Source organism: Salmo salar, chromosome ssa16 (assembly GCF_905237065.1).
Source record: "Salmo salar chromosome ssa16, Ssal_v3.1, whole genome shotgun sequence".
NCBI classification, from domain to species: domain Eukaryota; kingdom Metazoa; phylum Chordata; class Actinopteri; order Salmoniformes; family Salmonidae; genus Salmo; species Salmo salar.
The window spans coordinates 35,628,052-35,700,140 of NC_059457.1; the positions used below are offsets into that span (position 1 = coordinate 35,628,052).

Below are 72,089 nucleotides of genomic sequence, written 5' to 3' on the forward strand. Positions count from 1 at the left end.
AAGTGTGTAAGGCGGTATTGAATGTGTCAATTCCTCTCAAACTGCACATACTTTGTAAACTTTCATTCATAGGCAGGTTGTAGCAACTGCATGATGGGTATAGGGAAAATGTGAGAATCATGCAGTAGCCTAAACTTATCGATGTTATATTGAGCTGATTGAATGGAATATGAATGACAGTCATCCAATATGCTGTAATTGAAATTTAAAAAATGTATCGTCCTCCATCTTAAACGGCACCGACTGCCTCTGAATCGTAGGGCCGGATTCTAAATAAATTATCAGGAGTTACACAAGTAGAGGGCATAGTCAGACACCAAGGTACACTACATGACCAAAAGTATGTGGACACCTGCTCGTCAAACATCTCATTCCAAAATCATGGCCATCAATATAGAGTTGGTCCCCCCTTTGCTACGGTAACAGCCTCCACTCTTCTGGGAAGGCTTTCGACTGGATGTTTTAGCATTCCTGCTGGGACTTGCTTCCATTCAGCCACAAGACCATTAGTGAGGTCGGGCACTGATGTTGGGCGATTAGGCCTGGCTAGGAGTCGGTGTTCCAATTCATCCGAAAGGTGTTTGATGGGGTTGAGGTTGGGGCTCTGTGCAGGCCAGTCAAGTTCTTCCACACCAATCTCAACAAACCATTTCTGTATGGACCTCGCTTGTGTACAGGGGCATTGTCATGCTGAAACAGGAAAGGGCTTTCCCTTTTTGTCTAGAATGTCATTGCAGGCTGTAGCGTTAAAATTGCCTTCACTGGAACTAAGGGGCCTAGCCCGAACCATGAAAACCAGCCACAGACCATTATTCCTCCTCCACCAAACTTTACAGTGGGCACTAAGCATTCGGGCAGGTAGAATGTTTCTGGCATCCGCCAAACCCAGATTTGTCCGTCGGACTGCCAGATGGGGAAGCGTGATTCATCACTCCAGAGAACGTGTTTCTACTGCTCCAGAGTCCAATGGCGGCGAGCTTCACACTACTCCAGTCAACGCTTGGCATTGAGCATAGTGATCTTAGGCTTGTGTGCGGCTGCTCGGCCATGGAATGCCATTTCATGAAGCTCCCGACGAACAGTCCTGATGCTGACGTTGCTTCCAGAGAGCAGTTTAGAACTTGGTAGTGAGTGAGCTTGTGCGGCCTACCACTGAGGCTGAGACGTTGTTGCTCCTAGACGTTTCCACTTCACAATAACAGCACCTACAGTTGACTGGGGCAGCTCTAGCAGGGCAGAAATTTGACAAACTGACTTGTTGGAAAGGTGACATCGTATGACGGTGTCAAGTTGAATGTCACTGAGCTCTTCAGTATGGCCATTCTACTGCCAGTGTTTGTCTGTGGAGATTGCATGGCGGTGTGCTCAATTTTATACACCTGTCAGCAACGGGTGTGGCTGAAATAGCCGAATCCACTAATTTAAAAGGGTGTCCACATACTTTTGTATTTCTAGTTTATTTCTTCACAATGCTCTCTGCAGTTACCTGGGTTTGGTATTTAGGAAAAAAACAACTATTCAGACTATAGATGAAAAACTAAGCCTGTGTATGTCTGAAATAGCTTTTTTTTGCTGTGTTGAATGAGGAGCCAAAAACTTGAAGACCTTAGGAGGTAAATCCACTATTCTTTTCCCATGTCCTCCTCTTCGGAGGAAAACGGCAGGAATTGTGTGAGTGGGGCAATATTTGTCCCTCTGAGCTCCAGACAAAATGACATTCCTTGCAGGGCACATTCCAGTAAAGCCCTCAAGGTGGGGCTTGTTTCATCTTATTTTCTTAACCCTTCTGTGCATTAACCCTATGGGGTAGTGTGGTGAGGGACAGAGAGATAGGGACCAGAAGCCAGCCATTGCTGCAGGAAAGCCCTCGACCTTACTGTACAAACATTATGTGGGTATTATGAATTGCACTAATAACTGTTATTGTGTTCAAGTCTGTCTGTCTATTTTGCTATTGCACATTGAATAGTGCAAGATGAGAACAAAACATACCTGTAAAACAGGGTTCTTTGTAGCAGTCGTAAGGGCCAGGATTTGGGGGAGGCAGCCAGGTAGAAATGCAAATAGGTCTACTGTATGTGAACGGGTTGATTTTATTTACACAGCGCTGGTGAGTTTCAAAGAATGTGGATATATTTTCATTGACATACAAACTTCCGTTCAATATTTCAGTCTTCAAAAGAAAAAGCCTATAACAGGCAAAACCTGTTCTTAACCATACAATACACAGGTGGGGTGTAGCAGGGTCAAATGCACCCTCCCTTTACTAAAACAGAACTGATGAGAACATCCCCAAATGGGCATTTAGGCAGCACATGTGGTGCGCAGACCAGAGGGGTATACTGAAAAGCAAGATAGATCTACTCAGGGTTTTCTAAAGCTAGAGAACTTCAGTTAGCTTCACATTCCAGCTCAGGCTTAATCCGTTTTACAACAGTGGATATTGGTCATCCGCCTGCAGGCTTAACTACATGTGCATGTCACACAAGTGGCGGTTCTAGACCATTTCAACTGGGGGGGCCAAGCTGGGGCCAGTTGTACTGTTAGAGGGGCCAGTTACATTAGACGTTATTGTTGTCATATCGTTTTCTTCACTGCATTGCAGGCATTAGCAAGCAAAAGACCATGTTCATAATCATAATCATCATCATTGCCGCTGTCTAATACCAGATGTAAAAAAAGAACTATAGCAAAAATTATTTATGTAAAAATTATTTCATACTCCACATTTAGGGGGGGCCACAAGGGGGTCCAAAATTGTTGTCACAGGAGCACTGCCCCCCCCCCCCAGAACCGCTAGTGTGCCCCACATGGCTAGTCTAACACCAAACTCTTCATTGAGACAATGCTGAAACATCAACCCATGGGCAAGACAGTGCCACATTTTCATTTGTGCCAAAAATGAAAGAAAAGTTATCTTGCAAATAGAGGTTGACCGATTAATCAGAATGGCCGATTAATTAGGGCCGATTTCAAGTTTTCATAGCAATCGGTGATCAGCATTTTTGGACACCGATCATGGCCGATTACATTGCACTCCACAAGGAGACTGCGTGGCAGGCTGACTACCTGTTATGCAAGTGCAGCAAGGAGCCAAGGTAAGGTGCTAGCTAGCATTAAACTTATCTTATAAAAACAATGAATCTTAACATAATCACAAGTTAACTACACATGGTTGATGATATTACTAGTTTATCTAGCTTGTCCTGCTTTGCATATAATCGATGCGGTGCCTGTTAATTTATCATTGAATCATAGCCTACTTCGCCAAACAGGTGATTTAACAAGCGCATTCGCGAAAAAAAACACCTTTTTTTAAATCAATACACAAGTATATATTTTTAAACCGGCATATTTAGTTAATATTGCCTGCTAACATGAATTTATTTTAACTAGGGAAATTGTGTCACTTCTCTTGCGTTCTGTGCAACAGAGTCAGGGTATATACAGCAGTTTGGGCCGCCTGGCTCGTTGCGAACTGTGAAGACTATTTCTTCCTAACAAAGACAGCCTACTTCGCCAAAAGGGGGATGATTTAACAAAAGCGCATTTACGAAAAAAGCACAATCGTTGCAGGAATGTACCTAACCATAAACATCAATGCCTTTCTTAAAATCAATACACAGAAGTATATTTTTTAAATCTGCATATTTAGTTAAAAGAAATTCATGTTACCAGGCAATATTAAACTAGGGAAATTGTGTCACTTCTCTTGCGTTCATTGTACGCAGAGTCAGGGTATATGCAACAGTTTGGGCCCCCTGGCTCGTTGAGAACTAATTTGCCAGAATTTTACGTAATTATGACATAACATTGAAGGTTGTGCAATGTAACAGGAATATTTAGACTTATGGATGCCACCCGTTAGATAAAATACAGAACGGTTCCATAATTTATTTTCGAAATGATAGTTTCCGGATTTGACCATATTAATGACCTAAAGGCTCGTATTTCTGTGTGTTATTATGTTATAATTAAGTCTATGATTGATCTTTGATAGAGCAGTCTGACTGAGCGGTGGTAGGCAGCAGCAGGCTCGTAAGCATTCATTCAAACAGCACTTTCGTGCGTTTGCCAGCAGCTCTTTGCAATGCTTCAAGCATTGCGCTGTTTATGACTTCAAGCCTATCAACTCCCGAGATTAGGCTGGTGTAACCAATGTGAAATGGCTAGCTAGTTAGCGGGGTGCGTGCTAATAGCATTTCAAACGTCACTCGCTCTGAGACTTGGAGTAGTTGTTCCCCTTGCTCTGCAAGGGCCGCGGCTTTTGTGGAGCGATGGGTAACGATGCTTCGAGGGTGGCTGCTTCGATGTGTTCCTGGTTCAAGCCCAGGTAGGGGCGAGGAGAGGGACGGAAGCTATACTGTTACACTGGCAATACTATAGTGCCTATAAGAACATCCAATAGTCAAAGGTAGATGAAATACAAATGGTATAGAGAGAACTAGTCCTATAATAACCTCAACCTAAAACTTCTTACCTGGGAATATTGAAGATTCATGTTAAAAGGAACCACCAGCTTTCATATGTTCTGAGCAAGGAACTTAAACGTTAGCTTTTTTACATGGCACATATTGCACTTTTACATTCTTCTCCAACACTTTTTTTGGCCTTATTTAAACCAAATTGAACATGTTTCATTATTTATTTGAGGCTAAATTGATGTATTATATTAAGTTAAAATAAAAGTGTTCATTTAGTATTGTTGTAATTGTCATTATTACAAATAAATAAAGAAATATTAATATTTTTAAATCGGCCGATTAATCGGTAGTGCCTCTTTTTTGGTCCTCCAATAATCGGTATCGGCATTGAAAAATCATAATCGGCCGACCTCTACTTGCAAATTCAACCTGGCTATCGTGTGAAATAGACTTTTACAGTAGCCGACTTCCACTCAAGGCCACAGACAGAGAGTAGCCTAGTCACTTCTCCACTCCCTCTCATTCCATGGCAGTGATTTCAGCAGGTAGGGTTCTATTATCTTGCCCTCATAGTGCTGAGACTGCCCTGAAACATTATGGCAACATGCCAGAGTAGTCAATACCTTTCCACTCCCTCTCAAGGCCACAGACTATTACTTTATTACTTTGGCATGGTTGACAATGCAATCATCACAAAAGTTTTACTGTGTGGGAACTTTCAAATTCATCCTGCCATTACTAAATGTGGAATGTGAGTTAGCCTGCCCTGGAGCAGGTTAGTTCAGAAGGATTTGATGCCATAGAAACTTGTATGACCAGTTACCCCGAGTTGGACTCAGTTAACCAAAGTTACCTCACTGCAATAGTGTGCTTCGTAATAGGCTATATGCCAGCGGTTCCCAAAATAGGGGAATCGTGACCCCATGTGGGGTCGCCTGATATGAAAATGGGGTGGAGGGAGATTTTCCAAAATCCTGAATATATATACACACACAAAAAAAGGGTCATAATATCATATTTGTATCTCAAAATCGTTGTAATGTGGTTAACCTTAAATCTAAATTACAATTATTAAAATCTAAAAGATAAAATTCAACCAGAGATCTTAGATCATGGGAAAAGGCCGAACTTGACCATTACACTTGATTCATTCGCACGGTGAATGACTAGGTCCGCCACGCAATGAAACCACACACTATTGCAGACTTTGATATTACCAGCTACAATTGATATGATGAAAACAATGTGTGGGGAGGCATAGGCACAGAAACTCACATCAATACCTTTGTCAGATAACACTGTTAAAAAAATAATTCATGCTATTGCTAGCAATCATGAGGAAACTGACTGAATGACTCAAATATTATCCAGCTTATGCTCTCCAAATGGATGTTAGTGGTACGCCTATGCATTGGCTGTTGTTTGCTGTACATGACGGGGGTGCTATTCACGAGAACATATTGTTCCGTCTCATTATTCCCGAGCATGAAACGGCACAGGGGATGTTCAGTGTGCTGCGTGGCTATTTAGACGAAAATACGATTCCGTGGGATCGAATGGTGGCCTTTTGCACAGATTGGGCTCCATCCATGGCGGGACGACATGCAGGCGTTTGCACTCTAGTTATGAATGTGTCTCCCTCTGCCATATGGACGCGTTGTATGACATGCCGAGAGCAACTGGCGGCAAAAGAGCTGAGCACATAATTATATACGGGAGCGGCCTACCACTGAGGCTGAGATACGGGAGCAGGTAAATTTGATTGTAAACTACATTAATCCACATCCACTGCGTACACACCTGTTCACACATCTATGTAGAGATATGACCGATTCAGCGGAAATAAATCTTATTGGATAGTTTTTTTCAAAAGCTAACCATGCCCCCTTCCTCCTGCAGTACATGTTTCGAAAAGAAAACAGCATCAGTAAATGTCCCACACGAGTGATGACTGCTTACCTCCAAAGCTTGGAAGAGCACTTTGGGACCTACTTCCCTGTGATCCTGGCTCAGTTAACATGCCGGTAAGAGAAATCGAACAGCTGATCGAGCTGTCATGTGACCAAATGCTGCGGACAACGCATTCACGGGTCACTACACCTTAACAGGTGTTGTACCGAAAATCTCCCCCCTGCCAGAATCCCCCCTTCTAATTTCCTTCATTTTGTGGCTAGAGTCAAATACTTTCAGTGACACACATCAGAGTCAAATACTTTCTATAGAACAAACTTCACGTCAGGATAGGCAACCGAAATTAATAATGAATGTATGTGTGTTATATTAAACATAGAGGAAATAAAATGATGGCATGCAATAAACATTTCAGAACAACTATGGCTGAATTATTATCCTTACACTTTCAAAAACAGTAGTCGAATAAGACATGGGAGAGATGACGAATTTTGGCAAGAGATGTATTTATAGACTAATACAAAATCAGTAGCGGATTTAGGTACGGGCGACAAGGGCAGCCGCCCAGGGCGGCATCTTGCCGCGTGCGGGCGCTGAAGGTGGGGTTCGCCCAGGGCGCCATACAAGCTAGAACCGCCACATACACTTGAAACAAATAGCCAGACCAATAACTGCAGACAAAATGCTGCAACTAAGATCAGTGAAATGTAGGCAAAACTAACAACGGAGTGAAGAGCAGAAATCTCAACGAGCAAGCAAGTCGCAGCAATGAAGAACGCAAAGGGGGGGATTTTCGGCACAACACCGGAAATTCGTCACCGATTGTGTTTTCAGCCACCGGTAGCTTGTGGGTGCTTTATATGCGCTACGTCAATTACGAGAGCATATCTACTTATATTAAATATATAATTATTAATATACGTCTACTGTATTATAGCTAGCACATTTATTAGCTAACTAACGTTAGCCTGCCTAGCTGGAACTTCTGAAGAATGACTTTTTTTTATTTCTACAATTTCCCCAAAAATAACCAAACAAAAACATATTTACTTTTTACGATACGTGTTTGTGCCGTCATGTGCATTAGTAGCACAATTTCCAAATTATTTGCATTCATTTTTACTTTCCAATTGTATATTGACTTCTCCATTGATGTTGTTTAGAGAGTTTTCGGACTTTTCTTAGCGGATGTACAACCGTCGCGAATTGAATTATGGAGATTTTCAGGCCCCGGAGTGGCCATCATTGTACATTCACAAATCCGACTAAAAACGAGGGCTGAGGGGCTTACGTTGCAAACATCCCTTGCATGGCTGATCATTTGGACCGCCAGCCAAGACGGCAACGGGGATTCCCCCAAGGGCATAAGACGAGGGTGTGTCTTTTAAGTGTTTGGACCGTAACTCGGTTCATGACTCGGAAGGGAATAAATACCCTGCCGTCTCCCTCTGAGCATTAATGCCGCGTTCAGAACAATTAGGAACTGGGAAATCTCCGACTTCAGTGCGTTCAAGACAACTGGGAATTCGGAAAAAACGAGCTCCAACTGGGAAAAATATATTTGAACGGTCATCCAACTCGGTATTCCAACTCGGGAATTCGGGCCTCTTTCTAGAGCTTTTTTAAAATTGTATTTATTTTTATTGAATCAAATATAACAGATAATCTGGCATCATTGAGTCAATAATTAACAAGAACATAAAGGACAAACAAAAACAGAAAAATGTGTTATGACACCATAAGAGAATGAGACAATGTGACTTATTCAGAAAATAATTAATTATAGAATTGGACCGTAGACAAGCTTTTCTTATTATATAGTAATTTCAGAGACTCAATTAGAAACAAACTCTCAAAAACACTTTAAAGCAGGGGTTTTATTTTTTGTGGATATAAAAATGTACATTTTAAAGAGTTCAGAGTACAGTAAAAAAATATGTTTATAACATCATTGCATTTAATATCAATAGTGTGACCAGTTTTACTCAATCTGTACTCTTCCATTTCTCTCCAAAATCTAATAGTGTACAAACAACTGTATAACAAATGTATCAGCGTTTCAGGTCCATCATTGTAGAAAGTACATGTCATGTCTGTAAACCTTAACACCATTGTGTTGGAGGGGTATATATTGTGCAAAATCTTTCGGTGCACCTTTCTTAATAGAAATAAAAAGAAATTAAGATACAAAGCTTTTTGCCATGAAATGTCTGATAGTTGTAAATTCCAAAAGGGTTTCCCTCTTATGTGTGATCTTTCTTTTGCTAGAAAAAATATTATCTTATGTGTTTATTTGTACACTTAGGACTTTTGAGTTCAATACCATTAATCAATAGACTAGGTTCTAGTCTATGTGTATCTTGAAAACATGTATGACTTTTCATTAGCTGGGAAATACCTGAGGGCATAGCATTAACCACAGAGCGATATTCTTTGTATGTAACAGGAAAGGCTTTGACTCTTAAAAAGACCTTGTAACTTAACATTTGGCCACCACTATCAAACATGTCACCTACAAAGATGATATTTAAAAAAGAAATATGAAAAAGTAATTGAAAAATAATTTCCATTCCATAAAGGCTTGCTGATTACATTTTGATAACATTAGTGGCAGTTTGGGTATGTTGTAATTATAGGACAACCAAGGGTAATTATAGGACAACCTAACCCTAACCCTAACCCTAACCCAAATTGTGAACCCCCAATTTTCTTACAAATATAATGAGGAATAAAGATTCTGGAGATTCTATGCATTTTTTCAAACACTTAATCCTAAAGATATTATTCATATCGACAAAATGACATAACTCCCTAGTTGCCCTAATAATTTCCCTAATAGAATCATATCTGCATTGCTACGTTTACTGTAAGTTAAAATAGATTTCCTTTTTCATGCTGTCACGTATTCCTCTAACATTGAGTGAAGTTACTTTCAAAGAACTGAACTTGGAAGTCTGTCATAGATGAACAAAATATGATTGAACTAGATGTCTGTACAACAAATGAAGGATTGTAACTCTGAGATAATCTGAGAGTAAAGGCACTTGCGAGAATAGAAAAAAACCTCTGAACAAAACGAGGTACCACATATAGACCAAAAATTGACCATGTAACAAAATGGTCATTATCAATGTGAATCTTGCCTGTCTGCTCCTGCTAGGTCATCCTAGGTTGGTTGGATCTATTGCTGAGGTCGTCAAATTATCACGTTCTTCCCAACGATTATAGGCGTATCCAGCCCTTTTCCCTTCCTTACGTGCCTTATCGACCAGTGGCCATAGTTTGTGCCTTAGCTGCCTCTCAAGATGGCAGATCCTCTTTCACACAAAGCTTTCTCTCTTTCAGGACTTCCGCGTCATGGAATGCTCTCCATATCTTGTTTCTAAATGAGCGCATGGTGTATTGCATGATAACAGGCCGGGTTGTCTTGTCGTTTCGGGGGTATCCGTCTCTGTGCACCGTGTCCACCAGGTGTCCAAGTTTTTCCCTGTCTTTGGAGTTATCTTGGCCAAAACATTGAAAATCTCTTTCCTCACATCTTCATTGCGGGTCTCAGGAAGGTAGAGCCGTAAATTCCACCTCCTACTGTACCTTTCCGCCTCCTCACTTCTTTCTTGCAACTCAGTAACACGGCTTGTCATTTTCTTCACATTATCCTCATTTATATTAACTTTAATTTCCACCCCTTTCAGGTCATCACATATGTTGGTAATAGCCTCTGTTCTTTGATATCTTTCATTTGAGGGCTGTACAATGGGTCGACAGCGCCGTGACCGCTTTCAGGATGTCAGCATTTGAAACAGTAGCCTTCATAATCTCGCCCTTCTCCTCCCTTGTGCAGCGCACTTTCTTTGGGTTAGGACTCTTGATAGGTGTGTCAGTTAATAACCTCTATGGGCTTGCGTCCCACCTACTCAACAGCCAGTGGAATCCCGTGGCACGATATTCAAATACCTTAGAAATGCTATTATTTCAATTTCTCAAACATATGACTATTTTACACCATTTTAAAGACAAGACTCGCGTTAATCTAACCACACTGTCCGATTTCAAAAAGGCTTTACAACGAAAGCAAAACATTAGATTATGTCAGCAGAGTACCCAGCCAGAAATAATCACACCCATTTTTCAAGCTAGCATATAATGTCACAAAAACCAAAACCACAGCTAAATGCAGCACTGACCTTTGATGATCTTCATCAGATGACACTCCTAGGACATTATGTTATACAATACATGCATGTTTTGTTCAATCAAGTTCATATTTATATCAAAAAACAGATATTTACATTAGCATGTGACTAGCATGTGACTAGCATTCCCACCGAACACTTCCGGTGAATTTACTAAATTACTCATGATAAACGTTCACAAAAAACATAACAGTTATTTTAAGAATTATAGATACAGAACTCCTTTATGCAATCGCTATGTCCGATTTTAAAATAGCTTTTCGGTGAAAGCACATTTTGCAATATTCTGAGTAGATAGCCCGGCCATCACAGGCTAGCTATTTTGACACCCACCAAGTTTGGCCCTCACTAAACTCAGATTTACTATAAGAAAAATTGGATTACCTTTGCTGTTCTTCGTCAGAATGCACTCCCAGGACTTCTACTTCAATAACAAATGTTGGTTTGGTTCCAAATAATCCATAGTTATATCCAAATAGCGGCGTTTTGTTCGTGCGTTCAAGACACTATCCTAAGGGTAAAGAAGGGTGACGCGCCCGGCGCGTTTCGTGAGAAAACATTTCAAAATATTCCATTACCATACTTCGAAGCATGTCAAACGCTGTTTAAAATCAATTTTTATGCGATTTTTCTCGTAAAAAAGCGATAATATTCCGACCGGGAAACCCTGTTTTCGTTCAAAGACTGAAAATGTAAACATGGTGGAGTCTCGTGCACGAGCACCCCAGTCTCATTGTTCTCAGATTGACCACTATCCAAATGCGCTACTGTTTTTCAGCCATGGCCTGCAAAGTCATCATTCAACGTTCTGGCGCCTTCTGAGAGCCTATGGGAGCATTAGAAAATGTCACGTTATGCCAGAGATCCCCTGTTTTGGATAGAGATAATCAAGAAGGCCATAAAATGGTCAGAGAGGGCGCTTCCTGTTTGGAATCTTCTCAGGTTTTGGCCTGCCAAATGAGTTCTGTTATACTCACAGACACCATTCAAACAGTTTTAGAAACTTTAGGGTGTTTTCTATCCAAATCAAACAATTATATGCATATTCTAGTTACTGGGTAGGAGTAGTAACCAGATTAAATCGGGTACGTTTTTTTATCCGGCCGTGCAAATACTGCCCCCTATCCCCAACAGGAGTACAAAGTCCTTCAAAAACAGCTTTTCTGATCTTACTAGAATCCCTCTGACCTTAATAGAATCCCTCTTTGGCATCATCCCTCGCAAAGCTAACGTTAACTAAACAAATAGCAAGCTAAACAAATAGTTTTTTGAATAGTACAGGCAGTAACGTAGCTATCTAGCTACTTGGCTAACCAGACTGGCTAGCCAACAAGATGCACAGAGAAAGTTTGCTTTTGGGTCTCAACCAGCACTTACATCTTATTGATTTTGGTTCAAAAGTCACGTTGTTAAATTCCTTTCATAATGTAAATATGTTTGTGGTTCAATAAATCAATGAAACGTGGTACTCCATAACTGTCTCAGAGTTCACAGGGATGCTGCTGCTCTCGTCGCCATTTTGTGTGACCTCATCCTAGAGCTTCAACTTTCCGACCTGAAGAACACTGAAATCATGATGTGACTTCGTATTTTTCTGAGTTCCCATTTGTCTTGAAAGCACCATAAAACTCATGGTACCCTTCACCAGCTCATACAGTGGGGGAAAAAAGTATTTAGTCAGCCACCAATTGTGCAAGTTCTCCCACTTAAAAAGATGAGAGGCCTGTAATTTTCATCATATGTACACTTCAACGATGACAGACAAAATGAGAAAAAAAATCCTGAAAATCACATTGTAGGATTTTTAATGAATTTATTTGCAAATTATGGTGGAAAATAAGTATTTGGTCAATAACAAAAGTCTATCTCAATACTTTGTTATATACCCTTTGTTGGCAATGACACAGGTCAAACGTTTTCTGTAAGTCTTCACAAGGTTTTCACACACTGTTGCTGGTATTTTGGCCCATTCCGCCATGCAGATCTCCTCTAGAGCAGTGATGTTTTGGGGCTGTCGCTGGGCAACACTGACTTTCAACTCCCTCCAAAGATTTTCTATGGGGTTGAGATCTGGAGACTGGCTAGGCCACTCCAGGACCTTGAAATGCTTCATACGAAGCCACTCCTTTGTTGCCCGGGTGGTGTGTTTGGGATCATTGTCATGCTGAAAGACCCAGCCATGTTTCATCTTCAATGCCCTTGCTGATGGAAGGAGGTTTTCACTCAAAATCTCACGATACATGGCCCCATTCATTCTTTCCTTTACACGGATCAGTCGTCCTGGTCCCTTTGCAGAAAAACAGCCACAAAGCATGATGTTTCCACCCCCATGCTTCACAGTAGGTATGGTGTTCTTTGGATGCAACTCAGCATTCTTTGTCCTCCAAACACGACGAGTTGAGTTTTTACCAAAAGGTTCTATTTTGGTTTCATCTGACCATATGACATTCTCCCAATCCTCTTCTGGATCATCTAAATGCTCTCTAGCAAACTTCAGACGGGCCTGGACATGTACTGACTTAAGCAGGGGGACACGTCTGGCACTGCAGGATTTGAGTCCCTGGCGGCGTAGTGTGTTACTGATGGTAGGCTTTGTTACTTTGGTCCCAGCTCTCTGCAGGTCATTCACTAGGTCCCCCTGTGTGGTTCTGGGATTTTTGCTCACCGTTCTTGTGATAATTTTGACCCCACAGGGTGAGATCTTGCGTGGAGCCCCAGATCGAGGGAGATTATCAGTGGTTTTGTATGTCTTCCATTTCCTAATAATTGCTCCCACAGTTGATTTCTTCAAACCAAGCTGCTTACCTATTGCAGATTCAGTCTTCCCAGCCTGGTGCAGGTCTACAATTTTGTTTCTGGTGTCCTTTGACAGCTCTTTGGTCTTGGCCATAGTGGAGTTTGGAGTGTGACTGTTTGAGGTTGTGGACAGGTGTCTTTTATACTGATAACAAGTTCAAACAGGTGCCATTAATACAGGTAACGAGTGGAGGACAGAGGAGCCTCTTAAAGAAGAAGTTACAGGTCTGTGAGAGCCAGAAATCTTGCTTGTTTGTAGGTGACCAAAATCTCTATTTTCCACCATAATTTGCAAATAAATTCATAAAAAATCCTACAATGTGATTTTCTGGATTTTTTTTCTGATTTTGTCTGTCATAGCTGACGTGTACCTATGATGAAAATTACAGGCCTCTCTCATCTTTTTAACTGGGAGAACTTGCACAATTGGTGGCTGACTAAATACTTTTTTCCCCCACTGTATCTGTGTAAAGCTGCTCTCATCTGCATTAACACCAGATATCAATCCAGGTTGGATGTGACAGCAGAGATGAGGTGCACACTGTTGACCACGCCCCCTGACTTTGAGAATCTCCGAGGTGACATGCATCAAGCACACCCATCTCATTAGTGGTGGTGAGAAAATATACATTATGTCAGACTAATTTGCAATTGACTGTCATAGCACCACATTAAAATCATCTTGAATACTGTTTGAATGTTTTTCAATTGACTGTCATAGCCCCAAATAAAAAAGTTAATATTGGCTGTTAATTATCTTTTTAAATTCCACATGATTGGGGTTGAGAAAATTTTCAGATATCAAAATGTGGTCTTGGGACAAAACAGTTTGGGAACCCCTGCTATAAGCTCAGCAGGTACTTCTATGCACACAACGGCGCGAGTTCACACAACATTAGGCCTACAGGACTGAGAAGCCAGAAAAATAAAAACATTTACAGATGTTATCGCAGGTGCAGAATTGCTTGTGTTTCTGGCTCAAACAGTGCAGTAATAATAGTCTACCTAGCAATACAAAAAATATATATAATCCAAAAAGTTAAAATAAATAAATAAATAGGCTATCATGCACACATGAAGCACTCCAAACCAAAGACAATTAAGAAATGGACTGAAAACTGGTAAATATAATTAAATAAACCGTAGCACAGTTTGTGAGCTATCCAAATAACGTGTCCACTTAAAGAAATAAAGCCGTAGGCTAAATGAATGTAATAATATGAACTATGAGAAATTACTGGAAATGGCAAGGAATAACGGGATATTGGATAAACATTAATAAACAAAGGGAAAACAAACACCATGGAACAATTAATTCGCACGGATTGGCGGGAGATAGTGAGCGCATTTGTGGAGAAAGAGGCACATACTGTTTCTTCGCCACAATGCCCTTTCTAGTATTACAATTCACTAATGCCTTGAGAGTACCAATAAAACCAGTTCAGCTAGTCTGGCAGGTTGGCCCTGTCTGAGACATCCTTTGAGGCCAAAGCATCACTAGAGGGCGCAAAAGCTTGGGTCTCGCATTGAGCAGTATGTGGGGTGGATTTGTGACGCTGTCATGAAAGGAGAAAAGGAAGAGGCTGTCCTAGACAGACCATGAAGCTTCACTAAAATCCTTTATACACAGAGTTCCGTTGACACAGCACAGAGCATGTGTTTCTGTGTCAGCATCGTGTCTTTGCGCTTCAGGAGCGACAGACAGGATCATCAACATTAAATTGGAGAAGAAAAAAAAACAAGGAGAGACACAGACACAAAGAAAAAAGCCGTGTCCCCACAGGAGCTAGCAATGTCAAGTTTAAAGAAAAGATATTCCAATTCGTCAGCCGAACGGGATGTGGAAGACAAGGAGGTTACGGAGAAGATGCTCTCTCCAGTCGGAGGAGAGAATGGAAACTCAAGCCGAATGGGAAGCCCGGATAAGGTACCCGGGGAAGAGAAGGTTGTCCTAGAAAGAACCATTACCCTGGTGAATGGCGTAGCTATCATAGTGGGTACCATCATCGGCTCGGGTATCTTTGTGACCCCGACTGGAGTGGTGAAGGAAGCCGGGTCCGTCGGACTGTCCCTTGTCGTTTGGGCAGTGTGTGGTGTGTTCTCAACCATAGGTGCACTGTGTTATGCTGAGCTGGGCACCACTATTTCAAAATCAGGTGGAGACTATGCTTACATCCTTGAAGTGTATGGTTCCCTGCCGGCTTTCCTGAAACTGTGGATCGAGTTGCTCATCATCCGCCCGTCATCGCAGTACATTGTCGCGTACGTCTTCGCTACCTACCTTCTCAAGCCAATCTTCCCTGACTGCCCTGTACCCGAGAATGGAGCGAAGTTGATCGCCTGTCTTTGCATCTGTAAGTAGCCAATCTGATTCAATTTACTATTCTCTAACTCAGTGCTACTATATCAGGTGGTTGTTACACACGTTGCATCCATGGCGCCACGTCAGGATTTCGTAGTATGCAAATGTAACTTCCAACAGACACTGTTTTATAAAAGTAATTTTAATGAAACTTCATTTTGTAATTTCCTGGACAATGTTGATATATGGTGCCAAAATCTTGAAAACAGGTAGCCTAGGCCTACTCACTGCGACACTGTTCTCTTGGCAGAGCGCACGCCACTCACCCAAACGGAATGGAACTGTTGAAAAAATAGCGCGTTATTTCATCATCTTTGGTCGGCAGAGGCCGGGGTTTTGGCAGCATTACCCAGGCGCCATATGATCTGATCACACGCACATGGACATTTTATTTATCTTCAGATAATTAACAATTAAAATTAAAATAAGGAAACAAATGTAAATACAATACAAATATAAAACATCATCAACAATAAATTATTGTTTTCCCATAATATGCAAATAACATTAATTAAGTTACACATCTTGCGCACATTATTCTCATGGACCCTTATTGCGCGGGGTATAAACCACAGTAATAATAAAATAAAAGAAAGGCGTGTGATGTGACTCACTATGTTTAATATCAGTATGATGAAGGGATATATTACGTTTCGACACTATCCTTTATCACTTTGTTGATATCATATGCTCTGGTATACAACTGAACAATCTTGTCTTCTCCAACGAACCAATTTGGACAGCTTATATGCCTATACATTCAGTAAGAGTTGGTCTATAAATGTTTTTGTGAATCAGGTGGCACTGTGAAGTTCTACACGTAGATGTTGTCTAGTCTAGTCTGTAACAGGCATGGCTGTTGTGTTGTGCTGAACGATGATTCTTTGTCGTTTTTTAAACAACAAATTGACCAAAGTCGGTACAATTATTTGAAATTTGTTCCGTTTTTTTTCGGTGAGCTCAATGCACACATGGCACAGTTTCTCTAGAGATAAATCAGATCCAGCCTGAACTGTATGATGTTGTAGTTTCCAACAGGCCAATATTCTACATAGTTTAGCGCATAAAACGCATTTGTAGTCTGTTTATTTTATGCCTGCTACGGAAGAGGCAGAAGAATGCACGATCGTGAGGGGATATAGAGAGCAGCTGTTGCTTCGCGAGGTAAAGTATATCTACCTGAAAATACATGATCTAAGTGATTAATAGTTGGTATTCAGCAGTCATAAAAGCATGCCTTATTTACTTTGGAGTACTACGAAATAGTGATTTTTGTCAATCCGCATATGCAGCAGCTCTATAGGGATGAGATGATGACTTGGAATGAAATAAGAAAGTCATCAAATAAAACAAATGTAATAATATACACAACTGAAATATTTGATTAAAGTATGTGAATAAATGATGGTTAATAAGTGATAAGCAGTGGTGAGCAGTCACTACCATCATGGGACTTTGTTTTATTGTTGCATTCTGTGTTACAGCATTCAACCCATATAATAGAAACCGAAATAGAAAACCTTTTTTTATAATCGAACCAAAACCGAACAGACCTCAAAAAGCACTAATCGCTCAGCACTACTGTTGTGCAGTGTTGGATAGTAGTTAGCCAGTTGGGATTATGGGTGGATTAGTTTGAGCTCTGCATTAATTAGCCAACAAATCAAAAACATTCTCACATTGTGGAGATTGCTAGTTATCTCAAGCAGACTTTTCTTTCTGCACTCCAATTCCAGCTCTCTGTTACAGACTTTTGCCCCTTTTGGACCCATCTCTCTTGCAGCATACATTTCTCTGTTGGGGGTATGAATCAGTGGAGGCTGCTGAGGGGAGGACGGCTCATAATGAAGGCTGGAATGGAGTAGAGTGGATGGAATGGAGTGAATGGTATCGAACATGAAAACCATGTGGTTGATACCACTCCATTGACTCCATTCCAGCCATTATTATGAGCCGTTCTCCCCTTCGTAGCCTCCACTGGTATGAATGCCTGATTAAGGTGCAGGAATGTGTGTGTGAACGTCATATGGTATAGTGCCTGCGCTAGTCTCTAATCCCTTTTCTGAGCGTGTAATCCCCAACAGTGACCACATGATAGAGACTGAGATAGAGGGGCAGCCAAACCAGGGCACATATATAGATTAGAGATAGGGTTGAAGCCAGGATGTTGTTGGTCTAGACTCTAGAGTTGACATGGTCAGTCAGGATAGCTAAGCTTCTATTATCCACAATACTGTTCCGTGCAGTTTTGCTAAACCATTGAGTTGTGCTAGGCTAGGATGTTTGTCTGACCGACTGTGTTATTGTTCCAGTGGTTGATTTGGTGTTTAGTAGTTATTAGGTCGCTGTGCTTTAGTTTAATGTATAGGTCCACAGTAGTGAGGTTTAACACAGTAGCCCCCTGGCTGGCTCTGCCCGGCTTCTTTAGCGGGTTGTGGGTTGAAACCTCAGGTTCAGTCCATGTCATTTGTTTAGGAGGCTGAGACTGAAGCCTTTTTGCCTTGGTAGTCCCTTTACTCTGATCCCAGTGGCAGCAGGTCTGCTCTCTCATTGTCACTCTCAGTGTGAGTGTGTGTTTTCGTGTCTGTGTGTGTGCCATTCCTCCCAATCTATACTGTACTCCCACACAGGCCCTCTTTGTTCTTTTTGGTTGCCCAGGCTGATTTTATTTATGGTTCTTTGAAGTGTTCGTTAGTTAATCTTTTTTAATGGGGAGTCAGAGGGACAGGGGGAGGGCCTTGATTTTATTCCAACTAGAATCTGTTTACTGGGTCTCTGAACTATTCCACCCCCTGTGCCGCATGACACACCTCACAGCGGTCCAGCTCACTGATCATTTACATTTTAGTTATTTAGCAGACGCTCTTATACAGAGCGACTTACAGGAGCAATTAGAGTGAAGTGCCTTGCTCAAGGACACATCGACATATTTTTAATCTGGTTGGCTCTGGGGGTTCGAACCAGCGACCTTTCAGTTTACTGGCACAACACTCTTAAACGCTAGGCTACCTGCCGCCCGATCACATATATAATGTGGGCTGGGTGCTGGGCGCTGTGCGTGCTGAGTGGATGCTACGCGAACATTTAGTACCTTCAGCAGGATTTATTGATCTTACTGAGCTTATAAAAGGTGGGAGAATTGTTTTAGTTTTTTTTAGCTCATTCATGTAGACAGTAATAAAAAGGCCTAACTCTCACACACTGTCTCTTTCTCTGTCTTTCCCCAGTGCTGTTGACTGCTATAAACTGCTACAGTGTGAAGGCAGCCACGCGGGTCCAGGATGCCTTTGCAGCTGCCAAGCTCTTTGCCTTGGGCCTCATCATCATTATTGGTTTTGTGAAGATTGGCAAAGGTAAGATACAGCCACACAAAACCACTAACACACTCATCATAATGCACTTTACAGGAGGTGGTACACAGTGAAAACTAAACAGACAAGCCATAAAGTGCCATGCAACAGGAAAAGTGGTCATTTGTAGCTCAGTTGGTAGAGATTGGCGCTTGTAAAGCAAGGGTAGTGGGTCCGATTCCTGCTTCGGATAAAAGTGTCTGCTAAATGGCATATATTGTTATATATTATAAGTCAGGCCCAATAACGATGTGTCAGGTGATCCAGTGCAGGAAGTTGGCGTGGCCTTCATTGCCAATAAGGTGTTTCCCCATAGATGGAGGGTGTCCCCAAGAGAGTGAAGTAACTGTCTTAGCCCAGGGCCCAGATTTTCTAAAGTTATCTATCCGGATTTTGGCTATCGGATAGGATTAAATGTATAGAAATAGAATGTAAAGAACATGAGTCCCCATTCAAGTCAATGATTCATCCGTTCTATTCATTTTATTGTTATGCATTTAATCCTATCCGATAGGTAACTTAAAAAAAACTGGGCGCTGGCAAATAGAAGTCTTCTTCCTGTTGACTAGCAGGATCAAGCATTATCATGATTTATTTTATTTCAGTTTCATATGAGCTTATAAGACACTATATCTTGAAGAATCATGTGCACAAAAAAAAAGAAAATTACGTACAATTGACACGCATGCAAAATAATCATAGCAAGTAAAAAAAAATGTATGAGCAATATCAAATACGCCCTATAATTTCTAGACGCACAAAGGCAGCTTCATATCTCAGCAGCTTAAACATGAGTCAGTCTTTGAGAGCACAGGAAGCTGCTGCAATCACAGAACCAGGAAAAACACCTCATGTTGCACAAAGTAAGAACAGAATGGATAAAAGAAATGGCAAACAAATAATCAATATTATACCCATCCTGTTCCCAACTCAAGGGTCCCAACTGGGATCCTAAGGAAAGTTATTTTCATACGATTATGATCATTAACTTTAAGTGATATAAGTCAAACAGACATCACCATTCAATCCACTAGTGTTTTGGTCCAATTAAGATGTTCAGCCCAAATGAGAGGCATAAAAAACAACGTTATCATGTTCCAACAGTAAAACACTACTCCATTGTCCTGCGGCAGGAAGGAGAGCTGAGGGCCAGTCAGTACTGATTGAGAGATCAGTGTGGACTGATTCAGTGCCCAGACTGGGCTTATGGGCCACCTTGAAGGAAAACAAACAAGTCTTCCAGTCAGACTAATTTAATGTTATGTAAAAGTAATTATGTTAGAATAAAAGGTACTGTTGAAGTGCAAGGAATTGCACTTTTTAAAACCTTTGTCCTGGAGATGCCTGAGATTTTGTAACCTGATGTTTTACAGTAGCAAGTTAGCAAATGAGAATTCCTTTACAGAAGTGTGTGGTTAGTGCATGGGAGCAAATGAGTGATTCAAGCTTAACTAAACAGCTTACAGAGAGGTGCCACCCTACTTACCAAAGGCAAGCCCCCCCTCCTTCAGTGTACCAAGACTGCAATGTCTAAGGTGCATACATTTGCAATGCTGCTCAGGGAACCGTTTCTGAGACTGCTAACCTTTCCCAGGTAACCTTGTGCCCTTAGGGTCCAGATACTCTGTTGGGTGAATATGTGTAGTCATGGCCTGCTGTGTAACCATGGATGGTCCTGTTCTTTCCTGTTGGCCTCCTTGTTATCACATCTCTTTACCCTCTTCTGGTTATATGTTTGGATGCATTTGAAGTTGAGCTGGCACATGAAGTTAAGGGTGAAGTGTATGAGAGAGAATTTCTTTGCAGGCCAGAGCACTGGGCAAAAACTGGTTTAATCAGCGTTGTTTCCATGTCATTTCAACCCAAGAAATCAATGTGATGACGTTAAATCAACGATGAAAACTCATTGGATTTGTAAAAAGTCATCAACGTAAGGGCATTTTGTGTTTTATTTCACCCAACTTTGAACCTAAATCCAATGGCATGGCGAAATGTTTTGTTGATTTCACAATGAATTCACATTAGTTGACATCTCAACCAAATGTAAATCAAAACTAGATGTTGAACTGACATCCTTGTCCAGTGGGGGAGCTCTTGCTTAAAGCACCAGACTAGATTGAATCAATCGTAACATTGGTGGTGGACTTTTAGCCATTTTTGTCAGACACTATAATGCGGCTAGGTAGATTTAATACTAGCAATAATTCAGAGTTAAATATGGTTTCCCGGCTTTCTATCTTCTGTCTTCAACAGCAGCCCCACTCTCCTCTCCTCCATCTGCATGGTCCTGTCTGACTCTTTCAGTGGTCACAGACAGATGAATGGCAGGCTCTAAGGGGGAAAAATATATTTAAATAAAGAAGAGCTATGGGTGTCTGTGTCTGCAGGGTCAATATGTTAGTGCTGGGTGGGAGTGGAAGTTGGTGAGGGGCTTATGTCAGATGGGCGTTTTCTCACAATGGATTTGTAAATTAATCTCTTGTAAGCCCCAACGATCATTGGTTACTGTCTGCTTTTCACAAAAAGTTTTCACAAAAAACAGCAACTTTAAACACTTAATTGTTTGTTGTTCATTCTTACACAGACTGATCTTTCTAATAGAGGCAATTTTTGATGAAGGTTTTACTTGCAATGATCATGGTAGTGGTTGTCTTTACTTGAATTAACTTGTTGTAAGTCCCACTGTGTCAGAGCATCTGCTAAATTACTTAAGTGTGTCTATATCTGTATTTCTTTGTCTGTCAGAATGTGTGCGTGTGATAGTTATATTGCTCTCTGACAAACTCAGTGTTGTGAAATAGCATGTATCGAATTATCATGGTCCTCCTGCTGCCAGCTCATGGCTGTGGTATGGAGGAGGCTCTTTCAGAGCTGGACTGCTCTGGTCTGGTCTTGTCTTATCTGGGTGGGACGCCACTGGGTTGGAGAGATACATCTAACGACAGAGGTCAAATGAATGCTCCTCTTGTTCTTTTTCTCTTTTCCTGACTGAGAGACATGCTCACTTCAGTGCATTTTAAACCACCTGTTGTCTATACTGGGCAGTCACCTAGGGTAAAACGGATTATGTATAAGATTCTGGGTCATTCCTTCATTTGGCAATAGGCTCAAGCAGGTTAATGGCAACAGGATTGTTAAAAACGAATCTGATTAGGCTACTGCAATAGTCCAGTTCCTTTTCAATCAAAAGTGTTTTTGTTTGTCTTTTGGAGCCAGTCAGAAGGCTCTGTAGGGACATTCCTTGTCTGTGTGTCTTTAATGTGTGTTTTTCATGTGTACATCTCTGTCTCAGTACATCTCCCCTTGGCTGCTTATGAAATAGGCAGCCCTGCAATAGTTTTGCCGTCACATTTCTTTCTGCTGGCTCAGTTGAAGGAACGGTAGTCAGTATTGTAACGGGATCTCTTAATGGTTTATTTACAACCTGACCCAGCTGCTCATTGTGCTGCTGTGACCAACTTTAACCCCTCCCCAAATACAACACACATACGCCCACTTCCTGGCGGGTAGGACCGTTGGGCCAGTAACCGAAAGATTGCTGGATCGAATCTCAGAGTTGACAAGGTAAAAATCTGTAGTTCTGCCCCTGAGCAAGGCAGTTAACCCACTGTTCACCAGGCGCCGATGACGAGGATGTTGATTAAGGCAGCCCCCCACACCTCTCTGTACAACTGACTAGGTATCAAATCAAAATCAAATTCCCACATAGTCTCCCTGTGGCAAATCATGTAACTGCCAACAGTATCTACCTGTCAAGCCACTCCGACATTGCTCGTCCTAATATTTACATATTTCTTAATTCCATTATTTTACTTTTAGATTTGTGTGTACTGTTGTGAATTGTTAGATACTACTGCACTGTTGTAGCTAGGAACACAAGTATTTCGCTACACCCGCAATAACATCTGCTAAATAAACTCAGTAAAAAAATAAACTTCCGTTTTTCAGGACCCTGTCTTTCAAAGATAATTCGTAAAAATCCAAATAACTTCACAGATCTTCATTGTAAAGGGTTTAAACAATGTTTCCCGTGCTTGTTCAATGAACCATAAACAATTAATGAACATGCACCTGTGGAACGGTCGTTAAGACACTAACAGCTTACAGACGGTATGCATTTAAGGTCAGTTATGAAAACTTAGGGAACGAAAGAGGCCTTTCTTCTGACTCTGAAAAACACTAAAAGAAAGATGCCCAGGGTCCCTGCTCATCTGTGTGAACGTGCCTTAGGTATGCTGCAAGGAGGCATGAGGACTGCAGATATGGCCAGGGCAATAAATTGCAATGTCCGTACTGTGAGACGCCTAAGACAGCGCTACAGGGAGACAAGACGGACAGCTGATTGTCCTCGCAGTGGCAGACCACGTGTAGCAACACCTGCACATGATCGGTACATCCGAACAGCACACCTGCGGGAAAGGTACAGGATGGCAACAACAACTGCCCGAGTTACACCAGGAACGCACAATTCCTCCATCGGTGCTCAGACTGTCCGCAATAGGCTGAGAGAGGCTGGACTGAGGGCTTGTAGGCCTGTTGTAAGGCAGGTCCTCACCATCACTGGCAACAACATCACCTATGGGCACAAACACACTGTCGCTGGACCAGACAGGACTAGCAAAAAGTACTCTTCACTGACGAGTCGCGGTTTTGTCTCACCAGGGGTGATGGTCGGATTCGCGTTTATCGTCGAAGGAATGAGGGTTACACCGAGGCGGTGTGCCACAGCATCATCGGACTGAGCTTGTTGTCATTGCAGGCAATCTCAATGCTGTGCGTAACAGGGAAGACATCCTCCTCCCTCATGTGGTACCCTTCCTGCAGGCTTATCCTGACATGACCCTCCAGCATGACAATGCCACAAGGTATCCAACTCCGTGTTCGGCGACCCCTGTGTCGGAACTTATAAGTACTTGGATGTGGCTTACACCTGTGACTGAATAATATCTTCCTGTGGAACCTGAAGATGTACAAGGCTTCTGGGATATCTTCATCAGGTTGTGCTCTTCTGTGCATGATTTCCTGCAATACAGGAATGTCAGTGTTCTGCCATGGCCAGCGAAGAGCCCAGATCTCAATCCCATTGAGCACGTCTGGGACCTGTTGAATCGGAGTGTGAGGGCTAGGGTCATTCCCCCCAGAAATGTCTGGGAACTTGCAGGTGCCTTGGTGGAAGGGTGGGGTAACATCTCACACCAAGAACTGGCAAATCTGGTGCAGTCCATGAGGAGGAGATGCAATGCAGTACTTAATGCAGCTGGTGGCCACACTGTTACTTTTGATTTTGACCCTCCCTTTGTCCATTATTCCAATTCTGTTATTCACGTCTGTGGAACTTGTTCAGTTTATGTCTCAGTTGTTGAATCTTGTTATGTTCATACAAATATTTACACATGTTAAGTTTGCTGAAAATAAACGCAGTTGACAGTGAAGTGACATTTCTTTTTTTGCTGAGTTTATGTGTACGTGACCAATAAAAAGTTGCTATTATCTATCCACTGATATTGTATTAAGAAGTTTAAACTACTAGGCCACTGTTTTATCTTTCCCAAATAATACAGCTGGCTCCAAACTAGGAGAACCTAGTGCTGTGGGCCAAGCCAGTATCTCTCTTGACAAAGAAAACAAAGAAAAGGATTCAAATGTTAGCCTTATCTGAGTGGGGTTTGTAGATGTACCTTTTCTAGTGATAAAGATGGGGGTTCATAGAGAAAAAACATTTGGCAGTACGTCCAACCGGATTCACAACCGCAGACCACGCGTAACCACACCAGCCCAGGACCACATCCAGCTTCTTCACCTTTGGGATCGTCCGAGACTGTGGGTTTGCACAACCGAAGAATTTCTGCACAAACTGTCAGAAACCTGATCTGACTGCAGTTCTGCATCGTGAACGACTTCTGTGGGAAAATACTCATCTTCGATGGCCGCTGGCACCCTTGAGAACCGTGCTCTTCACGTATGAATCCCGGTTTCAACTGTACCAGGCAGACGGCGTGTATAGCGTCGTGTGGCGAGCGGTTTGCTGATGTGAACAGAGTGCCCCGTGGTGGGGTTATGGTATGGGCAGGCAGGCATAAGCTACGGACAACGAACTCAGTCGTGAAGTTTGGTGCCATCCTTGACGATGCCTACTTCCTGCAGTGGAGAGAGGAAAGCCATGGGCATAAGGATTGTACCAAACTTCGCTAACCTGCATTTCACTATGGAACATGACGAGAGAGGTCTGAACTTCTTGAATGTACACGTCCACAAAACAGATGGGAGACATTGACCACAGTACCCATCACCCTGAGGACCAACCTGTATAGTCTACCACACTCTCATTTGCACCACCAGCTGAATAGTGTTTTCTTCCTAATTGTCTTCCCCATGCCCTTTATGAACTTGTCCATTCCCTTGTTCTGATTATTCTACTGACGGCCATTGAAGGCCGAAAAGTTTATTTTAACTTTGCTTAAATAAAACAATGAATTCTTAAAGGTGAGTGAGCGTTGAGTATTTTCCTTTTCAATTATGATTACATTCTTTGGTTGCACCTTGACTCATGCTGGTAAGAAGTGGAGGGCGCACAACCAATATATGTGTCATAGAGTTTCAGTGTACTAGCTGACGTTGCAGAACTTTGGGAAGATCCTTACCATGTTGGGATGTCATGCAGGCTTTAGGCTTAGAGTCGGTCAACCTCTACTTTAATCCCCTACCATCAACAGTAATGGAGAATTCACTGATTCCACCACTCAGGGGGCTACCTGTTTTTTTTTTTTTATAAATAAAAAAAACAAGGCAAATGTGAAGTGAATGCCTGAGGGAACACACCAAGGATGGACATTCCAACAGTACCAGCTGGCCCGTCTGAAACACTCTGGGAATTGTTTGTTCAGAGAATGTCTGGCTCTTTGGGCCAGCTGGTACTGTTGGAATGTCCATCCTTGGTGTGTTCCCTCAGGCATACACTTCACATTTGCCTTGTTTTTCTTATTTATAATTTTTTTTTTAATTAATAAAAAGGTAGCCCCCTGAGTTGTGGAATCAGTGAATTCCCCATTACTGTTGATGGTAGGGGATTGAAGTAGTGGTCGACCGATACTGATTATTGGAGGACAAAAAAAGCCCATACCAATTAATCGGACGATTTATATATATTTGTAATAATGAGAATTACAACAATACTGAATGAACACTTATTTTAACTTAATATAATACGTAAAATCTATTTAGTCTCAAATAAATAATGAAACATGTTCAATTTGGTTTAAATAATGGAAAAACACAGCGTTGGAGAAGAAAGTAAAAGTGTGTCAGATTATGTCGTGGTGTTGTAGAGAGGACCAAAATGCAGCAGAGTTGTGGATACTCATTTTCTTAAAAAAAAAAAAGAGGAGTAAGGCATCCACTGGAAAAACAATACACTAAATGATACTCACGACAGGAACAGTCTCACAGGCATACAAAAACGCAGTGCAAGAACAACTACCCACAAAACCAAGTGACAAACATACTCCTACATATATGACTCCCAATCAGGAACAACGATCCTCAGCTGTTCCTGATCAGGAGTCACAAGACCAACACAGAACATTCACACACACACACACACAAGACTGCCACGTCCTGACCCCAAAACTACTATAACAGCTCCATCTGCTGGTCAGGACGTGACAGTACACCCCCCCCCCGCCCCCCAAGGTGCAGACCCCGGAATGCACCTAACAGAAAACACCAAACAAAATCCCCAACAAAACCCATAAACAATAACCCCTAAACAATAAGGGAGGGAAGGGAGGGTGGCTGCCGTCAACGACGGCACTGTGCTACACCCTCCCTCCCCAACCCACCTATCCTGGAGGTGGCTCAGGTGCAGGACGTGGACCTTGCTCCACCCTCGGCATCGCCCACTTCGGTGGCGCCGATAGCTGCGCCAGGCAGACGGGCCACTCGGGCTGGACCGGAGGACAGGAGGGCCAGTCTGGCAGCTCCGGCCAGTCTGGCGGCTCTGGGCAGGCGGGCGGCTCCGGCGACTGTTGACTGGCGGGCGGCTCCGGCGACTGTTGACTGGCGGGCGGCTCCGGCGACTGTTGACTGGCGGGCGGCTCCGGCGACTGTTGACTGGCGGGCGGCTCCGGCGACTGTTGACTGGCGAGGCTGGGCTGACGCACTTGAAGCCTGGTGCGTGGTGCTGGTACTGGACGTACCAGACTGGGAACACGTACCTCCATGCTAGTGCGGGGAGCTGGCCTGGGGCTCCATTCTTGCCCCGCAAAACTGCCCTTGTGCCCCCCCAAAAAAAAAATTGGGGCAGCCTCTCGAGTTTCCTAAACTCTTCCATCGCCCTGGAAACACTCCTCCTTAACTCTGCCCACGTCCATCCTTCCTCCTCGTTCCTCTGCTGCTTGGTCCTGGTTTGGTGGGTAGTTCTGTCACAGATTATGTCGTGGTGTTGTAGAGAGGACCAAAATGCAGCAGAGTTGTGGATACTCATTTTCTTTTAATTCAAAAAAAGAGGAGTAAGGCATCCACTGGAAAAACAATACACTAAATGATACTCACGACAGGCACAGTCTCACAGGCATACAAAAACGCAGTGCAAGAACAACTACCCACAAAACCAAGTGACAAACATACTCCTACATATATGACTCCCAATCAGGAACAACGATCCCCAGCTGTTCCTGATCAGGAGTCACGAGACCAACACAGAACATTCACACACACACAAGACTGCCACGTCCTGACCCCAAAACTACTACAACAGCTCCATCTGCTGGTCAGGACGTGACAAAGTGCCATATGTGCCATGTAAAAAAAGCTAATGTTTAAGTTCCTGGCTCAGAACATGAGAACATATGAAAGCTGGTGGTTCCTTTTAACATGAGTCTTCAATATTCCCAGTTAAGAAGTTTTAGGTTGTAGTTATTATAGGAATTTTAGGACTATTTCTCTCAATACCATTTGTATTTCATATACCTTTGAATATTGGATGTTCTTATAGGCGCTATAGTATTGCCAGCCTAATCTCGGGAGTTGATAGGCTTGAAGTCATAAACAGTGCTGTGCTTCAAGCATTGCGAAGAGCTGCTGGCAAACGCAGGAAAGTGCTGTTTGAATGAATGCTTACGAGCCTGCTGCTGCCTACCGCCGCTCAGTCAGACTACTCTATCAAATATCAAATCATAGACTTAATTATAATAACACACAGAAATACGAGCCTTTGGTCATTTAATATGGTCAAATCCAGAAACTATCATTTTGAAAACAAAACGTTTATTCTTTCAGTGAAATACGGAACAGTTCTGTATTTTATTGAATGGGTGGTAACCCTAAGTCTAAATATTGCTGTTACATTGCACAACCTTCAATGTTATGTCATAATTATTTAAAATTCTGGCAAATTAATTACGGTCTTTGTTAGGAAGAAATGGTCTTCGCACAGTTAGCAATGAGCCAGGCGGCCCAAACTGCTGCATATACCCTGACTCTGTTGCACTGAACGCAAGAGAAGTGACACAACTTCCCTAGTTAATATTGCCTGCTAACATGAATTTCTTTTAACTAAATATGCAGGTTTAAAAAAAATATACTTGTGTATTGATTTTAAGAAAGGCATTGATGTTTATGTTTAGGTATATCGGTGCAATGATTGTGCTTCTTTCGCAAATGCGCTTGTTAAATCATCACCCGTTTGGCGAAGTAGGCTGTGATTCGATGATAAATTAACAGGCACCGCATTGATTATGCAACGCAGGACAAGCTAGTTAAACTAGTAATATCATCAACCATGTGTAGTTTAACTAGTCATTATGTTAAGATTTATTGTTTTTTATAAGATAAGATTAATGCTAGCTAGCAATTTACCTTGGCTCCTTGCTGCACTTGTGTAACAGTTGGTCAGTCTGCCACGCAGTCTCCTCGTGGATTACAATGTAATCGGCCATAATCGCCATCCAAAAAAACGCAGATTACCGATTGTTATGAAAACTTGAAATCAGCCCTAATTAATCAGCCATGCCGATTAATCGGTCAACCTCTAGATTAACGTTTAAACCACGCATGCTCACAGCCTTTTGAACAAGCTCTAAATTATATTAGTGATATTTTGTCTGGGTACATTTGTCTAGCCCTGCACTATTTCAACGGTTTCAAGTTGATCATGGTGCATTTGTTATCTAGTGTTTTATCATTCCAGGACCCTGCTCTGACACAATTCATAGGGATACTGATTCTGTCCACTTTGTGTTCAATGAATCAGTCAACTTTGGACTTACCTTTCCAACTCCCTTTCTCTCCTTCCAGGTGACACAGTCAACCTCCTACCAGAAAATTCTTTCAAGAATTCAAATTACGACTTTGGGAACATTGGTCTGGCCCTGTACAGTGGTCTGTTTGCGTATGGGGGCTGGTAAGTAAAGAGAACTGGAACTTGACTGACATCCAGGACTATTGAACACTAGGCCAGCATTTTGTCCTCCCTTCTAATCCCATTGTAAACCCCCTCTTAGGAGGACTGACTAATTAAGAACTCTACAAAGTGAATTGAAAAGTCTGTTCAGACTAATCCTCCCCATGCATGGTGTTCACTCCCTCTTTCCCCATCCCTCTCCCGCTTTCTCCTCACTAGCTAGGCTTCCATCCAATTGGCAACATTTGCATGCAAATATTCTAAAATCTGCATAAATGAAATATGCAAATTATCTCACAAGTGGTGTGTTTCCACCAAACTTGAATCAATGTGTTTCCATTTGTATTTCCAACTCTACCGATAGTTTTGTCACAAACTGTTGGGTTAAATAGCAAATGTGCCTACTCTGGTCTTGGCACACAGCTCCAGTCTACATGATGAATTTATTTTTATTTAACTAGGCAAGTCAGTTAATAACAAATTATTATTTACAATGACAGCCTAGGAACAGCAGGTTAACTGCCTTGTTCAGGGGCAGAACGACAGATTTTTACCTGGTCAGTTTGGGGATTCGATCTAGCAACTTTTCGGTTACTGGCCCAATGCTCTAACCACTAGGCTACCTGCCACCCGATGATGGATAAGAGCGAGAATGTTTTTATTTACCAAATGGCAGTCAAGCATTGATCATCATGTCACCAGAATAAGACCCTTGATATTTTATTGGAAAGGACCATCAAGCTCATATCTTGCACTTTCACCACCCTGTAAAGGTCATAACTTGTTTCATCTGCATCCCATTTTAAACTGCATGGTTTCCCAAGTCGTAGTGGGAGGAACACACACCATGTCATCACGTGGTTTCAAGTTGACTTCCATATGGTGGTGTTTACATCAATATTTGCGCATAAAGGCATTTCCACCGCCATTTCTCGCATAATTAATTTTACAGACACAAAAGATCCCACTATGTCAAATGAACAAATTATCTGCCGGCATTTACCAAATTGTACCAAAACTTCCTGTTTCCATCACAGCTGTCATATTTTCTTTAAATATGATGACTTTACTTGCATAAAAACTGTGGATGGAATTTTAGTTACAGTCTCGCTCTATCCTCTCCCGCCTGGTCTTTTTACCACTGTGTGTTATGTTTTGTTCGATGAAAGCTATGGTTTAATATCCTCTCACCCTCAATGAAATCACAGCCTGTCTACGTTACAATAGATTTACACACAGTGTTCTGTTCTGACTGTCTCTCTGTGTATCTAAACCATGTCTTCTTTACCTTGCAGGAATTACTTGAACTTCGTTACAGAAGAAATGATTGAACCTTACAAGTGAGTGTCCAAACTATTCTATGGCTGGGGTCCAAACACTTAAAAGACACACCCTCGTCCACTTATCCTTGCCTTATGCCCTTGGGGGAATCCCCATTGCCATTTTGGAGGGCGGTCCAAATGATCAGCCAAGCAAGGGAAGTTTGCAACGTAAGAACCTCAGCCCTCGTTTTTAGTCGGCTTTGCGAGTGTACAATTATGTTCACTCCGGGGCCTGAAACTCCACATAATTCAAACCACGACGATTGTACATCCGCTAAGAAAAGTCTGCGAAAACTTAAAAACAACAATGGAGAAGTCAACATACAAGTGTAAGTAAAAATGAATGCAAATAAGTTAGACATTTTGCTACTACGTAAAAAGTAAATATGTTTTTGGAAATTGTAGAAATAAAAATGTCCTTCTTCAGAAGTTCCAGCTAGACAGGCTAATGTTAGTTGCTAATTAATTTGCTAGCTATCATACAGTAGGCGTATATTAATAATTATATATTTAATATAAGTAGACATGCACTCATAATTGACTGTTGCGTATATAAAGCACCCACAAGCTACCGGTGGCTGAAAACAGTCATTGCGGGATGATTGTGTGGTCCATTTAAAAATAATTCCTTCCTCCCTCGCCCCTTGCCCTGCAAGTGTATACTCGTCAGACGTCATGTTACGTCATCAGAAGTGTCAACTTAATTTGAGGGCTGAGGGGATAGGGTGTGTCTTATAAGTGTTTGGACCGCACCCTATGTTCCTTGTAACATACTATTGGTCAAGAATGACTACCTAGCATTTTGAAAAGAATTGCTGGTACATGCATGTTTTATGTTAACACGATTCCTGTGTCAGTCCGTTTCAAAGTTAGAATTACTTCAGATTTTCTTCCGATGTAGGTAAACAAAGGAAGTAATATGTCAGAGGTGGCGTGTTAAACTCTATAACCACTCACTGCCCCCTCCCACAGGAACCTGCCTCGTGCCATCATCATCTCCCTGCCCATCGTCACTGTGGTGTACGTACTGACTAACCTGGCCTACTTCACCACTCTGAGTCCAGAAGAGATGCTCAGCTCTGAGGCTGTGGCTGTGGTGAGTTCTCCCCCATACTGAACCAGCCTGTACTAGTCTCTCGTGACGGCCTTATGGTGTCGAGATTAGCCTGTACATACTGTACAGAACCGTCTGTCTCCACTTGTACACACTCGATATCAGGTTACGTACATCACTGTGTCTCAGTACACACAGCCCAGTGACTGGTAGACAGACTTTGTTTGCTGATATTGTTTGTGTTTCTGTCCTTCAGGACTTTGGAAACTACCACCTGGGCCCCATGGCTTGGATCATCCCTGTGTTTGTGGGACTGTCCTGTTTCGGCTCTGTTAATGGCTCTCTCTTCACATCATCCAGGTATCTCACAAACACACACACCCTTATACCAGTGGAGGCTGGTGGGAGGAGCTATAGGAGGATGGGCTCAGTGTAATGTCTGGAATGGAATTAATGGAACGGTATAAAACGTATAAAGCCATGTTTGACTCCATTCCAGACATTACGATGAGCCCGTCCTCCTATAGCTCCTCCCACCAAACTCCTCTGACTTACACTTATTAATTCACACACAAACTCCCATGCTATGTACAAGTATGCTCTTTTGGTTTGTGTGTATGTATAAATACTATAACCCCAGTTCTCTTTGTCAGGTTGTTCTTTGTGGGCTCAAGAGAAGGCCACCTCCCCAGTCTGCTGTCCATGATCCACCCTGACCTGCTGACCCCTCTGCCGTCACTCATCTTCACAGTACGTAACCTCTCTCTGACCAGGTGCTTCTCAAAACTGCCCCACCATCGAGGGCTCTCTTCATTCAATATGCTAAGTAAAACATAATATTGGAACTTGTAGTCAAACATTGAGCCTGAGGATTGAGGCTCAGTATTATGGTCATTATTAGCAATTTTTCATGGCTGTCGACAATAGTCACTGCTGTGTGCTACGTTCACAAACCTCACTCTCATACTTTCCTCACAGTGCCTCATGACGCTGCTGTACGCCTTCTCCAACGACATCTTCTCTGTCATCAACTTCTTCAGTTTCTTCAACTGGCTCTGTATTGCCATGGCGATAATCGGCATGATGTGGCTGCGCTACAAGAAGCCTGAGCTGGAACGACCAATTAAGGTGAGAATATGTGTAATGTCTCTAACCTGTTTTCAACTGATCAGGCACCAGAGAGAGAGCTCTTTGTTTGCGGCTGACGCATGTTCATTTTCAATTTAGTCATGTAAAAACTGTCACACTGGCATTTTCCAGCCCTAATGCCAGGTTCAGCAGTTTACCTGTCTAACATCGGTTCACTTGCGCTGAGGTGGGAGGGGTGGCAATATTTGAAGTATGTCCTTAAAAACACGTGCAAAAGTGACAATTTCATGCAGCGCTAATGGGAAGTTTTAAGACCCACAAAATGCAGGTCTTAACGGTAACTCAGTTGATAATGGCATGGATGGTGAGAGCGGAACACAGGCCTATCCAGACATGATGCACAGTGCCCATGGAAGAGCGATGTGCATTTTGTACCAGTGAATCTTGTATTTAGAAACATAAAAAACAGTTTGTTTCCTCTCATTTTGTTTAATATGATTAAAAAACAAGAATGCCTACCCTCCCCTTAATCAAGGCTGGTTTAGCAGCATCGCATAGGTGTCTTTTAATCCTGGCCATTAACCAGGTAGCCTATGAATAAAGGGCTTTTAAATGGTCTACTGAGAGTGCTTTGAAATATATATATAAATATATACATTTTTTCCTCGTGTTTTCATTATTCACAATTCACATACCTGCGTACTTCATTTTTCTTGTTCGAGTAGGCTATCCAACCTCATTTTCAAGCGCGCCACTTGTCCGATTAGCAAAGACACGCCCGCTCCTCCAAACTATTCAATCTTCCTATAATGCCATATCAATTGCAATTAGATTTTTTTTTAAATCTGCCTCGAACATAGGCAACGATACAATTGACAGGAGCCTAGTATTTTGTATACAATGAGGGGGAAAAAGTATTTGATCCCCTGCTGATTTTGTACGTTTGCCCACTGACAAAGAAATTATCAGTCTATCATTTTAATGGTAGGTTTATTTAAACATTTACGCCTTTGTGTGCACAGTGTCATGGAACGAGATAAGCGATTTGTGATATCATGCATCTGACCCGATCCTATTTGAAAATATTGTTGTTGGTTTAAAAAAATATAACTTATTAGGAAGATTCACCATCCATGGGTTTTTGGTGAGTATGTACATGGCTCGAATGCAATGCAATTTTGTCTGCTATATCTGGACAAATGCAAATATGGTAACTTCGTACTGAATCTTTATCCAGCTTCTTTGAAAAGTTTGGATCTGGGAAAAATCCTCTAAATTGCCTTATCTTATTTCTAAGTTGCCCCTGTATCCCACGGGGAGCAATTATGGTGCCTGTAACTGTATTTAGACATAGCTTATTTAAAACCGGTTTTACATTTTTAATAGAATTTCAATAGAATTATTCATATCTTATCAATAGCCTAGTGAATTTAATCTGATTATTGACTACATTTTGCATGTCCATGTCTGCAATTTACAGTAGTTCTAGTCCCTATATACACACACAATGCCGTCGGGGGTAAGCCAAATAAAAATTCTTCACATTTTCAAACACTCAATTTATATTTTCCAACGGGGCTATACATTTGTGTCAGGTTTTTTTCTCACCTGAGTAGCCTCATTTCACTGCCAAAAATAAAATGAAACCATCTAGTGTTCAGCGAAATAACGGTGTCAAATACAGGTAGCCTAGTCAAATAATTAACATCCAATCACATTAACCTTACTCTCTCGCGGGAATTCTACTAATGGTGTGAATGTAGCAAAATGTTTCTGCTGCTCATTCCATTTGCTCGAAAATTGATTAATGGTTAAAAAAAAGTAAGGCCCGCATCCATAGAGACACATACCAGCTCTACTGGTAGTACTGCTACTACCCCCTTACCCGGGAAAGCACCGAACAACAGACAGGAACGTTGGACCATCGAAGCGGCTTAAATATGATGAGAAATACATTGATTTGGGGTTCACCTTTCCTCAGCCACAGTGTGTTATATGTGCAAAAGTACTATATCACAACTCGATGAAACCTTCACTCTTGCGCAGACATTTTGAAACAAAACATGGCAATTTGAAAAATAAGCCAGAATTAAGACGACTTTCTAGTAGTAAGACATGTATAAAAGCAACAGATACCATTAATAAAAAGGGTCTAGAAGCGTCTTAAATGGTGAGCTACCGAGTGGCTAGGACAGGCAAGCCCCATGCTATTGTGGAGGACTTAGTTCTTCCTGCTGCCGCGGATATGGCTGGGACAATGCTGGGGGGAAAGGCACAAAAAAACTGTACAGAAAATTGTTACATTTGTTAAAGCGTGCAATGATATGGGCAGCGACCATGTAACACTTTTACAACATACCGAAGTGTGGTGGTTATCAAGGGGCAAAGTATTGACACGTTTTTTTGAATTGAGAGACGAGCTTAAAAGTTTTCTTTAATGACCATCATTTTCACTTGTCTGACCGCTTGCATGATGACGAGTTTCTCACACGACTGGCCTATCTGGGTGATGTTTTTTCTCACCTGAATGATCTGAATCTAGGATGACAGGGACTCTCCGCAACTATATTCAATGTGCGGGACAAAATTGAGGCTGTGATTAAGAAGTTGGAGCTCTTCTCTGTCTGCATTAACAAGGACAACACACAGGTCTTTCCATCATTGTATGCTTTTTTGTGTGGAAATTAACTCAAGTTTACAGACAATGTGAAATAGCAAAGCGCCTGTGTGAGTTGGGTGCGCAATTACGCAGGTACTTTCCAGAAATGGATGACACAAAACAAATGGATTCATTATCCCTTTCATGCCCTGCCTCCAGTCCACTTACCGATATCTGAACAAGAGAGCCTCATCGAACTTGCAACAAGCGGTTCTGTGAAAATTGAATTTAATGCCAGATTTCTGGATTGGGCTGCGCTCCGAGTATCCTGCCTTGGCAAATCGTGCTGTTAAGACACTGATGTCCTTTGCAACCACGTAGCTATGTGAGAGTGGATTATCGGCCTTCAATAGCATGAAAACTAAATACAGGCACATACTGTGTGTGGAAAAAGACAGACTCTCTCCAATACAACCCAACATTGCAGAGTTAACAACCTTAACAACCTTCTCATTAACTTGTGGTGAGTTATTCACAATTTTTGATGAACGAATAAGGTTTTATATGTAAGATGATTAAATAAAGAGCAAAACTATTGATTATTATGTTATTATTTGTGCCCTGGTCCTATAAGAGCTCTTTGTCACTTCCCACGAGCCGGGTTGTGACACAAACTCACACTCATTCTTATGTTTAATAAATGTATCGTATAGTGTGTGTGTGGCAGGCTTACAATGATGGCAAAAAACAACATTTGAGAGTGCGCTGACCCTGGTGCTAGAGGGGGTACGCAGCTGCAGGTTGAATGTTTGAAGGGGAACGGGAATATAAAAAGTTTGGGAACCACTGCTCTAGCTATGTTTAACTATGTATTTCCATATTGAAGCAATTCAATTAAAATGTAGACTGCAAAAATGTTCAACATATTTAGCAAATATGGGGCAGGCTATTTAACGGACTAGGCTATAGCAGAATAATATTCGTAAATACACTACTTGAAGCAACCACCTATTTAGCCATGGAGCACGGTCCAATTGGCCAGTGAGGGGCCAAGCGTCGACACACCCACAACTTGTTTATTCATCAAAACCTACAGCCAACAGTAAGATTTACCATTGCAAAGGAAGGGAGATGCCTAGTCAGTTGCACATCTGAGTTCATTCAACCAAAATGTGTCTTCAGCAATGTGTCTTCCGCAAAATGTGTCTTAACCCAACCCCTCCGAATCAGAGCAGTGCGAGGAGCTGCCTTAATCGATGTCCATGTCATCGTCGCCCAATAGAGCGCAGAGAGAGAGAGAGAGGGAGGACGATAGAAGAAGAAAGAAAAGAAGGAGCTTGAACTGGTTACTTGGCGGCGTAGACCGCAGTGTGTGACCTGCCATTGGCATGAGCTGCTGGCTAGAGAAGGTAGAGCAGCATGTGCACTGACACAGTCGCCCTAGGACTGTTGGACACACAGAGACCCTTTGTGTGACTGTGGGTCCTCTGCCTGCCCCCAAAATGGACCTATAATGGCCTGAACCCATCTGTCTGGTTGACATGGCGATGTGTTAATGAGGGGAGTGGCCGAGAGAGGCAGTGAAGTGAAAGAGGCCAGCGCTGCACAGTTCAGATCTCTCTCGATCTCTATCCATCACAGATAAATCTGTCCTGTGTGTTTGTGTTGGGACTGGGTTTGGGACAGATGACCCTACAGTGGCTCTGTGCCACAATAAAGGAGGGGTTGGAAGGGTTCTTCAACATTGACCATTCAACTCTCTGCCTTTGAATATCTCGCTCTCATATACCCGCTTGCTGGTACTCATTTAGTTAGTGTGGATCAACATCAGACTGCATTTGGCAGCCTCTGAAAATGTCAGTTATTGGTCGATGTTCCACATTCAGCTGGATGTGAGTCAGTGTTCTGATCAGAGTTTGACTATAGTGCACAAACACTCCCCTTCCCTCTCTACTCAGCATTTCACATCTAACCCTCCTCAGAGTTTTAACCTTAAGCATTTACCTCAGTAAGACTGATGAAAGAGGTCCATTTGCTATATATTACCTTCTACTTTCAAAATATTGTATTTTAAATATTCCATTTAGTAGATGAAGATGCTTTGCGAATTACTGTCATACAATTTCACAATATTTTCCTATTTTAATTCCCTCAAGATGGGTTTAGTTTGAATCCAGTCATTCTCTGTGTATTTTGTTAACGGAAGTGTCCGTGTGTTTGTCTGTCATGGTTTATTTATTCAGTGTCACATTTAAATGTTTCCCCCAGGTGAATATCCTGCTGCCTATCAGTTTTGTCCTGGCTTGTATGTTCCTTATCGTGGTGTCCATCTGGAAAACACCTGTGGAGTGTGCCATTGGCTTTGGCATCATTGCCACTGGAGTGCCAGTCTACTACATTGGCGTTTGGTGGCAAAACAAGCCCAAATGGCTCCTTCAGTTTATCTGTAAGTTTCCGTTATGAATTGCTTCAATGCACTCTCTGGACCTATCTGCATGATTGTAGTCTGTTTCTGATTACACAGTGATTGTGACTTATGGTGTGTTTCTCTCTCCAGTCTCTTCCACGGCGCTTTGCCAGAAGCTGATTGGGGTGGTACCACAGGAATCCTGAAGAGGACCTAAAGCGACGAAGCCCCTCGACATACAACCCCAGTGACCACTGATCTATCCCTCACCCCTGGAGGCACCTACCCCTGCTCCCAGTCTACACCCTCACTCAGCCCCCATCAATGTTTTTAGTTCTAATCATTCCTTCTGATCTCCTAGTGTTCTAGTGCAGGAGAGCCATGCTGCTAGACTGCTGTGCCCAGCACGGTCCCCCTCCACCCTACTCATACTGTAGCTGTTGGGATACCTTCAGACAGGTTGTTTCAGTCTTCAAGATTTTGTTGATTTTGTATTTTTGAATGTCTTTGTACCGAACCACAGCTCACAAGTGTTGTATTTATGAGGATTATGTTACTTCTGTTTGCAGAGAAATGTCCTCTCGTTCAAACTATTCTTTCACTGAAGGTTTGGCATCCTTGTGTTCATGTAGTTGCAATCTGTGCTTTCAGTCAGTTGTGATAGACATGTGTGGCCTGGCTTGGTGCCAATTCCTTGTAGACCAAAGCTAGAATTGTTTGTTCAGATTTCCAAGGTAGACTCACTGTTTCACAGTAGTTCTGCCATTACCCAGTTAGTGAGTCAACTGCATTCCCAGAAGGGCATCATGTCTGTTTGTAACCATGGCTTCCATTTCAGCAGCTTACAGGCTGTTGAACGCAGACATTATGTGTTGTAGTTTGGGTGTTTGTTTTTCTGGATGCTTTTGTTTTCAGCTTTTTTGGGGAAAGGTTTAATGTATCTGTAAAGGATAGTGAAATATATATTTGATTACCGTAATTTGTGGACTATTAAGTGCACCTGAATATAAGCCGCACCCACTGAATTTAAAAAATATTATTATATTAAACATAAATAAGCCGCACATGTCTATAAGCCGCAGGTGCCTACCGGTACATTGAAACAAATTAACTTTACACAGGCTTTAACAAAACACGGCTTGTAAAAAAAAAAAATTAGCAGTAAGCTTTAGTTGTCTTTTTGCACTGAGTCAATTCCTCACGCTGCTGTTTCCAACATCTTATCGACTCATTAAGACCAAGCTCCCGTGCAGCAGCTCTATTTCCTTTTCCAACAGCCAGATCAATCGCCTTCAACTTGAAAGCTGCATCATATGCATTTCTCCGTGTCTTTGCCATGATGAGGGTGACATAATGACTACCGTAATCAGAATGATGGGAAGTTTGAGAGCGCTCGATTTAATCTAAACAGTAAACAAAAAAGTTGTTTGACCTCAACCCGTTCGGCAATTTCATTGGTCTAATGAAAGCTTCATGCCGCCACAAAACTGAGTACGTCACAGAATGTGTTTTTTTTTTGAGAAAAAAAATTTGAAAGCGGGAAAAATCCATATATTAGCCGCGTCATTGTTTAAGCCGCGAGGTTCAAAGCCTGGGAAAAAAGTTGCGGTTTATAGTCCGGAATTTACGGTATACTAATGCCTCTCATAAAGCCAAGGCTATTCAGTTCCCTGACTACAAACACACTTGAACTCATCTGACCCCAGAGAAGCTGAAGACTGAGGGTAGACCGGGAAATGGACATGTAACAGTGATTGGAGCTTCAGTGTTATAATTCTTATATGATAGCACCCCTCCCCATCTACGGCAGATCAGACTGGCTCACTGCACCTTGTGCACCATGTTGTAAATCCCCTTTGGCCGTTATTTTTGAAATCTTTGTAGATATACATTTCTACTTTCATGAGGTAGATGCAGTTGAGCTTTTTTTTAATGCTGTCAATTAACTTTTTTGTAAATCCAAGGAAGTCTTAGTTTCCCGTGAGATTTCTGATTCACAAATAGACCATGCGTGGGACATAATTATAGTTATTTTTACAACTATTCCGAGTATACAAATTACAGAGACCCTTTTGCTTGTGTGTAGATTTGTCATTAAATCACCAGTAGCCTTCCGACTGTACCATGTCTTACCTCAGTGGACCTACAGTATCACAGGAATATAATATAGCTGGTTGTAAATCTTACAAATATAACATCATGGTTTTTAATGCTGATGTAATGCAAACTTGTGAACATAAGTTGCCTGCTTGACCTCAATCCAGACTACATACATTACAAGCAAGGACTTCATCTGTTCTTAGATCACAATGATCTTGTGGGTATCGTCAGATGCACATGGGTATTGTTGCTATTAACTACTGTTATGTCAAATAGTTTTAAAACGGGACACTTTGTAACAAAGGCCCACAATAGGAGCACTGACGTCACAGTGACTACTTTTTACCTGTGACAAGGCTGGCTAATAACCTCAGAATTTTGGGTTAGAATGGGCTATTGTGGGTATGTGAGTGTGTATATGTCTTAGAATAGGGTCACAGCTGTAAAGATGATTTCATTGTTTTAGTGTCTGTTTCTGTGCTTGCGTGTGCCTACTGTATGTTGTCACTACTGTCAGCAACTATCAACTTCATAAAAGGATTTCTACACTTAAGTGTGATGATGAGATTTGTGTGGTAAAGGTTTAATGAGGTATGGACCATGGTTGTTGGAGACGTGTGGTTTCCCCGTCAAAAAGTGGGTAGGCAGGCAGGGCATAGCAGAGCAAAGGTTAAATCCAGTCTTTGGATACAGATGCCTCAGAGGGTGGGACAGGGGAGATGTAGGACTGGAGGTGGATGGTTGACGAGATTATTAATTCATTGTTATTCTTATTTTTTTTTGCTGAAAAAAACTGTTCTAACAAAAATCATCCTGCAGAAGCTTGTCCAGACCTGTTTGTTTGAATGCGTTCCTCCACATTGTAGCACGGTAAAGCTTGGTAAAGCCAATGACGTGTTGTGCTATAGACCACATGGTCACTGTGGTAACCATATAGCTCATGAGTCTGCTTTCCCATTGGTTTCCTGGAGGATGTGTCATTGTATGTAGAACAGCAGAATAGCTTGCTAACACTCCAGCCATCAGAAGATGTTACCTAATTTAAATAGTACTGTAGAAGGTTTTATTTATTGTAGGAACTGTTAGTCCCCACATTTTTTTCAGGGCATTTGTGAAAGTGCTTTATGAATAAATCTTGTTTTTTTCCATACATGTATGTATTGTCCAATTTTTTGTCTCTTTTATTCTGTGTTCTTATCATTTTAATAAAATATGTTTCAATGCAATCCTCTTTGTAACTGATTTGTAAATACATTACAGGACGTGCTTCACATTGACTACTTGTCTGGACAAACCCACTGGGCACAAACATCTGTTCAACATCTAGTTTTGTAGAGTTGCCAACTAACATGACTTCAACTTCAAATCAACAAAAACATAAACCATGTCATTGGATTTAAGTTTAAAGTTGGGTAAAAAAAACTTTGATTCAATGTCATCACATTGCATTTTTTTGTTAAAGTGACATGGAAACAGCATTGATTAAAATCCTATTTAAAATTGTATTTGTCACATGCGCCAAATACAACAGGTGAAACACTTACTTGTAACGGCCATCGAAGGGAGTAGACCAAGGCGCAGCGTGTTGAGTGCTCATCATATAATTTTAATAGAACACTTTAAACAAAACGAGAAAACGAACGACAGCCAAACAGTTCTGTCAGGAACATCAACTAAACAGAAAGTAACCACCCACAAAACCCAAAGGAAAACAGGCTGCCTAAGTATGGCTCCCAATCAGAGACAACGATATACTGCTGTCCCTGACTGAGAACCATACCCGGCCAAAACAAAGAAATACAAAACATAGAAAAAAGGACATAGAATGCCCACCCTAGTCACACCCTGGCCTAACCAAAATAGAGAATAAAACCCCTCTCTATGGCCAGGGCGTGACATTACTTACAAGCCCTTTTAACCAACAATGCAGTTTTAAGTATATAGAGTTAAGAAAATATTTACTAAACAAACTAAATAAAAAACTAAATTAAAAGTAACACAATAAAATAACAATGAAGCTATATACAGGGAGTACCAGTACCGAGTCTGTGTGGGGGTACAGGTTATTCAAAGTAATTTGTACATGTAAGTAAGGGTAAAGTGACTATGCATAGATAATAAACAGTGAGTAGCAGCAGTGTAAAAACAAAGGGGGGGGGTCAATGCAAATAGTCTGGGTGGCCATGTGATTACTTGTTCAGCAGTCTTATAGCTTGGGGGTCGAAGCTTTAAGGAGCCTTTTGGACCTAGACTTGGTGCTCCAGTACCACTTGTCGTGCGGTAGCAGAGAGAACAGTCTATGACTTGGGTGACTGGAGTTGTTTACAATTTTTTGGGCCTTCTTCTGACACCATCTAGTATATAGGTCCTTGATGGCAGGAATCTTGGCCCCTTGATGTACTACGCTGTGCAGCGCCTTATGGGTTAGATGCCGAGCAGTTGCCATACCAGGCGGTGATGCAACTGTTCTGGATGCTCTCGATGGTGCAGCTGTAGAACTTTTTGAGGATCTGGGGACCTGTGCCAAATCTTTTCAGTCTCTCTTCACAACTTTCTTGGTGTGTTTGGACCATGATAGTTTGTTGGTGATGTGGACACCAAGGAACTTGAAACTCTCGACCCGCTCCACTACAGCCCCGTTGATGTGAATCTGGGCATGTTCGTCCCTCCTTTTCCTGTAGTCCACGATCATCTCCTTTGTGTTGCTCACGTTGAGGGAGAGGTTGTTGTGCTGGCACCACACGGCGAGGTCTCTGACCTCCTCCCTATAGGCTTTCTCATTGTTGTCGGTGATCAGCAAACTTAATGATGGTGCTGGAGTCGTGCTTGGCCACGCAGTTGTGGGTGAACAGGGAGTACAGGAGGGGACTAAGCACGCGCCCCTGAGGGGCCCACGTGTTGAGGATCAACGTGGTAGATGTGTTGTTACCTACCCTTACCACCTGGGGGCAGCCCGTCAAGAAGTCCAGGATCCAGTTGTAGAGGGAGGTGTTTAGTCCCAGGGTCCTTAGCTTAGTGATGAGCTTTGTTGGCACTATGGTGTTGAACGCTGAGCTATAGTCAATGAACAGCATTCTCACATAGGTGAATTCAATCGATTTGCCCAGTGAGTAGGAGTGAACGAGCAGGTGTCATTCTGGCTCTGGCTCCAGGGCATCCTGACTAATTCTCTGTCTCTGACATGTCTGTCTCAACACCTCTCAGCTGAGTCTCGCTTTGATCTGTTGCTTTGAGCAATCCATTGTTACTTCCTTACCAAAATGTTTGGGGTTGCAAAAACAGAATTGCTTCGATTGATGAGAACATTAGACGATTTGTATGCCACATTGACTGTATGTAGCCTATACTCTATACCTACTCTCCCTAGGCAGACAAGTTGCCTCCCACATTATTTTTTCAGAAGAACAGAATATGAGTTGGTCTACATTAGGCTCTGCACCAGTCTGTAGGCTAATTCATTTAGCAGACAAGATATCCTTATAAGTCCCGTGCCGTTATTTTATATTATATGATTTTCTAGTAAGAAGAATATAATTGAACTTACCTAAATTTAATAGAAAGGATATTTTTCCCATTCTGGAGCGAGTGCGCATATGAAGTGGCTATGGTGAGCGTTAAAGTGATCATTTGAAACAGGTCCTATATGCTAGATTTAGAGTTATTTGGCAACTTTAGTTGTGAATGATACAAACATTAGAATATCTTAGAAATCAGAACATATACAGTGAGGAGAACAAGTATTTGATATGCTGCCGATTTTGCAGGTTTTCCTACTTACAAAGCATGTAGAGGTCTGTAATTTTTATCATAGGTACACTTGAACTGTGAGAGACGGAATCTAAAACAAAAATCCAGAAAATCACATTGTATGATTTTTAAGTAATTCATTTGCATTTTATTGCATGACATAAGTATTTGATCACCTACCAACCAGTAAGAATTCCGGCTCTCACAGACATGTTAGTTTTTCTTTAAGAAGCCCTCCTTTTCTCCACTCATTACCTGTATTAACTGCACCTGTTTGAACTCGTTACCTGTATAAAAAACACCTGTCCACACACTCAATCAAACAGACTCCAACCTCTCCACAATGGCCAAGACCAGAGAGCTGTGTAAGGACATCAGGGATAAAATTGTAGACCTGCACAAGGCTGGGATGGGCTACAGGACAATAGGCAAGCAGCTTGGTGAGAAGGCAACCAGTTGGCGCAATTATTAGAAAATGGAAGAAGTTCAAGATGACGGTCAATCACCCTCGGTCTGGGGCTCCATGCAAGATCTCACCTCATGGGGCATCAATGATAATGAGGAAGGTGAGGGATCAGCCCAGAACTACAAGGCAGGACCTGGTCAATGACCTGAAGAGAGCTGGGACCACAGTCTCAAAGAAAACCATTAGTAACACACTACGCTGTCATGGATTAAAATCCTGCAGCGCAAGCAAGGTCCCCCTGCTCAAGCCAGCGCATGTCCAGGCCCGTCTGAAGTTTGCCAATGACCATCTGGATGATCCAGAGGAGGAATGGCAGAAGGTCATGTGGTCTGATGAGACAAAAATAGAGCTTTTTGGTCTAAACTCCACTCGCTGTGTTTGGAGGAAGAAGGATGAGTACAACCCCAAGAACACCATCCCAACCGTGAAGCATGGAGGTGGAAACATCATTCTTTGGGGATGCTTTTCTGCAAAGGGGACAGGACGACTGCACCGTATTGAGGGGAGGATGGATGGGGCCATGTATCGCGAGATCTTGGCCAACAACCTCCTTCCCTCAGTAAGAGCATTGAATATGGGTCGTGGCTGGGTCTTCCAGCATGACAACAACCCGAAACACACAGCCAGGGCAACTAAGGAGTGGCTCCGTAAGAAGCATCTCAAGGTCCTGGAGTGGCCTAGCCAGTCTCCAGACCTGAACCCAATAGAAAATCTTTGGAGGGAGCTGAAAGTCCGTATTGCCCAGCGACAGCCCCGAAACCTGAAGGATCTGGAGAAGGTCTGTATGGAGGAGTGGGCCAAAATCCCTGCTGCAGTGTGTGCAAACCTGGTCAAGAACTACAGGAAATGTATGATCTCTGTAATTGCAAACAAAGGTTTCTGTACCAAATATTAAGTTCCGCTTTTCTGATGTATCAAATACTTATGTCATGCAATAAAATGCAAATGAATTACTTAAAAATCCTACAATGTGATTTTCAGGATTTGTTTTTTAGATTCCGTCTCTCACAGTTGAAGTGTACCTATGATATAAATTACAAACCTCTACATGCTTTGTAAGTAGGAAAACCTGCAAAATCGGCAGTGTATCAAATACTTGTTCTCCCCACTGTATAGGCTGCATGATGCAACTATAGGATATTGATGATTGGAAAAATTGGAAAAAAACCTTGCGCTCTGTTCCTTGCCTCAGGCTGCATACTCTGTTCTCTCATCAACTGATCATATTTTCACCCATCAGACTATTCTCAATTTAATCTTGTCTTTACTAGCAGCATGCCCTACCTTTTGCCAGCAGTATACCACCCTACATCCCACTGCTGGCCTGCTTCTGAAGCTAAGCAGGGTTGGTCCTGGACAGTCCCTAGATGAGAGACCAGATGCTGTTGAAGTGGTGTTGGAGGGACAGTAGGAGGCACCCTTTCATCTGGTCTAAAAAAAATATCCCAATGCCCCAGGGCAGTGATTGGGGACATTGCCCTGTGTAGGGTGCTGTCTTTCAGATGGGACATTAAACGGGTGTCCTGACTCTCTGTGGTCACTAAAGATCCCATGGAACTTATTGTAAGAGTAGGGGTGTTAACACTGGTGTCCTGGCTAAATTCCTAATCTTGCCTTCATACCATCATTGCCACCTAATAATTCCCAGTTTACAATTGGCTCATTCATCCCCTCACCTCTCCCCTGTAACTATTCCCCAGGTTGTTGCTGTAAATGAGAATGTGTTCTCAGTCAACTTACCTGGTAAAAAAATAAATAATATGTTCATTTGTTTAGATTTAGAATGCCTGATTATCAAATGGGCAGGAACAGGGGCAAAAATACATCATCTGCATACATTCAAATAGTGAATGGAGTTTGCTTTCCCTGGAGTTTGTTTTTCAATCGTGCTGGGTAGGCTACTCCGGTTTTATTTATCAGCTCAAAATGAAATATAGTAGCTGCTTTCATATGGGATTGCATATAGAAATGTCTGGGCTTATAAGAACACAGCCTATTTCACTCCACGCATCAACCACTGCTTGAGGACCATGCAGCCTATTGCTGCGCGACAGGTGATATTCCGCCCAAACTCTGTATGCCAGGGGCTCTCCAATCCTGTTGCTGCAGCTACCCAGTGCTTAATTTGGGAAACCAAGTGAAATCTGTTTGGCAACATCGATAGTAAAATGTTTTCACAGCGATATATATTTCCTTAAACTGTTGACAGCCCCTCTCTCTGCACGCTTGAGAAAGGAATGAAAGAGAGAGGAGATGGAAAAGCACGGTGGTAAGATATTGTGTAGCTTAAGGTAATGTGTTAGCCTATTCATTATGAAAATATAAAAATGCCCTATTACTTGGCTATTAAAAATCCAATGCAAATTCATTCATAGTAGGTTGGTGACACCTTAAATGGGGAGGAAAGGCTCATGGTAATGGCTGTGGAAGAATAGGTGGAATGGTATCAAATACCATTCCATTTGCTTCGTTCCATCCATTATTATGAGCCATCCTCTCTTCAGCAGCCTCCACTGATATTATAATTGTAGGCTAACTCTGTAAGGCACCTTGGACAGTCAATGACCAAACTGCATCGCCTAGGCCTACACGTTCTCTCCCAGACTCACAAATAGAACGTTTGGAGCTTAGCATAAGGTAACCATTCCATCCAGTATGCATAATCATACAGTCCATACTCAAAGGTGATTACAATCATTTGTTTCATTTTGGAGTCATTGGAGAATCTTCATTGATATCCAATCCCCTTCAGAGAGAGACAGCTGCATGTGAGCTCTCACATTTTTCAACATGTTTTTTACAAATGGATAGATTTGGAGTTAGATAAACTTGGATTTTTCAGCAGGGACATATGTAGGATGCTACCCTCCACAGCATGGCCTTCGCTCCAGATCAAAACTCCAACCTACAACCTAATTTGGACCAAAATGAACCAGAGAGATTACAGTAACCAAGGTTTCCTTTTTCCAAGCTATACGGAGGGTGCTCTAGCAAACAAACTGCAGAGACCTGAGGACACCATCCAACCTGGAACTGTCACACCCTGATCAGTTTCACCTGTCCTCGTTATTGTCTCCACCTCCTCCAGGTGTCGCTTGTTTTCCCCAGTGTATTTATCCCTGTGTTTCCTGTCTCTCTGTGCCAGTTTGTCTTGTATGTTTCCAAGTCAACCAGCGGTTTTCCCATTCTCCTGCTTTTTACATTCTCCTTTTTCTAGTCCTCCCGGTTTTGACCCTTGCCTGTTTCTGGACTTTGTACCTGCCTGCCTGACCATTCTGACTGCCTTGACCATGAGCCTGTCTGCCACTCTGTACCTCCTGGACTCTGATCTGGTTTTGACCTTTTTGCCTGTCCACAACCATTCTCTTGCCTACCCCTTTGGAATAATAAACATTGTAAGACTCCAACCCTCTGCTTACTGTGTCTGCATTTGGGTCTTGCCTTGTGCCTTGATAGTACGAACTGGCCGTGACAGACCCAGCAGACTTGGACCAGCTCCGCCACAGGGAGACACCATTGGGAGACATCAAGAGTTGCTACAGGGCCTTTTGGAAGGGCTTGGTTCCTTGACGGAACGCCATGACCATTGGTTACAGGCTATTATGGAGCAAATCAGGGAGTTAGCTCAGACTGTCTGGCACCTCTGAAAAACCTCAATCACCCAGTAATTCTTTTCCCTATCTGTGGTGAGTTGGTACAGCCTATCCCGACTCCCCGTGAACCCCACTTACCTCCAGAGCAATATTCAGGGAATCCTGGTGCCTGCCCGGGTTTTCTTTCTCAGTCCTCGCTTATTTTTGAGCTACAGCCATCTTCGTTTTCTTCAGACCGATCGAAGATGGCGTATATAATTATGCTATTGTCGGGCTACGGCAGTTTGGGAATAACAATCTGCCATTTGCGGGCATTTGGAGGAATTCATGGTAGAGGTGAGATGTTTTTGAGTCTCCGGTATCCGGGAGAAAGGCAGCCAGCAAACTGCTTGACCTACGTCAACTCCTGTAGTGTGGCAGACTACGTGGCGGACTTTCGCATTTTGGCCGCCGAGAGTGCCTGGAATCCGGAGTCTCTTTTTCAATACTTTTCTGCACGGATTATCTGAGGAGGTTAAGGATGAGCTAGCTGCTCGGGAACTGCCGGTGGACCTCGACTCCCTTATAGCCTTAACCATTAAAAGTGATGGACGCCTAAGGGAACGTAAGAGTGAGAGGTCTGGTCTAGGGCACACTCGTGCACCCGATATGGAGTGTTCACCTCCTATGGAATCTGACAGTTTCCGAAGGCAGCTCCTCCGAGAGGAGTCAAAGCCACCCGAGCTCTCTCGTGAATCTACGACGGGTGAGTTGGATACTCCTGAGCCTAGTTCTTCCCAACTGCATAGGCTATCAGTTTGGGAGCGCTCATGGAGGATGAATAATAACTTTCTGTACTGTGGAGGGATGACATTTCATAGCTACCTGCCCCATTAGGAAACCCTTGTCTCTAGTGGGTACCAGTACTATGGTGAGTCAGACTGGGAGTTCCCTAATTCCCATCACCTGCACACTGCTTTTTGCTCTTGTACTGTGGGGAGACCAATCTAAATCTCTTTGAGTGCTCATTGACTCTGGGGCTGATGAAAATCTTATGGATGCCACGATAGCTTCGGAGCTTGGTATTCCCACTAGCCTCTCTCTGTGCCCATGGATGCTAGGGCACTGGACGGCCACTCTATAGGGGAAGTCACCCATAGTACTGTGCCCGTTCAATTACGGGTTTCTGGTAACCACAGTGAGACAATAGTTCCTCCTCGTTACCTCTCCCCATGTTCCGGTGGTTTTGGGATTTTCCTGGCTTCAAAAGCACAATCCGATTGATTGGTCCAGAAGTTCCATCCTGGGTTGGAGCCCATTTTGCCATTCCCACTGCCTTCAAGCAGCACAGCCTTCCTCAAGTCATCTTCCTCAGGATGTTAGCAAGACTGTGGATGTCTCTGCTATCTCCACAGAATACCATGACCTCCTGGAAGTGTTCAGTAAGACACGTGCTACTTCCCTTCCCCCGCACCGTCCTTATGATGGTCCCAATGCTCTTCTCCCAGGCACTACGCCACCTCATGGTCGATTGTATTCTCTGTCTGGACCAGAGACCAAAGCTATGGAGGAGTCTCTGGGGCCGTCCGTCTGCATCGCCTGCCAGCACAGGGTTTTTCTTTGTGGAGAAGGACAAGACCCTGCGTCCGTGCCTTGACTACCGGGGACTTAACCCCTGTGCGGCCCCTGTGCGACATCCAGCGAAAAATCCTATCGCCATTAGCATAACAAAATGTAATAATTTTTTTTTTTCAATTTTTTTTTCAAATTATATCGTTTTATAGATACACCTCTCCTGAAGCGAACCACGTTGTCCGATTTCAAAAAGGCTTTACAGCAAAAGCAAAACATTAGATTATGTTAGAGGAGTATATCGTAAAAGTAGCCACATAGCCATTTTCCGACCAACCACATGCATCACAAATAACCAAAAAACAGCTAAATGCAGCACTAACCTTTGACAATCTTCATCAGATGACACACCTAGGACATCATGTTACACAATACATGCATTCTTTTGTTCGATAAAGTTCATATTTATATATAAAAACAGCATTTTACATCAGTGCGTAACGTTGACTAACTATTTTCCCTCAAATGCATCCGATGAAACAGCGCTACAATTTACTAAATTACTATTCGAAAACATTTTTTAAATGTAATATTGTCATTCTAAGATTTATAGATGAATATCTCTTGAAAGCACCTGTAATGCCAGATTTAAAAATAACTTTACTGGGTAATCACACTTTGCGATAAAAGGGGATGCGATACTCAGAACAATAGGCTAGCAATAGCAATAGGCTAGCCATCTTGGAACAATCGCATATCAAATCTAGTCTTGTATACTATTGTCAATAATCCATTACCTTTGATTATCTTCATCCTTAGGCACTTCCAGGAATCCCAGGTCCACAACAAATGTATTTTCGTTTGAAAAAGTTCATCCTTTATGTTCCATTAGCTTGTTGTTGTTAGCGCGTTCTGAAGGCTGCACCAAAACTTCCGATGTGCGCGGGGCTACTCTTTCAACAAAATGCTTTTTTTTCTTATTTAGGTTCGTTCGAACATGTCAAATGTTGTATAACATAAATCTTTAGGGCGTTTTTTAACCAGAGCTCCAATAAGATTCGAGGGGGACGATTGCATTGTGTTTCAAAACGTTTCGAAAGGGGAGGGTAACCAGGGGCGCCGGCGTCATAGTGGTGATGGCCCTCTCCGTGTGACCACGTTCCACAGCGTGTCATTCTGTCAGTTTTCACAGTAGGAGACTCAAATCACTTTGTAAAGACTGGGGACATCTAGTGGAAGCAATAGGAAGTGCTCAATGAACCATAGCTCACGGTGTGATTAATAGGCAACGTGATGAAGTTGAGTTCGCAATTCAGAATTCCACTTCCTGTTTCGATCTGTCTCGGGGTTTTGACTGCCATATGAGTTCTGTTATACTCACAGACACCATTCAAACAGTTTTAGAAACTTTAGGGTGTTTTCTATCCACAAGTATTAATTATATGCATATCCTAGCTTCTGAGTTTGAGTAGTAGGCTGTTTAAAATGGGCACACATTTTTTTCAAAATGCGCTGTGGCGCCCCCTATCCTAGGTGACCGTCAAGAGGTTAATGACATTACTGTCAAGAATCGTTAGACCCTCTCCTCGGCATTTGAACCTCTCCAGGGGGCCACCATATTTTCCAAGTTGGACCTTAAATGCCTACCACCTGGTTCGGATACGCGAGGGGGATGAGTGGAAGACAGCCTTCAACACAGCAGGTGGACATTGAGTATCAGGTCATGCCATTTGGACTCACCAACGCCCCTGCTGTTTTCCAGGCTTTGGTCAATGATGTGCTTCAGGACATGCTAAACCGGTTTGTGTACCTTGACGGCATCTTGCTTTTTTCCCCCAATCTGTACAAGAACATGTACTTCATGTCAGACAGGTCCTTCAGCACCTCCTGCAGAACCAATTATTTGTGAAAGCCGAGAAGTAAGTTTCCCCGCTCTGTCACCTTTCTGGGATATGTCATTGCTGAGGGCAATGTTCAGATGGATCCTGGAAAGGTGAAAGCAGTGGTGGATTGGCCTCAACCAACGTCCAGTGAGCAGTTGCAACGGATTCCACCCCCTTGTTTCCACCCCTTCCAGGTGTCGCTTGTTTTCCCCAGTGTATTTATCCTTGTGTTTCCTGTCTCTGTGCCAGTTCGTCTTGTATGTTTCCAAGTCAACCAGCAATTTTTTCCCGTTCTCCTGCTTTTTGCATTCTCCATTTCTAGTCCTCCTGGTTTTGACTCTTGCCTGTTTCTAGACTCTGTGCCTGCCTGCCTTGACCACGAGCCTGTCTGCCACTCTGTACCTCCTGGACTCTGATCTGGTTTTGACCTTTTTGCCTGTCCATGACCATTCTCTTGCCTACCCCTTTGGAATAATAAACATTGTAAGACTCCAACCCTCTGCTTACTGTGTCTGCATTTGGGTCTCACCTTGTGCCTTGATAGGAGCTGTGCTGCCAGGCTTGCAAGGACAGACCTGATACAACTTAAATTAGCACTGAGGTGTGAAGTAAAAGGTGTCAATGCTTTGGGCCCCGTGTTGCTGATATCTGGAAATGTGCATGTACACCCTGGCCCATCTACTGTTGTTAGCCCCAATTCTGACTTGTGCACAGATATCTGCTTCACTGATTTCTGCTCTCGTAAAAGCCTGGGTTTTCTGCACGTTAACATTAGAAGCTTATTATCTAAAATGGATCAATTGAAAGTGTAGGTTCGCAGCTCCAATCCAGATGTATTTGTCATTACTGAGACGTGGTTAAGGAGTGTTTTGAACACTGATGTTAACCTTTCTGATTATGGCCTTTTTCAGCAAGACAGATCTTCCAAAGGTGGGGTAGTGACAATCTTTACCAAGGATCACCTTCAGTGCTTGGTTGTCTCCAAGTCTGTCCCCAAACAATTTGATTTTCTGCTTTTAAGTATTAAACTTTCAAATAGCTCTTTGTTGACTTGCTGGGTGCTATTGTCCTCCATCAGCACCGGCCTGTACCATACCTGCCCGACGCTCTCTCCTGGCCCCTTACAGTATGTCTGAATTTGTCCTGCTAGGTGACCTAAACTGGGACATGCTTAAAACATTTGACCAAGTCCTAAAGCAATGGGACTCTCTAAATCTTTCTCAGATTTACCAATCCCACAAGGTATTACTCCAAACACCCAGAAAAGGCTACTCCCCTCAATGTTACCCTCACAAATAATCCTGATGGGCATCAGTCTGGTGTTTTATGTAATTACCTTAGTGATCACTGTTTTACAGCCTGTGTTTGTAATAGCTGCTCAGTGAAACAACCTTAACTGATTTGTCATAAGCTTGCAAAATCTTTTTAATGAGCACGCCTTCATGAAGTGGCCTCTGTAAAATTGTAAAGAATCAGCTTGATCACCTCTGTCAAAGTCACTTGGACCTTTTAAAAATATATTTTTTCAGTGGTATTGTTAAACACACCCCCATAACTAAAAACGGGTTCAGGCCCTGGTTCAACTTTGATCTTGCAGAGTTACTCCACCTCAAGAATTCCATTTGGCAAAAGGCTCGGCACACGCATACTCAGGCTGACTGGCTCTTGTTCAGGCAAATAGCCTGAGTGTACTCATTTCTCATCTGGAAGGCCAAAGTTAGTTAGTTTAAGGAGTTCTCTCTCTGTGGGTCTAACCCCAAGAAGTTCTGGGAAACGGTTAAAGACCTGGAGAGTAAACCCTCCTCACAGCTGCCCATGTCCCTTAATGTTGATGTGGTTGTTACTGACAAGAAGCACCTGGCTGAGCTCTTTAATCACCACCAGTCAGGATTCCTATTTGACTCAGCTATGCCTCTTTGCCCGTCCAACATTTCCTCATCTCCCACCCCTTCTAATGTGACTATCCCCAATGCTTCTTCCTCTTCCCTCCTGCCCAGTTACACATTTTCTCCCTGCAGGCAGTCACTGAGTCTGAGGTGCTAAAAAAGCTCCTTAAACTTGACCCCAAAAAACCATCTGTGTCAGATGTTTTCAACCCTTTAAGGTTGCTGCCCCTATCATCGCCAAGCCTATCTCCAACCTTTTTAACCTGTCTCCTTTTTGGGAGGTTCCCATTGCTTGGAAGGTAGCCACGGTTCTTCCTTTATTTAAAGGGGGAGATCAAGCTGATCCTAACTGTTTTAGGTCTATTTTGCCCTGTTTATCAAAAGTATTGGAGAAACTTGTCAATAGTCAACTGACTGGCTTTCTTGATGTCTATAGTATTCTCTCGGGTATGCAATCTGGTTTCCGCTCAGGTTATGGATTTGTCACTGCAACCTTAAAGGTCCTAAATGATGTCACCATTGCCCTTGGTTCTAAGCAATATTGTGCTGCTATTTTATTTGACTTGGCCAAAGCTTTTGATACGGTAGACCATTCCATTCTTGAGGGCCTGCTAAGGAGTATTGGTGTCTGAGCGGTCTCTGGCCTGGCTTGCTAACTACCTCAAAGAGTGCAGTGTGTATAAAGTCAGATAATCTGCTGTCTCAGCCACTGCCTGTCATTGCCCAAAACAAGCACTTTTATTTGAGTACTTGAACGGTTAGTGTACACAGAAAAAAGTATTTTAAATAGCAAATACTCAAATACACATGTATACTGAAATATAAACACTATATATATATATATATATATCTCTATCGTGATGGTTTCATGAGCTGAAATAAAATATCCCAAAAATGTTCCAAACGCACAAAAGCTTACTTCTCTCAAATTTTGTGCACAGTGCCACAGATGTCTCAAGTTTTGAGGGAGCGTGCAATTGGCATGCTGACCCCAGGAATGTCCACCAGAACTGTTGCCAGAGAATTTAATGTTAATTTCTCGACCATAAGCCACCTCCAACATTGTTTTATAGAATTTGGTAGCACGTTCAATCGGCCTCCCAACCGCAGACCACGTGTAACCACTTGTCACGGATATGTAGGGCAGGAGGAAGGAGCAGAGTCAGATGCAGGATACGATTGTTCAGTAGGCCGAAGTTTATTGACACTCAACACACTTGGTGTATCAAAAGCACAGGGATCGCACAAAACCCCAAAAGGGAAACAGGTAATCCAATGAAGAGGAAAAAAACGCACGGGGCGCAGCCCGGCTAGAATCAATATTCCAATAGAAGAATGCTGGAGAAAAAACACAATGTACAACCCCACTGCCCGCTGACAAACAAATAATCCCGCACAACACACAACCCCAAAGGAACAAACTAAATACCCCCCCCACTAATGACAGAAACGGAAACGGGTGCGGACCTAGACAAAACACAACGAACACAGAAACATAGATCGGTGGCAGCTAGTAGACCGGCGACGACGCCCGGCCGAGGAGGGGCACCATTTCCTGTGGATACTGTGATAGTACCCCTCCCCTGACGTGCGGCTCCCACAGCCGACGCCGGCCTCGGGGACGGCCCGGAGGGCGAGGCGCCGGCTGGTCCGGACGGAGACGATGGAACTCCTGGAGCATAGTGGGATCCAAAATGTCCCCCACCGGAACCCAGCACCTCTCCTCCGGGCCGTACCCCTCCCAGTCCACGAGGTACTGCAGGCCCCCTACCCGACGTCGGGAGTCCAGGATGGCCCGGACTGTGTACGCCGGGGCCCCCCCGATGTCCAGGGGGGGCGGAGGGACCTCCCGCACCTCAGCGTCCTGCAGTGGACCAGCTACCACCGGCCTGAGGAGAGACACATGAAACGAGGGGTTAATACGGTAATATGAAGGGAGTTGTAACCTATAACACACCTCGTTTATTCTCCTCAGGACTTTGAACAGCCCCACAAATCGCGGACCCAGCTTCCGGCAGGGCAGGTGGAGGGGCAGGTTCCGGGTCGAGAGCCAGACTCTGTCCCCCGGATTATACACGGGGGCCTCACTGCGGCGGCGGTCAGCGCTCTCCTTCTGTCGCCTGATAGCCCGCTTCAGGCACTCCTGGACAGCACTCCAGGTCTCCTGAGAGCGCTGTACCCATTCCTCCACCGCAGGAGCCTCCGTCTGGCTCTGCTGCCAGGGCACCAGGACCGGCTGATAACCTAATACAACCTGAAAAGGTGACAGGTTAGTAGAGGAGTGGCGTTGAGAGTTCTGGGCCATCTCGGCCCATGGGGGTCTCGGTCAGGCTGACCGAGACCCCCAGCCTCTCCATAAACGACCTCCACACTCTGGAAGTGAACTGGGGACCCCGATCAGATACGATGTCCTCGGGCACCGCGTAGTGCCAGAAGACATGGGTGAATAGGGCCTCCGCGGTCTGTAGGGCCGTAGGAAGACCGGGCAATGGGAGCAGACGGCAGGACTTCGAGAACCGATCCACAACAACCAGGATCGTCGTGTTCCCCTGAGATGGCAGGAGATCCGTGAGGAAATCCACCGAGAGTTGAGGCCAAGGTCGCTGTGGAACGGGGAGGGGCTGTAGTTTCCCTCGAGGCAGGTGCCTAGGAGCCTTGCACTGGGCGCACACCGAACAGGAAGAGACATAGTGTCTTACATCCTCAGCCAAGGTGGGCCACCAGTACTTCCCTTTCAGGCCTTGCACTGTCCGTTCCACCCCAGGATGACCCGAGGAGGGTAAAGTGTGGGCCCATCGGATCAGGCGATCACGAACACCAAGCGGAACGAACTTCAGACCCACGGGACACTGAGGCGGAGTGGGTTCTGACTGAACCGCCCACTCGATGTCCGCATCCACCTCCCATACCACCGGCGCCACTAGACAGGACGCAGGGAGTATGGGAGTGGGATCGATGGTCCTCTCCTCGGTGTCATAGAGACGCGACAGTGCGTCGGCCTTCCGGTTCCGAGAACCCGGAATGTATGAAAGGGTAAACTGGAACCTAGTAAAGAACATGGCCCACTTGGCTTGACGAGGATTCAGTCTCCTCGCTGCCCGAATGTACTCCAGGTTACGGTGGTCGGTCCAGATGAGAAAAGGGTGACGTGCCCCCTCAAGCCAATGTCTCCACATTGTCAAACCCTTGACCATGGCTAACAACTCCCTGTCCCCCACATCGTAGTTGCGCTCCGCCGGGCTCAGCTTCCTAGAAAAGAAAGCGCAGGGGCGGAGCTTCGGAGGAGCGCCCGAACGCTGCGACAGAACTGCTCCTACCCCAGCCTCGGACGCGTCCACCTCCACTATGAATGGCAAAGAGGGATCCGGATGCGCCAGCACCGGAGCGTCAGTAAACAGAACCTTCAGATGACGGAAGGCCCTGTCCGCCTCTGCCGACCACCGCAGCCGCACCGGACCCCCCTTCAGCAGTGAGGTAATGGGAGCTGCCACCTGACCAAAACCCCGGATAAACCTCTGGTAATAATTGGCGAACCCCAAAAACCGCTGCACCTCCTTCACCGTGGTAGGGGTCGGCCAATTACCCACAGCCGTAACGCGGTCACATTCCATCACTACCCCTGTGGTGGAAATGCGATATCCTAGGAAAGAGACGGCTCGTTTGGAGAACTCACATTTCTCAGCCTTGACGTATAGGTTATGCTCCAGCAGCCGCCCAAGCACTTTGAGCACCAGAGCCACATGCGCGGCGCGTGTGGCGGAGTAGATCAGGATGTCATCGATGTACACCACCACACCCTGTCCGAGTATGTCTCGGAGAACCTCGTCCACAAAGGATTGGAAGACAGCGGGAGCATTTTTTTACCCATACGCCATGACGAGGTACTCATAATGGCCAGATGTGGTACTAAATGCGGTTTTCCACTCGTCTCCCCCTCGGATACGCACCAGATTATACGCGCTCCTGAGATCTAGTTTGGTGAAGAAGCGCGCTCCGTGAAATGACTCCACTGCCGTAGCAATGAGAGGTAGTGGGTAACTGAACCCCACTGTGATAGAATTTAGACCTCTATAGTCAATGCACGGGCGCAGGCCTCCCTCCTTCTTCTTCACAAAAAAGAAGCTCGAGGAGACGGGTGATTTAGATGGCCGAATGTATCCCTGTCTCAAGGACTCAGTGACGTATGTCTCCATAGCCACTGTTTCCTCCTGAGACAGAGGATACACGTGACTCTTAGGAAGGACTGCGTTAGCTTGGAGGTTTATCGCACAATCCCCCTGTCGATGGGGTGGTAATTGAGACGCCTTCGTTTTACTGAAGGCGATAGCCAAATCGGCATATTCAGAAGGAATGTGCACGGTAGAGACTTGGTCTGGACTCTCCACCGTAGTTGCACCGATGGAAACTCCTACACACCTACCTGAGCACTCCCTCGACCACCCCTTAAGAGCCCTCTGTCTCCACGATATCTGAGGGTTGTGAGTGGCTAGCCAGGGGATTCCCAGTACCACCGGAAACGCCGGGGAGTCGATGATGTATAGGCTGATACGTTCCACATGACCCCCCCACGTCGCCATAACCAGTGGCACAGTAACCTCCCCCACTTGGCCGGACCCTAGCGGTCGACTATCTAGGGCGTGCACAGGGAAGAGGCGGTCCAGCTGAACCAGGGGAATCCCTAACCTATTAGCGACCCCACGGTCCATAAAACTCCCAGCTGCACCTGAATCGACTGGTGCCTTATACTGGGAGTGAGGGGAAAAATCGGGAAAACAAACGGAAGTGTACATGTGGTCGACAGGGGGCTCTGGGTGAGTCTGGTGCTGACTCACCTGGGGGGTCGATGTAGTGCTCTGCCTGCCCTCCGGACTCCCGGGTGGACCCCTCCAGCACCGGTCCGCAGTGTGTCCTCTGCGTCCACAGTGGGTGCAGGAGAGGCCCCCCCCTCCGGTCTTCCTCGAAGCAGCTCCTCCTAGCTCCATGGGCAGTGGAGCAGGAGGGCTGGGAGGTGGAATGAACAGACCCCGACTAGAATGTCCCGGGTAGCCAGCAGGTGGTCCAGCCTGATAGACAAATCCACCAACTGGTCGAGGGTGATGGCGTGGTCCCTACAAGCCAGCTCCCGGCGGACATCCTCATTAAGACTGCAGCGATAGTGATCCATCAGGGCCCGCTCATTCCACCCCGATCCTGCGGCGAGAGTCCGGAACTCCAGGGCGAAGTCCTGAGCGCTCCTCGTCCCCTGTCTCAAATGAAACAGCCGCTCACCCGCCGCCTTGCCCTCCGGGGGATGATCGAATACCGCCCGGAAGCGACGGGTGAACTCCGGGTAGTCGCCCCGAAGCCGAGTCTGGGCCCTCCCAGACCGCGTTGGCCCATTCCAGGGCTCTACCCGTAAGACAGGAGACGAGGACGCTCACTTTCTCCTCGTCGGAGGGAGAGGGGCGGACGGTCGCCAGGTACAGTTCTATCTGGAGCAAAAACCCCTTACACCCAGTGGCCGTCCCATCCAATTCCCTCGGTGGCGTAATCCGAATCCCGCTCGAGCCCACTTCAGGGGGTGTCAGTAGGGGCGCCGACTGAGCAACTGGAGCTGGTCTGGTGGGGGAGGTAACTCTCTCCCAGCTCTCCAGTCGGGCCAGCACTTGGTCCATCGCCGAGCCCAGGCGGTGGAGGAGGCTGGCGTGCTGCGACACCTGCTCAGCTACTGAAGGTGCTTCGGCTCCTGCTGACTCCATAATAGTTTTGGTGCGGGATTCTGTCACGGATATGTAGGGCAGGAGGAAGGAGCAGAGTAAGATGCAGGATACGATTGTTCGGTAGGCCGAAGTTTATTGACACCCAACACACTTGGTGTATCAAAAGCACAGGGATCGCACAAAACCCCGAAAGGGAAACAGGTAATCCAATGAAGAGGAAAAAAAGCGCACGGGCGCAGCCCGGCTAGAATCAATATTCCAATAGAAGAACGCTGGAGAAAAAACACAACGTACAACCCTACTGCCCGCTGACAAACAAATAATCCCGCACAAACAACCCCAAATGAACAAACTAAATACCCCCCCCCCACTAATGACAGAAACGGAAACAAGTGCGGACCTAGACAGACAAAACGCAACGAACACAGAAACATAGATCGGTGGCAGCTAGTAGACCGGCGACGACGACCGCCGAGCGCCGCCCGGCCGAGGAGGGGCACCATTTCCTGTGGATACTGTGACACCACTCCAGCACATGACCTCCACATCTGGCTTCTTCACCTGCGGGATCATCTGAGACCAGCCACACGGACAGCTGATGAAACTATGGGTTTGCACAACCAAAGAATTTCTGCACAAACTGTCAGAAACCGTCTCCGGGAAGCTCATCTGCGTGAACATCCTCACCAGGATCTTGACCTGACAGCAGTTCGGCTTTGTAACTGACTTCAGTGGGCAAATGCTCACCTTCGATGGCCACTGGCACGCTGGAGAAGTGTGCTCTTCACGGATTAATTCCGGTTTCAACTGTACCAGGCAGATGGCAGACAGTGTGTATGACGACATGTGGGCGAGTGGTTTGCTAATGTCAACGTTGTGAACGAAGTGCCTCATGGTGGGGTTATGGTATCGGCAGGCATAAGCTACGGACAACGAACACCCTTGCATTTTATTGATGGCAATTTGAATGCACAAAGATACCGTGACGAGATCCTGTTGCTCATTGTCGTGCTATTCATCCATCGCCATCACCTCATGTTTTAGCATGATAATGTATGGACCCATGTCACAAGGATCTACACAATTCCTGGAAGCTGAAAATGTCCCAGTTCTTCCATGGTTTGCGCACTCACCAGACATGTCACCCATTTGAGCATGTTTTGGATGCTATGGATTGATGTGTACGACAGCGTGTTCCAGTTCCCGACAATATTCAGCAACTTCGCACAGCCATTGAAAGGGGGGGACAACATTCCACAGGCCACAATCAACAGCCTGATCAACTTTATGCAAAGGAGATGTGTTGCGCTGCATGAAGCAAATGGTGGTCCCACCAGATATTGACTGGTTTTCTGATCCACACCCCTACCTTTTTATTAAGGTATCTGACCAATAGATGCAAATCCACAACTTAGGGCCTAATTAATGTTTTTCATTTGACTGATTTCCTTATGAACTGTAATTCAGTAACATCCTTGAAATTGTTGCATGTTCCGTTTTATATTTTTGTTCAGTGTATTTAACCCAGATCTGACACACACACATGATCATGCCTAAGGGCAGATCCAGATATCCCCAGGCCAGGGACCAATGTTTTCTTCCTCCCACTGTAGCCTCTGTTCTTCTGTTTCCCTTTCTCTTACAAATTTGATTTGAACAAATTATGGTATTGGTCTCACACCCATATTTAGCAGATGTTAATGCGGGTATAGCGGCATGTTTGTTTCCCTATCCAACAGTGCTGTAGTATCTAACAATACACAATCTAAAAGAATGGAATTAAGAAATATATAAATATTAGGACGAGCAATGTCCGACTGGCATTGACTAAAATACAGTAGAATACAGTATATACATATGAGATGAGTAAAGCAGTATGTAAACATTAATAATTAGGGCTAGGCCCCTTTTTTTTCTCCACTTCCTGTCTGAATGACGTGCCCAAAGTAAACTGCCTGTTGCTCAGGCCCTGAACCCAGGATATGTGTATAATTGGTACCATTGGAAAGAGAACACTCTGAAGTTTGTAGAAATGTTAAAGTAATGTAGGAGAATATAACACTAGATATGGTAGGAGAAAATCCAAAGAAAAACCAACCAGATTTTTTATTTTTTTTTGAAAGACCATCCTCTTAGAAATTCAAGAGAAGGGTCATATTGATGCAATTCCCATGGCTTCCACAGGGTGTCAGCAGTCTATGTTCAAGGTTTCAGGCTTGTAACTTCAAGAACTAATAAGAACTGTTTTAGTAGAGGGACACAATCTTGGAAATGTGTGTTTGCGAGCACCATGACGACATTACGCACCTGCTAAAATTGGTTTCCTATTGAACATACTACTTTCCGTAACAAATATTGTAGTTTGATTGCATTTTAGGGTATCTGAGGAGTAAATAGAAACATAATTTTAGGGGTAGATTTTCGGATTCCTTTCTCTGCAAGTTCAACGAGTGGATTACTCAAATCGATGGCGCCAACTAAACAGACTTTTTGGGATATAAAGAAGGATTTTATCTAACAAAACGACACTACATGGTATAGCTGGGACCCTTTGGATGACAAATCAGAGGAAGATTTTAAAAGTAAGTGAATATTTTATCATTATGTGAATGTATGAAACCTGTGCCGGTGGAAAAATATTTTGATGTGGGGCGCCGTCCTCAAACAATCGCATGGCATGTTTATGCTATAATTGCTACAGTAAATCGGACAGTGCAGGTAGATTAACAAGAATTTAAGCTTTCAGCTGATATAAGACACTTTTATATGTACATAAAATCCATAATATTTATTTGAATTGCGCGCCCTCCAGTTTCACCGGAAGTTGTCACACTAGGGATAGGAGTCCCTCTAAGAAGTTTTAAAGTGACCAGTGATTCCAAGTCTTAGTATATAGGGCAACAGCCTCTAAGGTGCAGGTTTGAGTAACCTGGTGGTAGCTGGCTAGTGATGGCTGTTTAACAGTCTGATGGCCTTGAGATAGAAGCTGTTTTTCAGTCTCTCGGTCCCAGTTTTGATGCACCTGTACTTACCTTGCCTTCTGGATGATATTGGGGTGAACAGGCCGTGGCTTGGGTGATTGTCCTTGATGATCTTTTTGGCCTTTCTGTGACATCAGGTGCTGTAGGTGTCCTGGAGAGCAGGCAGTGTGCCCCCGGTGATGCGTTGGGCAGACCGCACCACCCTCTGGAGAGCCCTGTAGTTGCGGGCAGTGCAGTTGCCGTACAAGGCAGGGATACAGCCCAACAGAATGCTCTCAATTATTCATCTGTAAAAGTTTGTGGGTCTTGGGGGCCAAGCCAAATTTCTTCAGCCTCCTGAGGTTGAAAAGGTGCTGTTGTACCTATTTCACCACACTGTCTGTGTGGGTGGACCATTTCAGAATGTTAGTGATGTGTACGCCAAGGAACTTGAAGCTTCCCACCTTCTCCACTGCAGTCCCATCAATGTGGATGGGGGCGTGCTCCCTCTGCTGTTTCCTGAAGTCCACGATCAGCTCCTTTGTTTTGTTGACGTTGAGGGAGAGGTTATTTTCCTGGCACCACCCCGCCAGGGCCCTCATCTCCTTCATGTAGGCTCTCATCATTGTTGGTAATCAGGCCTATTACTGTTGTGTCGTCTGCAAACTTTATGATTGAGTTGGAGGTGTGCATGGTCAGGGAGTGAACAGGGAGTACACAAGGGGGCTGAGCACGTACCCTTGTGGATCCCCTGTGTTAAGGATCAGCGAAGTGGTGTTCTTTCCTATCTTCACCACCTGAGGGCGGCCCGTCAGGAAGTCCAGGACCCAGTTGCACAGGGCGGGGTTCAGACCCAGGGCCCCGAGCCTAATGATGAATTTGGAGGGTCCTATGGTGTTGAATGCTGAGCTATTGTCAATGAACAGCATTCTGACATAGTTATTCCTCTTGTCCAGATTGGATTGTGCAGTGCGATGGCGATTGCATCGTCTGTGGATCTATTGGAGTGGTAAGCAAATTGAAGTGGGTCTAGGGTGTCAGGTAAGGTAGAGGTGATATGATCCTTAACTAGACTCTCAAAGCACTTCATGATGACAGATGTGAGTGCTACAGGGCGATAGTAATTTATTTCAGTTACCTTTGCTTTCTTGGGTACAGAATTTAACAAATTTGCTTTGTTAAAATCCCTAGCTACAATAAATGTGGAAAGCTCTTTGTGAGTTTTCTTTATTACTCTGAGTGTTTAAGTCTCTGTAAAGCTATTTTGTCTGTACTCTCCACTGTTTTCGGTTCTGAGCTCTCGCTGAGAGTAAAAGAAAGTACCCTGCATTACAGAGCTTTCTACTGCAAGAAATATATGTACAGTATTTATTAGTGAGTAATTGTCACATTCGTTTTACCTGTTCCTATTTGGAAGAATCAAATAAAGATGATAGACCATTGTGTATTTCTCTTACAAGACTCATAGTGGGGTGTGTGTTGTAACAGCCTCTTAGGCACGGGTGGGTGGACCTGGCTCCCCAGTGGCCCAATCAGATTGCGCAAAAATACTTGTCAGTGTTCCCAACAGGACATTATTTGTATTTTTACCTAAACATGCAAACACCATCAGAAAGAATTCATAGCAAGCAGTGCACTGGAATGACATTCAGATGAACTGGAATGACATTAACTCTCTTGGAATGGGTGGCCAAGAATAACTAACTGAAAGCCACACCCCCAATAAGCTATGAATATGACCACATTGAGACATGTCACTACACTTCTATGGCCAAATGCACCATGCCACTGCCTACTTCATTTGTTAATTTAGCAAAGACAGCTCATAATCCAGTGCCTTTATCACAGTCAACACTGTATTTTAGCTTTAATTAGCTACACAACTGCACATTTTTCTCTCTGCCCCATGGCAAAATGTGTAGAATTGTAGGACATTAGCTTTAAAACATCAACATTTTCTCTCAGCCTCATGGCAAAATGTGTAGAATAGCATGAGATTAGCTATAAAACTGCAAATTATTCTCATTGCCCCATGGCAAAATGTGAAGAATTGCTGGAAGTTAAATGTTTTTCCCCAAAAATGTCCACCCACCAACAAATTTCTGGCTATGCTACTTTTATGGATTAAAAATATTGGTTTAGTGCTCTGGAATCTTTAGAAATTGAGTGGAGTAAAATGTATGTACTTGCAATTGATCTGTAAAAATGAATCCATGCTTTTGTTACTTCTAGGCTGGACTACTGCAATGCTCTACTTTCCGGCTACCTGGATAAAGCACTAAACAAACTTCAGTTAGTGCTAAATACGGCTGCTAGAATCCTGACTAGAACCAAAAAATTTGATCATATTACTCCAGTGCTAGCCTCCCTACACTGGCTTCCTGTTAAGGCAAGGGCTGATTTCAAGGTTTTACTGCTAAACTACAAAGCATTACATGGGCTTGCTCCTACCTATCTTTCCGATTTGGTCCTGCCGTACATACCTACACGTACGCTACGGTCACAAGACGCAGGCCTCCTAATTGTCCCTAGAATTTCTAAGCAAACGGCTGGAGGTAGGGCTTTCTCCTATAGAGCTCAATTTTTATGGAATGGTCTGCCTACCCATGTGAGAGACGCAGACTCAGTCTCAACCTTTAAGTCTTTACTGAAGACTTATCTCTTCAGTAGGTCCTATGATTAAGTATAGTCTGGCCCAGGAGTGTGAAGGTGAACGGAAAGGCTGGAGCAACGAACCGCCCTTGCTGTCTCTGCCTTGCCGGTTCCCCTCTCTCCACTGGGATTCTCTGCCTCTAACCTCATTACAGGGCTGAGTCACTGGCTTACTGGTGTTCTTCCATGCCGTCCATGGGAGGGGTGCGTCACTTGAGTGGGTTGAGTCACTGACGTGGTCTTCCTGTCTGGGTTGGCCCCCCCCCCACCTTGGGTTGTGCCGTGGCGGAGATCTTTGTGGGCTATACTCGGCCTTGTCTTAGGACGGTAAGTTGGTGGTTGGAGACATCCCTCTAGTGGTGTGGGGGCTGTGCTTTGGCAAAGTGGGTGGGGTTATATCCTGCCTGTTTGGCCCTGTCCGGGCCCACCCTGTCGGATGGGGCCACAGTGTCTTCTGATCCCTCCTGTCTCAGCCTCCAGTATTTATGCTGCAGTAGTTTATGTGTCGGGGGGCTAGGGTCAGTCTGTTACATCTGGAGTATTTCTCTTGTCTTATCCGGCGTCCTGTGTGAATTTAAATATGCTCTCTCTAATTCTCTCTTTCTCTCTTTCTTTCTTTCTCTCAGAGGACCTGAGCCCTAGGACCATGCCTCAGGACTACCTGGCATGATGACTCCTTGCTGTTCCCAGTCCACCTGGCCGTGCTGCTGCTCCAGTTTCAACTGTTCTGCCTGCGGCTATGGAACCCTGACCTGTTCACCGGACGTGCTTGTTGCACCCTCGACAACTACTATGATTATTATTATTTGACCATGCTGGTCATTTATGAACATTTTAACATCTTGACCATGTTCTGTTATAATATCCACCCGGCACAGCCAGAAGAGGACTGGCCACCCCTCATAGCCTGGTTCCTCTCTAGGTTTCTTCCTAGGTTTTTGGCCTTTCTAGGGAGTTTTTCCTAGGGAATTTTTCCTAGCCACCGTGCTTCTTTCACATGCATTGCTTGCTGTTTGGGGTTTTAGGCTGGGTTTCAGTACAGCACTTTGAGATATCAGCTGATGTACGAAGGGCTATATAAATAAATTTGATTTGATTTGTAACAAATTAAATGTGTATACTGTCATTGTGTTTGATGCTTCAGGCTATACAATTCTCTGGATGCCTTATATGACTTGGCATTGATGGATGTTGGTGTGAATGTTCAGAGGATGGCCACATTGGCCTTTGCTCTTTCCTAAAGGAAGTATGTCATTCTTAATTTATAATTAGCTAACACAACGTGCACTTGGTGAACTGCGCTTGTTGGAAATGGCACAGTAGAGTTATGCAGGCATCATGCCGAGCCATGTATTACTAACCTTACACTTGAAGTTGCGTTCATGTGGTGCATGAAACTACTTGGTAATCTAAAACATGGCATTGGGTGTTGCCTCCACATTTCACATGCAGGCCCTAACTGACCAAGGGCTGTCTTTCTGCCTTAACTAAGGGTCTCGGAGTCTCCTGAAGACAGCTCACACATTTTCCATCGTTGTCACCCATGAAGTAACGATGAACATGATGCTGAGTCTGTAAGAGGAGAAGTAGGCAAAAATAGGAGGTTGTGCACGTGTATTGCATTCAAGGAATTGTGGCCTAGGAGTGCAGGTAATCTTGCTAAGCATTCACGTGACATTGGAGCAATGAGTTTACATTCCTAATAGTTAGAGAAAATTTGGTGAACTGCATTAAATATGTTCCACACAATTATGACATGCCAATGCCAGTCACACAGGTCAATTAGAGCAAAGAAGACGGGGCAAAAGGTATTAACATTGAAGTATTGAGTGAATTCACTGAAGTGCAGTAGAGGTTATTTCATGTATGGGCACTGATAATCTCTCTTTAATTGATTGTTACAACACCCTTTCTCAGGGCTGCATAGTGAGTGTGCAGGTGTTCATTTCTAACCACATCAGTTGATTGGACTGTCTCCTCCATAACCTAATAACATAAAGACAGTTGGGAGAGAAGAAACAAATATTGGATCAAGCTATTTGCCACACTGAGTTTGCTGATGAAACGTTGCCTGCTGCACGTGAGGGGGAAATGAAATAGGGTTCAACAACAGCCACCCAATATGGATTTCTCCAGATCAGGGACTGTTTTATATCTCCCACTGTAGCCTCTGTTCTTCTGTTTCCCTCCCTTTCTCCTGCCATGATACTTTGTGTAAAGGTCTTTGTTGTGAGTTTTCTTTATTACTTGGAGTGCTTAAGTCTCTGTAAAGCTCTTGTGCGTTGTACCTTAGTCTGTAGTCTGCACATTATTCAGTACTGAGCTCTCGCTGAGAGTAAAGAAAAGTATTCTGCATTACAGCGCTTACTACTGTGTGGACTGTCTCTTTTGTTTGGGTGACAATAAAAGCAAGCAATATGTAGGGAATAACAATTACTCACTAACTTGTGAGCCTGTGTAATATGTTGCTTGCTGATATTGTCACCCAATCAAAGAGACAGCTTACAGTGTGGACTATGTAATGCACAGGGTCACGCTTTACATTAAGTTGCCCTATTACTATGTAACTACACAGTAATAACTGTAGTAAAAACATAGTTATATAGGCATTACTATGTTTACATGGTAATAGGGTTTAGCGTTACCAGTTATTACACAATTGGAACAAGTATTGTGTAATTACACATCCACTTGCTGAAGTTTTTTCGACATGTATAATTACTAATGTTATTACACATTTTCTTGTTCCACAATGTAACTAATGTTTTGTAATTACACATTTGAAAGTCACCTGTGAATTACAGTACCACGCTAACGGCAACAAAATTGTAACCTTGTTACATGTAGCTACATGGTGCCACCACCATCAAATCCACAGGTAATCCCAGGATTGATACCATCTTGATCTATTGATGGAAATCAATCAAATCAAATTGTATTTGTCACATGTGCCAAATGTCACAGGTGTAGACCTTACCTTCAAATGCTTACTTATAAGCCCTTAACCAACAATGCAGTTTTAAGAAAAATAAGACTTAAGAAAAATATTTACAAAATAAACAGAAGTAAAAAACTAAAGGAGCAACAATAAAATAATAACGAGGCTATATTCAGGGGGCACCAGTACCGAGTCAATGTGCGAGGGTACAGGTTAGTCGACGTAATTGAGGTAATATGTACATGTAGGTAGGGGTAAAGTGACTATGATTAGATAATAATCAGGAAACTAAAAAGATTTGGCATGGGTCCTGAGATCCTCAAAAGGTTCTACAGCTGCAACATCGAGAGCATCCTGACCGGTTGCATCACTGCCTGGTACGGCAATTGCTCGGCCTCCGACTGCAAGGCACTTCAGAGGGTAGTGCGTACGGCCCAGTACATCACTGGGGCAAAGCTGCCTGCCATCCAGGACCTCTACACCAGGCGGTGTCAGAGGAAGGCCCTAAAAATGGTCAAAGACCCCAGCCACCCCAGTCATAGACTGTTCTCTCTACTACCGCATGGCAAGCGGTACCGGAGTGCCAAGTCGAGGTCAAAAAGGCTTCTTAACAGTTTTTACACCCAAGCCATGAGACTCCTGAACAGGTAACCAATTGGTTACCCGGACTATTTGCATTGTGTGCCGAGTAGCACAGTGTAGCAACAGTAGCAACAGTGTAAAAAAAGGGAGAGGTCAATGCAAATAGTCTGGGTGGCCATTCGATTAGCTACCCTACTCAGCAGTCTTATGGCTTAGGAGTAGTCGCTGTTAAGAAGCCTTTTGGACCTTGTCTTTGCGCTCCGGTACCGCTTGCCGTGCGGTAGCAGAGATAACAGTCTATGACTAGGGTGGCTGGAGTCTTTGGAAATTTTTAGGGCCTTTCTCTGACACCGCCTGGTGTAGAGGTCCTGGATGGTACTGGGCCGGACGCACTACCCTCTGTAGTGTCTTACAGTCAGAGGCCGAGCTGTTGCCATACCAGGTGATGATGCAACCAGTCAGGATGCTCTCGATGGTGCAGCTGTATAACTTTTTGAGGATCTGAAGACCCATGCCAAATCTTTTCAGTCTCCTGAGGGGGAATAGGCATTGTCGTGCCCTCTTCATAACTGTCTTGGTGTGTATGGACCATGATAGTTTGTTGGTGATGTGGACACCAAGGAACTTGAAACTCTCAACCTGCTCCACTCCAGGTCTTTGACCTCCCCTATAGGCTGTCTCATTGTTGTCAGTGATCAGGCCTACCACTGTTGTGTCGACGGCAAACTTAATGATGTTGTTGGAGACTTGGCCACACAGTCATGGGTGAACAGGGAGTATAGGGGGGGGGATTAAGCACGTGCCCCTGAGGTGCTCCTGTGGTAAGGATCAGCATGGCAGATGTTGTTGCTTACCCTTACCACCTGGGGGCAGCCCGTCAGGAAGTCCAGGATCCAGTTGCAGAGGGAGGTGTTTAGTCCCAGGGTCCTTAGCTTAGTGATGAGCTTTGTGGGCACTATGGTGTTGAACACTGAGCTGTAGTCAATGAACAGCATTCTCACGTAGGTGTACCTTTTGTTCAGGTGGGAAAGGGCAGTGTTGAGTGCAATAGAGATTGCGTCATCTGTTGGGGCGGTATGCAAATTGGAGTGGTTCTAGCGTTTCTGGGATGATGGTGTTGTGAGCCATGACCAGACTTTCAAAGCACTTCATGTCTAAAGACCTGAGTGCTACGGGTAGGTAGTCATTTAGGCAGGGTACCTTGTTGTTCCTGGGCAAAGGGACTATGGTGGTCTGCTTGAAACATTTAGGTAATACAGACTCAGCCAGGGACAGGTTGAAAATGTCAGTGAAGTCTCTTGCCAGTTGGTCAGCGCATGCTCGGAGTACACGTCCTGGTAAATCCATCTGGCCCTGTGGCCTATGTTGACCTGTTTAACCTCTCTAGGGTCGGCGGGACGAAATCGTCCCACCTATTCAACAGCCAGTTGAATCCCGTGGCGCGTTATTCAAATACCTTAGAAATGCTATTACTTCAATTTCTCAAACATATGACTATTTTACACCATTTTAAAGACAAGACTCTCGTTAATCTAACCACACTGTCCGATTTCAAAAAGGCTTTACAACGAAAGCAAAACATGATTATGTCAGCAGAGTACACAGCCAGAAATAATCAGACACCCATTTTTCAAGCTAGCATATAATGTCACATAAACCCAAACCACAGCTAAATGCAGCACTAACCTTTGATGATCTTCATCAGATGACAACCCTAGGACATTATGTTATACAATACATGCATGTTTTGTTCAATCAAGTTCATATTTATATCAAAAAACAGCTTTTTACATTAGCATGTGACGTTCAGAACTAGCATACCCCCCGCAAACTTCCGGTGAATTTACTAAATTACTCACGATAAACGTTCACAAAAAAACATAACAATTATTTTAAGAATTATAGATACAGAACTCCTCTATGCACTCGCTATGTCCGATTTTAAAATAGCTTTTCGGTGAAAGCACATTTTGCAATATTCTCAGTAGATAGCCCGGCATCACAGGGCTAGCTATTTAGACACCCACCAAGTTTAGCACTCACCAAAATCAGATTTACTATAAGAAAAATGTTATTACCTTTGCTGTCTTCGTCAGAATGCACTCCCAGGACTTCTACTTCAATAACAAATGTTGGTTTGGTTCAAAATAATCCATAGTTATGTTCAAATATCCTCTGTTTTGTTCGTGCGTTCAAGACACTATCCGAATGGTAAAGAAGGGTGACGCGCACGACGCATTTCGTGACAAAAAAAATCAAAATATTCCATTACCGTACTTCGAAGCATGTCAACCGCTGTTTAAAATCAATTTTTATGCCATTTTTCTCGTAAAAAAGCGATAATATTCCGACCGGGAATCTGTGTTTAGGTTCAAAGACAATAGAAAATAAAAACATTGGGTCGCTCGTGCACGCGCCTCAGCCCATTGTCCTCTGATAGAGCACTTGCCAAAAGCGCTAATGTGTTTCAGCCTGGGGCTGGAATTACTTCATTCAGCTTTTTCCCGCCTTCTGAGAGCCTATGGGAGCCGTAGGAAGTGTCACGTTACAGCAAAGATCCTCAGTCTTCAATAAACAGAGTCAAGAAGCTCAAGGAATGGTCAGACAGGCCACTTCCTGTAAGGAATCTTCTCAGGTTTTTGCCTGCCATATGAGTTCTGTTATACTCACAGACACCATTCAAACAGTTTTAGAAACTTTAGGGTGTTTTCTATCCAAAGCCAATAATTATATGCATATTCTAGTTACTGGGCAGGAGTAGTAACCAGATTAAATCGGGTACGTTTTTTATCCGGCCGTGTAAATACTGCCCCCTACCCCCAACAGGTTAAAGGTCTTGCTCACATCAGCTACAGCGAGCGTGATCACACAGTTGTCAGGAACAGCTGGTGCTCTCATGCATGCTTCAGTGTTGCTTGCCTCTGTGTGCATAGAAGTAATTGAGCTCGTCTGGTAGGCTTATGTCACTGGGCAGCTCGCGGCTGGGCTTCCCTTTGTAGTCTGTAATAGTTTGCAAGTCCTGCCACATCCGACGAGTGTCGGAGCCTGTGTAGTAGGATTCAGTCTTAGTCCTGTATTTATGCTTTGCCTGTTTGATGGTTCATCTGAAGGCATAGCGGGATTTCTCATAAGTGTTTGGTTAGAGTCCCGCTCCTTGAAATCGGCAGGTCTACCCTTTAGCTCAGTGCGGATGTTGCCTGTAATCCATGGATAGACTAGGAGTTGGTAACAACAATTTTAACAAGGCACACCTGGCCTTGCCACCTTGTTCAACTACTTAAGACATTGGCTGGAATCTAGGTTATGCCTTTAGAAATTGAAAGAATGAACAACTAAGGAAGATTTTTTTCACGTCTCTCATTGACTACCCAAACCCTGGCCTGGTCTATCGAGTCTGCTTCGCGAACCGTTCCCAGAAATATTGCAATGTTGGGCCTCTAGGTTTAGAAACTCTGTGGCCCAGCGTTCTTTGCCTTCTTATTATTCTTTTGATTTGAATGTGAAAACATTGAATGTAAGTAGTGAACAAAAAGCTTAATTCAAATGTTTCGTTTTCTTTTTACAATATTTTAGAAGGTTGAGGTCATCAGGTGACATCACACAGACCTCTCACCTCTCACACTCTCCTCTGCAGCCAAATTACAATAACTACAGTAATTGCACAATCCTTGTTCCTTGTTCCAAATGTGCAATAACTGATACAGCTAAAACCCTATCAGCTTGTAATTCCATAGTAACAACTATGCAACTATGTTATTACTGTGTTATATGGTAATAGAGGCAACTTTCCATATACAAAAAGATAGGGGTTAGATCAGCTTTAGTATTGCAGATTGTGGCTTCCATCAATGTAATTGTCTGCATAATTTCCAATCCCCCATATATATTTTTTACAAATATATATACAGTTGAAGTCGGAAGTTTACATACACCTTAGCCAAATACATTTAAACTCATTTTTTGACAATTACTAACATTTAATCCTAGTTAAAATTTCCTGTCTTCAGTCAGTTAGGATCACCACTTTACGTTAAGAATGAGAAATGACAGAATAATAGTAAAGTGATTTATTTCAGCTTTTATTTATTTCATCACATTCCCAGTAGGTCAGAGGTTCACATACACT

At 43.7% G+C, this 72,089-nt stretch overlaps 1 protein-coding gene across 1 annotated transcript; it reads left to right on the plus strand.

The window, feature by feature from the left end:
• The first annotated feature begins 14,874 nt into the window (after positions 1-14,874).
• Positions 14,875-38,925, plus strand: LOC106573635 (large neutral amino acids transporter small subunit 1). The gene is made up of 10 exons (XM_014148863.2): positions 14,875-15,678; positions 18,914-19,039; positions 29,330-29,435; positions 30,731-30,775; positions 31,730-31,853; positions 32,068-32,171; positions 32,465-32,561; positions 32,790-32,939; positions 37,768-37,945; positions 38,057-38,925. Exons 1-10 carry the CDS (start codon positions 15,117-15,119, stop codon positions 38,110-38,112), a joined length of 1,548 nt encoding a protein of 515 aa, XP_014004338.1. The 5' UTR covers positions 14,875-15,116; the 3' UTR covers positions 38,113-38,925.
• Positions 38,926-72,089: the final 33,164 nt, after the last annotated feature.

Bases quoted from the DNA above. Each gene is read 5' to 3' on its own strand.
- LOC106573635 (XM_014148863.2), top strand. From the start codon at position 15,117: ATGTCAAGTTTAAAGAAAAGATATTCCAATTCGTCAGCCGAACGGGAT. The intron at 29,436-30,730 runs GTAAGTAAAGAG...TTTACCTTGCAG, and splicing joins CTGTTTGCGTATGGGGGCTG to GAATTACTTGAACTTCGTTA. The intron at 31,854-32,067 runs GTGAGTTCTCCC...TCTGTCCTTCAG, and splicing joins GCTCTGAGGCTGTGGCTGTG to GACTTTGGAAACTACCACCT.